The sequence below is a fragment of the Aegilops tauschii genome, chromosome 3 (genome assembly GCF_002575655.3).
Source record: "Aegilops tauschii subsp. strangulata cultivar AL8/78 chromosome 3, Aet v6.0, whole genome shotgun sequence".
NCBI lineage: Eukaryota > Viridiplantae > Streptophyta > Magnoliopsida > Poales > Poaceae > Aegilops > Aegilops tauschii.
In genome coordinates, this window is record NC_053037.3 from 22773411 (window position 1) to 22845499 (window position 72089).

General features: G+C 45.0%; 1 protein-coding gene across 1 annotated transcript; it reads left to right on the forward strand.

The window, feature by feature from the left end:
* Positions 1-17200: 17200 nt before the first annotated feature.
* On the forward strand, positions 17201-33961 carry LOC141042631 (uncharacterized). The gene is made up of 10 exons (XM_073511481.1): positions 17201-17285; positions 29120-29484; positions 32247-32309; positions 32519-32653; positions 32730-32824; positions 33159-33237; positions 33332-33389; positions 33540-33637; positions 33716-33810; positions 33886-33961. The coding sequence occupies exons 1-10, from the start codon at positions 17201-17203 to the stop codon at positions 33959-33961; spliced, it is 1149 nt and encodes a 382-aa protein (XP_073367582.1).
* Positions 33962-72089: the final 38128 nt, after the last annotated feature.

Genomic DNA, 72089 nt, shown 5'->3' on the forward strand with positions numbered 1-72089 from the left:
GAGTCCCCTCCAAGCGTGCCTTTTCGAGTCAGTCTCCCCTCATACCGCGATATAGCGAGACCTGTCTTCTTAAGGCCAGGAATGAAGTCAACACAAAACCCAATGACATCCTCTGTTTGATGGCCCATGGAGATGCTTCCTTCTGGCCTAGTGCGGTTGCGGACATATTTCTTTAGGACTCCCATGAACCTCTCAAAGGGGAACATATTGTGTAGAAATACGGGGCCCAGAATGACAATCTCATCGACTAGATGAACTAGGACGTGCGTTATGATATTGAAGAAGGATGGTGGGAACACCAGCTCGAAACTGACAAGACATTGCGCCATATCACTCCTTAGCCTTGGTATGATTTCTAGATCGATCACCTTCTGAGAGATTGCATTGAGGAATGCACATAGCTTCACAATGGCTAATCGGACGTTTTCCGGTAGAAGCCCCTCAATGCAACCGGAAGCAGTTGCGTCATAATCACGTGGCAGTCATGACACTTTAGGTTCTGGAACTTTTTCTCTGGCATATTTATTATTCCCTTTATATTCGACGAGAAGCAAGTCGGGACCTTCATACTGAGCAGGCATTCAAAGAAGATTTCCTTCTCTTCTTTGGTAAGAGCGTAGCTGGCAGGACCTTCATACTGCTTTGGAGGCATGCCTTCCTTTTCGTGCAAACGTTGCAGGTCCTCCCATGCCTCAGGTGTATCTTTGTCTTCCCATACACGCCCAAGAAGCCTAGCAGGTTCACGCAAAGGTTCTTCGTCACATGCATCACGTCGATTGAAGAGCGGACCTCTAGGTATTTCCAGTAGGGTAGGTCCCAAAATATAGATTTCTTCTTCCACATGGGTGCGCGTCCCTCAGCGTCATTTGGAACAGCTAGTCCGCCGGGACCCTTTCCAAAGATTACATGTAAATCATTGACCATAGCATGTACATGATCACCGGTACGCATGGCGGGCTTCTTCCGGTGATCTGCCTCGCCTTTGAAATGCTTGCCTTTCTTTCGACATTGATGGTTGGTCGGAAAAATCGACGATGGCCCAGGTTCACATTCTTCCTGCATCTGTCCAGGTATATACTTTTGGTGTCAGCTAAACAGTGCGTGCATGCGTGGTATCCCTTGTTTGTCTGTCCTGAAAGGTTACTGAGAGCGAGCCAATCGTTGATGGTTACAAACAGCAACGCGTGGAGGTTAAATTCCTCCTGTTTGTGCTCATCCCACACACGTACACCGTTTCCATTCCACAGCTGTAAAAGTTCTTCAACTAATGGCCTTAGGTACACATCAATGTCGTTGCCGGGTTGCTTAGGGCCTTGGATGAGAACTGGCATCATAATGAACTCCCGCTTCATGCACATCAAAGGAGGAAGGTTATACATACATAAGAGTCACGGGTCAGGTGCTGTGATTGCTGCTCTGCTCCCCGAAAGGATTAATGCCATCCGCGCTTAAACCAAACCATACGTTCCTTGGGTCACCTGCAAACTCTGCCCAGTACTTTCTCTTGATTTTTCTCCACTGCGACCCGTCAGCGGGTGCTCTCAACTTCCTGTCTTTCTTACGGTCCTCCCTATGCCATCGCATCAACTTGGCATGCTCTTCATTTCTGAACAGACGTTTCAACCGTGGTATTATAGGAGCATACCACATCACCTTCGCAGGAACCCTCTTCCTGGGGGGCTCACCGTCAACATCACCAAGGTCATCTCGTCTGATCTTATACCGCAATGCACCGCATACCGGGCATGCGTTCAAATCCTCGTACGCACCGCGGTAGAGGATGCAGTCATTAGGGCATGCATGTATCTTCTGCACCTCCAATCCTAGAGGGCATACGACCTTCTTTGCTGCATACGTACTGTCGGGCAATTCGTTATCCTTTTGAAGCTTCTTCTTCAATATTTTCAGTAGCTTCTCAAATCCTTTGTCATGCACAGCATCCTCTGCCTTCCACTGCAGCAATTCCAGTACGGTACCGAGCTTTGTGTTGCCATCTTCGCAATTGGGGTACAACCCTTTTTTGTGATCCTCTAACGTGCGATCGAATTTCAGCTTCTCCTTTTGACTTCGCATTGTGTCCTTGCATCGACAATGACCTAGCGGAGATCATCATCATCGGGCACATCGTCTTGTTCCTCTTGATCTTCAGCAGCTTCCCCCATTGCAGCATCACCGTATTCAGGGGGCACATAGTTGTCATCGTCGTCTTCTTCTTCGCTGCCTTCCATCATAACCCCTATTTCTCCGTGCCTGGTCCAAACATTATAGTGTGGCATGAAACCCTTATAAAGCAGGTGGGTGTGAAGGATTTTCCGGTCAGAGTAAGACTTCGTATTCCCACATATAGGGCATGGACAACACATAAAACTATTCTGCTTGTTTGCCTCAGCCACTTCGAGAAAATTATGCAGGCCTTTAATGTACTCGGAGGTGTGTCTATCACCGTACATCCATTGCCGGTTCATCTGCGTGCATTATATACAATTATGTGTGTCAAAAGTAAGAAAATTAGACAAAGTGTCTATCTAAAGTAAGAATTGTTTTTCTTTCAGAAAGAAGATAAGAACAAGAGGCTCACCACGGTGGTGTCGGCGACGAGATCGGCGCGGGCGATCGACGGCGGTGAAGACGGGGACGGGACGTGACAGACCGCTAAACCTCTGCAAATCTCGGGGAAAATGGAGCTTGGAGGTCGAGCTTCGAGAGGAGAAAACTTAACTAGTGTGGCTCGGGCATTTCATCGAACACCTCATGTGCATAGGAGGTGAACTAGAGCACCCAAATGCCCTCCCCTCGCCAGCCAGAAAAAACAGAGCACTGTGGAGTGCTCTGCAGCGGCGAGGGGGTATATATAGGCAACTCATTTGTCCCGGTTCGTGGCTCGAACCGGGACTAAAGCTCCCCCTTCTGTCCCGGTTCGAGCCACGAACTGGGACCAATGTATGTGGGCTAGGAGCGAGGCCCATTGGTCCCGGTTCATGCCAGGAACCGTGACAAATGGGTCCAGACGAACCGGGACCAATGCCCCCGAGGCCCCGGCCGGCCCCCTGGGCTCACGAACCGGGACGAATGCCCCCATGGGTCCCGGTTCGTGACTGAACCGGGACTAATGGGTTGGCCATGCCCCAAACAAAGCCCTGTTTTCTACTAGTGAGGATAGCAGAGGCTCGACGCGGTGACAGTGGCGAGGCGTGCGGTAAGCACGAGACACAGCGACAGGCCAAGGCACAGGTGGTCAGAAATTATGCAGGGGGTCCTGAAGCAGTGTTGACGAGTACCGGATTCAACTTGGTAACTGGGTCTATCGGTGCTGGAAGATGGACAGGAGTTGACCATGGAGAATATGAGAAAGTGACGGAGAGCCTGAAATTGTCAAAAGCTGAGAGAGTACATGGCCGTATATTCTGTGGTTTTTAGTGCACATGGCAAAGTGCGGATGACAAGTACAGAAGGCGGTGGAGTGCTATAGCTATAGGACATGGGAAAGTGCGGATGACAAGTACAGAAGGCGGTGGAGTGCTATAGCTATAGGACATGTCAGAGACAATCCGGGAAAAAGGGTGAGACAACTGTAAATTTGACTCGGAGTGACACAGGGCGATGGTGAAATTCCTTCAAGTTTCAGACAGACAGTCAAGAAAGAGCGGTGACGTTGAGTTCAGGTAACTCTTATATGTGGCGTCCAATATGTGAGTTGTTAATTTTCACACAGACAGAGGGTGGTGTGTGATGGTGTTGAATGGATTCTCTGGAAGTTGGGAGCACAAGGTAGAGTAACGAGGAATTTAATTTTGCTCGAGTGTTTTCTGTGAGAAGACAAGAAGGGACTACAGTTGCAGGTGGAGTCACATAGAGTCTGTGAGTAGCAGCGGTTCTCATGGCGTATCTCAAGTTCAATGTACATGGAGGTTCGACGCATGGATGAATTCAAGGTGGTGAAGAATATTCGTCAAGGTGGAGTTTGTTAGAATTGTGTCGAATATTATTGTACAAGGTAGATTACAATTGGACTTGGTATTGGACTGTGTGTAGATAGGGTAGGAGTTTGCCCTGTGCCAGCAGATGGCAAAGGGCCGGCTGAATAAACTCTGGTAAAGGCTTATTTGCCGTCTGCTGGCAGAGGGCAAAGAGCCTGTAGCCTTTGCCATCAGCTGGCCGATGGCAAAGCCTCTGGACGGCAGAGGAACGGGGTTAGCCACGTTAGGAGGCTAACGGCGTGCTTTGCCATCTGCCAGCAGATGGCAAAGGCTGCAGGCTCTTTGTCATCTCCCAGCTGATGGCAAAGGCTATAGGCTCTTTGCCATCAGCGAGCTGATGGCAAAGGCTGCAGGCTCTTTGCCATCCGCCAGCTGATGGCAAAGGATGCAGGCTCTTTGCCATCTGCTGGCAGATGGCAAAGAGACCAAATAGGCCAGACGAGCGGTTCACAGGGTGCTGCCACGTGGCCTCTTTGCCATCTGCCAGCGGATGGCAAAGATCTTTGCCATTGGCTAGCAGATGGCAAAGTGCCTATATTGCCTCATTTAATTTTGTTTTTTCTTATATCAATTCATTTTCACAGAAAATCAAACATATATATATATATATATATATATATATATATATATATATATATATATATATATGACCAATATAGCATATTCAACACATATTACCAATAGTCATGAACACATATATATCCAACACATGTTACCAATAGTAGCAAGTTTCATCCATACATATACATAGTTTCATCAATATTACACAGTTTCATCATAGGTAGCAAGTTTCACAAAGTCAAAACAAAAACTAAAGACAAGCACTCCATCAACCCAAGCTTCCGTGATCTGAAGCAAATCTACAAAATGGGAAAGAAGAAAGTTAGAAGAAGAAGACTAGAAGAAGAATATTATTATGATGCAACTAAAATGTGAAGATTATTATGATGCAACTTATATTTGTAAAATATGTCATTTTGGAGCTAAGTATGGTTATTATGTCATTTTCGAACGGGAGACGCATAGTGGTCACGCATACTGATTATTCAATCTACCTACAGCTAGCATGTTTCATCGGCACGAAGACCGGAACATAGCAAATGATTGGGGGAGGATGAGATGTCATTTGTGCTCACCCACGAACGCCGGGGCAGAGCTCGTTGAACGCACGGGGAGGTCGTTGAACACCAGACCCTCGTAGCGACGAAACAACTGCACATTTAAATCCACCCGATCAACACAAATATATATGATGTTTTTCATAATAAAATCGGAAAATATATGACCTAACTCATAATTCATAAATATATGACCCCGTCTGCCTGTGGAAGGCCGAAAAGCACCTGTTCAGTCAACAGGAAGCCGAAGAGGTGTCGGGGGTCGGGGGTGTCGTGTCTGGGTGTCGTGGTGTCAAAGGGACAAAGATAAATTCTATCGGCAAAAGTGGACTGTAAAGAAAAGCCTGCTACATGATCCTCAAAACATCTATAAGCATATCCTAAATCTTTACTGAATCTTCTAAGCTTGATGTCAGTGTGTATAAGATATTGCCTATAAGACCACTTTCTGGTAATGATCGGACATGTAGAAAAAGTTTAAAAGACAGCCAAATAAAATGACAAGCAGCAGCTAAAAGAGAAATAACTGAATATACAACTTTGTTGAAGCAAGTTTCATTTGTGCTCTCCAGATGGCCATAAATGTCGCCCTTTCGAACGGGAGACGCTCTCCAGATGGACAATCTTACGACGGTTATAAATATGCAAAGAAATGCAAATTTATAGACGTCGCTCTTTCGAACGGGAGACGCCTAGGTTACGAGACTTGACATGAAAGCAAAATCTATTGGCATCGGCACGACGACCGGAACAAAGCAAATATGCAATTGTAACATTCATAGCAAAAAGACTATGTTCAAAGAAGACTATGTACGCTCTTTAACCACAAATTCTCGGTCACATCGGCAGTCCCCTATACATCTAGCATACTAGGTTTCTTCCCTTTCTTCTTACCATGGCTCTCAAGAAAAGAAGGAATGTTTCAGATTATCTTCTTTGAACAGATCATGTGCAAAATTACATTCTATCAATCATAATGATATGGTTAAGGGCCTGTTCGGAGACTTGCTAGCTTCTCAAAAACTTCTCATATCGAACTTCTAGCCTCACTTCTCACTTCACGTGGAGTGGAGCAAACTGTTCTGGAGCGAGGCAGCTTCTCCCCAGCCCCTGGGTGAGCTGGCAGACCAACTGGGGCGGTGAAGCCCAGCTTCTTGCCACCTTGGGCCGGCTGGAAGCAGTCCATTTCGGGCTAAACTGCAAACAGGCCAAAAAAAGGGAGAAACGAGCTGGGCCTGGTTCCTGGAGTGAATGCCTGGGCTTATTTTTTTCATAGGAGATAAATTGTGCGAATTTTGGCTGTACATAGATCTGCTCTGCGAGTTGATTGCTCTGTTTCTTGGCCTTGATTTTGCTCCAATGCTCACTACTTAATTTTGGTATGCAGAACCGGATAGTTGCCAGCATGACCATGACATACAATAGCAGAGATTTCATTCTCGTACGTACCTAGTAGTATGAATTAGTAGTAGCAAACTGTTCTGGAGCGAGGCAGCTTCTCCCCAGCACCTAGGAGCAAAAAAGCCGCGTCCGATATTCCCTTTTGCTCCTACGTGCATATGCACCCATTGTCGAAATACACATTTCGAAAAGTTCAAAAATTCGGAACAAAAATCCCGCATGTATATCCGGACATTTTATGTCCGTTCACAAGGTTTCGGTGAAAAACGACGTTTTTGGTGGCTTGTTAAAAAAGACAATTTCTGATGCTTCATTCTAACTATTCACGAGGCATTTCTTTATCTTTTTTACACAAGCCATAAAAAACGTCGTTTTCACCGAAACCTTGTGAACGGACATAAAATGTCCAGATATACACGCGGGATTTTTGTTCCGAATTTTTCAACTTTTCAAAACGTGTGTTTTCGACAATGGGTGCATATGCACCTAGGAGCAAAAAAGCCGCGTCCGATATTCCCTTTTGCTCCTACGTGCATATGCACCCATTGTCGAAATACACATTTCGAAAAGTTCAAAAATTCGGAACAAAAATCACGCGTGTATATCCAGACATTTTATGTCCGTTCACAAGGTTTCGGTGAAAAACGACGTTTTTTGTGGCGTGTGTAAAAAGACAATTTCTGATGCTTCATTCTAACTATTCACAAGGCATTTCTTTATCTTTTTTACACAAGCCACAAAAAATGTCGTTTTTCACCGAAACCTTATGAACGGACATAAAATGTCCGGATATACACGCGGGATTTTTGTTCCGAATTTTTCAACTTTTCAAAATGTGTGTTTTCGACAATGGATGCATATGCACCTAGGAGCAAAAAAGCCGCGTCCCAATATATTAGCCTGGATGAAGATCGTTTTTTTGCTAGTGCGTGTACTACAGTGTCACAAATATCTATTATAGTATTATTAAAACGATAGAAAACGAACGGTTTAGATGTAACAATTGAAAAAGAGTTAAAAAGAGCGGTTATGATTTACAAGAAACAGAATTAAAAAAAACAATGGCAAGGCTCACAGTGTTGGAATCGGCCAGACAAAAAACAATCCCTAGGCTGGCCAAAAAAGAGAAAAGCTGGACTCGGGACTCAATATGTATAACAATGGCAAGGCCAAGGCTCACCGTGTTGGAATCGGCCAGACAAAAAGCAGTCCCGCTCGGCCAGAAAAGAGAAAAGATGGACTCCGGACTCTATACGTATATGTATACGTGTCTCTTATGTACGTGAACTCGTCTAAGCGCTGATAAAAGGTATTGCCTTCAGCAGATATGTACATGCTTTTTCCTCTACCGGTCACACCATATTTGTGGGAAAAACCTCCATATGATTTAACATATACAGTATATATTAGTTAAAATATTTAATCCACTAATCATGTATTTTAATCGTCCAGATTTAAAGCAGATTGACATAAAATTATGTGCTGATCAGGCACATTTACACGGACAGCATAAACTTTAAGTAAGTTTGGTTTTCTCCTATTCCTCACCGCACAGGCTGGCTCCTGGCTGCATGGTGCATATCCATACACTTTTTTTGTTGAGGAAAGCATATCCATATATACACATGTGTGCCTTGCTCCCGTACCGCACGGAAGGCACGGCCTGAAAACTATGAGTATCCATTGATTAAGGATGAGATGCACGCCCACTATTAGTAGAAATGTGTTGCCAAGCAATAAAAGCAAGCCACCATGATATACCATCTATAGGCGGCAAAAAGTATATATTTTCATTGTCATTTAAACTATAAGTTCCAGATAAAGAACATGACACGCCTTCATATTTAAGCTTCGAGTATATTGAATAAAAAAACATTTAGAACATCAGTATTTGCCGACAATAGTGCACTTAATATAAATACATATTATTTCCTTCTATTATATTTAATATATCATTGCTATTTTTGGTATATATTATTTTCTTCTATAATTTTTGATATATCATTGCTATCGCTGATATATATCATTTTCGTCTATAACATGATGCCACGGAAAGTACTGGTAGAGAAAAGCAAATTATGGGCAAAATAAAATAATTAGCAAGTTATGATGTGCATGGAACAAAATATTTTACCAGTTTTGATACCATTTACCAATGATTATGTATATTAGATTGGAGAACACAGAGAATTCGATTAAGATGGTAAGACATCAAATCATGTGGAACATGTAGGGTACAGTATTGATAGACAATAAGGTTCAGTTATAAGCCATGAATCTTACATATTCTCTAAATACCATAAAACAAATTGTGACAAAATATCAAGGGATAAGAACAAGAGGAATACACATGGCTATAGAATAGTACGAGATATTTTGTCTTTGAATTTCACACGTCAAGATCTTTGACACCAACTTAGTACAATATATGAATGTAAATGTATCAAAATTTAAGGCGAATAATATGTAATAAAATAGGTTAAGAACATAACATATAACATAGCAATATATGGAAAATCTAGCCGCGCAAATGCGTGGGTAGCCCCGTAGTTCCCAGTTAAGACAAGTTATAATAAAGATGAATAACCAGTTTTGTTATATGTCATACAACAAAAGTTTACGCATATGAACTATATAGCAGTACATTTGCACACATATACCACTAGCAGTATAACTACACACATATAGCAGTACATTTTCTGCATAGCCTAAAAATGCATTTCACTGTTCTGAAATTTGTTCACACATTAGCAGTCATTGCAGTACCCACATAGCAATATGCATTAACTTGTGATTCCAGAATTAAACAACCAACAACATGCGCCAGGGTAGGATTTTGCACACAACAAGTACTCTGAAAATAAACTGCACACATGTACAGAACAGAGAACATGAGCCAGGACACTGATCCATAGGGAAGAAGAGAAGGGGACGAGCTCACCTTGCAGTTTAGGCTTCGGGGGCGTGGTCGTCCTGGTGCCGCTCCTAGCTTGGGAGCGTCGCTCGGGCGTCAATGGCGTCGGGGCTAGCTCCTCTGAGACATGGGGTCGCAGCTCCTTGCAGCAGGCGCGTCGGACGGCGGCGAAGATGGGATCCGGCGGGAAATAGACCGGGCTGACAGGGGCGGGGCGGTGGGCGGCCTGGATCCGGAGCGGCGACCGACGGGGACCGGCGCGGCCGGCCTTGATCCTTGGGGTGGCGGGCGGCGACCGGCGGGGAGGCGCAACCGGTCGGTCTCCTCCCTCGCGGTGGGGCGGGAATGGACCGGCGGGATGGCCTATCCTCCGGCCATGTAGGGGAAACCGACGGCGGCGGCGACCGGTGAGGGCGGCGGCGGCGAACAGTGAGGGCGGCGGGGAACCCTATCCAGCGCGCATGGGAGTGGGCTGGGACTGTTTCGGGGTGGCTGGGGTTTTTTTTAAGGGAGGCTGGGGGTTTTCTTTTCTTTAATTTTTCACTCTTTGCTTTTTTTTAGCAAGGAGAGAGATAGTCCCACCTCTTTGCCATCAGCCAGCAGATGGCAAAGGCCCACATCTTTGCCTCACCCAGCTGATGGCAAAGACCCACCTCTTTGCCATCAACCAGTAGATGGCAAAGAATCTTTGCCGTCCGCTGGCAGATGGAAAAGAGGTGGGGCTAGAGGGCCGTTACAGCACCGTCATCCACTGGGCCCCACCCACTTCTTTGCCATCTGCCAGCAGACGGAAAAGATTCTTTGCCATCAGCTGGCAGATGGCAAAGAGGTGGGTTGATAGGCCGTTACAGCACCGGCGTCCACTGGACCCCACCCACCTCTTTGCCTTCTGCCAGCGGACGACAAACATTCTTTGCCATCAGCTGGCAGATGGCAAAGAACAGGCTGATGGCAACCAGGTTCTTTGCCGTCTGTCAGTTCTTTGCCGTCTGTTTTTTGTAAGCGGTTGGCAAAGACGTTCTTTGCTATCCGCTGCCAGACGGCAAAGAGCTGACTGATGGCAAATTCCCTATTTCCAGTAGTGATAGGACACTTGTATCCTAGGCCTCTCATATATATCGGGGTAGACCCACGATGTAACCTATGCCAACATAATAGCACGGGCACGCAAGGGAGCCGACGACGTGTGCCGGCGCCCGGGCGGCTGGGGTACGGTATTATAGCGGTGTCATGGAGAGGAGCGCCCGTAGTCATGCCCCGAGATGTAACCATATCGGTGAACCTCGTTAACAAATCTCGGTGTCGTGCTTATGTAATTGCTTGGTCCTTAATAGATCGACGAAGCGCCTCGAATTTATTCTAACATCCTCCGTGCGGCCGTCTCCTAGTCGTGGAAATCACTGGCGCAACGTCCCGCACAGGAATTCTCGGCCGAGGTGTTCATTGTAGGTCGTGGAAACTAGGTTGTCCTTCGTCATCCCTGATAATGAATCCTCGGCCATGGCAATCTCCAAGTACTCGACGCAAGGCCCTTGTTGTGTGATGGCGGCAGCTAGGAGGATATGTGATCCTTTTGTTCTATATATAGTCTTGAGATTAAAGTGGTACCGGAAAATTATTCTAGGGCATATGTGGTTTTTTTCTTTTCAATGAACGTATGCATGCATGAGCCAAGCCATTAGACCACGCCCAGGCTGGCTTCTTTTTTTTATTAATAATGGGAATGGTCCACAAAACGTTTAAAAACAGGCCTCATGTCTGAACGCTGCCTTGTTTTTAATAATGGCAATGCTTTACGAAATGCTTTTCCGTCATAATGGTAGTGGTGGGTAATTTTTGAACTATAGAATTTATCTAATGGCTGTAAATTTTAGACTATTAGATAAACGGTCGGGTGTTTCTAATTTTGTGGTAATTTCTAGATTACATGTATCTTTTTCTGGTGAGCCGTCAAATACTTTTTTAATAAAATGGCAATGGCAATGCTTTATGAAACGTTTTTCCATTATAATGGCGGTGGTGGGTAATTTTTGAACTATACAATTTATCTGATGGCCGTAAATTTTAGACTATTAGATAAACGGTCGGATGTTTCTAATTTTTGTGGTAATTTCTAGACTATATATCTTTTTCTGGTGAGCCGTCAAATACTTTTCTTTACCTAATAATAAAGCACGGACTGTTTCTGCTCGCACACCCGTCACGACACTTTTCCAAAAAAGCCCCTGCTGTTTTCTGTATTCAACCCGCAGTCCCCACTTAAGTCACAAACCGAAGTTATTTTTTCTCCCGTTGCAACGCACGGGCTCTTTTGCTAGTAATGTAAAATATATAGATGCTAATGGTCAATCTTTTTCAGCCGAGAGGCAGAACACGTAAACAATGAAGATTGAGACTGGTGTCTAGCCAGATGATCAGCAATCCACCTAATTACATTGAGATGCAACGTAGCCCACAACTGCAAGACCACATCATGCCTTGAAACAAGTTTCTAAACCTTGAAGACAGACTGATAGGTAAACCAGGCCAAGTAAGCACCCTGAAGCCTCCCATCCCCACTACCAGTTTTCAGCTACATCCGGGAGGAGGATGTGGAATCTGGGGACTGGGGGCATCCCAAACGTCGAGGATTGAATTTGGTTGATGGGGTATAGGGCCGAAGGGCGCTTGGGGAACGTGATCTATCTTCGGTCAGGGAGACCCTTTCTATATTTTTATTTACGAGAAGATGGTTGTTTTCTTATTTATTTTTTTAAGAGAAGGATCATGTTGAGCCAATCTTGCACGAGTGATGATATAGGACAAAGTGCCAAAGTCTAGTACCGGGGAAGACGCGGTCTGTTGATATCCCTTTACTTTTCAATCTGCATGGTACATATGAGTGCCATACCACCATTGTATTACAAAGCATCGTATGCCCAACATTTTCGATGTTGCATTGTACCGGGGCAAACCAGGTGATAAGGGTCCATCCTTAGGCTATTAGAAATGTCCATAACAATTATTCACAAAAGCATTGGAGACGGAACATTTCCTTCCATGAGGCGTGCCTCTCATATGCCCACATCGCAGTAAATATAGGCTATGGTTGAGGACAAACTGTCATCTGCTGTTAGTGATCCAGGCAGCTGTGCCGTCTACGTTTCTAAGAGAATTTCCTCACATCATTAATGTTTGTCGGATTTAGATATATATTATTGGCCACTTCATAGGATATATTTGGTACTCCCTTCGGTCATTTTTAGTCTGCGTATAAGTTTTGTTCGAAGTCAAAGTATCTCTATTTTGACCAAATTTATAGAAAACATATCAACATTCACAATACCAAATCAATATTGTTAGATTGATTATGAAATGTAGTTTCATAGTATATATATTTGGTATGGAAGATGTTGATATTTTTTAATATAAATTTGGTCAAACTTTGTAAAGTTTGACTTGACATAAATCTAGTATGCGGAGTAAAAAGGACCAGAGGGAGTAATAGATCCTTCAGGTAGGAGAAACCATGATTTCTCTTTTCTGAGCAAGTCAAACACAAACCAGCAGTACGCCAAGATCTCATGAGGAAAATCTCTCTATTTCCTGCATGAAGCTTGCTGTCTTTAAATGCTCAGGAAAATATTAGGGAGAGCGCAAAAAAAGCTAATATTTTTCTTTTTTGAAAAAAAGGATGCCCCCGCCTTTGATCTAGGCGATGTATGCAGCCATTTTATTTATTATTCACAAAGACCTTACAAGGTACTCCCTCCATTTCATAATGTAGTGCCTATAGATTTTTTTAAAAGTCAAACTTTGCCAACTTTGACCAAGTGTATAGAAAAACTTGTCTATATCTACAATACCAAACATGTACATTCTGAAAATATAACTCACGATGTATCCAGTGATGTGCATTTGGTATTCTAGATGTACCTAATTTTCTCTAGAAACATGGTCAAAGTTTGTAATGTTTGACTTTTGTAAAAATCTATAGGCACTATATTATGGAACGGAGGGAGTAGCTAGTAAAATACCCGTGCGTTGCCATGGGCTTTTGAAATATTTCCCTGAAATTATGCGAACATCGTTGAACATGCTTATTAGAATACCAGTCGGAAATAAATGATGACATCCAGATATATTGTAATTCCAGTGGGGTTGCTTTAATTTCAAGTGTGTCATTGTTGTGGGATATCATCACTTGCACATTTTTGTTGTTGTAGAAACTGGGTGAATTTTTGCCCCCTTCCAATGGCGTCGCCTCGAGAACCCTCTGAATGGATTCTTTTTGAATGTCGGTAGAGTCCATCTCCATGTCTCTCATATTCTACAAAATTAAACATATATAGAGATATACCTTTTCAGTATTAAATCATGTGCAACATACATACAAAGAAGAACAATTAGTTGCATGCACCTCTTCTGGCCGTGTAAAACTCGTTGAATTCTCAGCCCCGTCCATCATCGCTATATCAAGGTGTTTGTCAGTCGGAATTTCCGAAGCAACAACCAAATCTACCCGTTTTTATGACCTATAAAGGTATTCCAATATAAACGAAGATTAGAATAATTTTTTAAGATGATGCTATGTAAAATATATATTCATTGGACAAATGCTAGATATGAGCAGTTTGCAGTAGATTGAGTGGCATCCCAATTTTTATAAATTTTAGGCTCACCTCTAAATCATATGAGCAGTTTGCAGTTGATGGTTATTCTCGCGAATATATACTATTTAGGGTATGTGGTATATTTCCAATAAAAATATATTACATTTTCCACCAGGAAACAACGGATTTTCCCTTTATATAATGATAGTCGGTCTCATCCATAATTTCTTGGATCCCTTTAATTAATTTATTTATTTAGATATAAACATAGAGAAATAGTAAGAAACAAGATAAACACATGCGAGTAGTCCAACATAAATCAAGTATATTTTGCTTCTTATACCAAAATTGTTTTAATTTGTATGATATTCCTTTTATTATTAATTTTATTTTTTGAGGAAATATTTGTATAATATTCTGAATATGTAGTGCGTAGGTATAAATAGTGCTTTATTTTTATGATATTTCCATTATACCCCTCCTATACTGACTTACTGTCCTCTCCCGCATGACCGCACTCTATCCACTCCCTCTCCTCACCACTCACTCTCTCATTCCCCTCAATCTCTCCCCTCCCTCTCCAGATCCATAGACTTCACCGGCATCACCCACTTCCCTCTCTCTGCCCTTGCCCCCACAGCCAACAGAAACGGCGACCTCGTCTCTCACCGCCCTTCCCCCTCTCATCCCCTCCCCTCTTCTCATCAAACAAAGTGAAGGGGCAGATCGAGAGACCAAGTGGTAGCCAGATCCGCGCACAACCGGCGAACAACAACATGCCAAGGTTGCCAATGCCGTCGTCAAATGGCAGGATTCTTCCACCTTGACAGACTTGCTTGCGTGCCAAGATATGAGAGGGGGCCTTCTACTTTCGCGCTCATCGCACCTTCCGCCATGCCATGGATCGCCCTTCCTCTACTCCCACCCGCGCCATGGACCGAGCTCACTCCCCTCGTCAAGGTTATCTCTTCACCCATCTCCATGTCTGGCTTGCTCAGGTGGCGGGGACAAGGGGGGGGAGCAGGGGCCTCCCCCCCCCCCCTAACGATCGAAGGAACGTTTAGAGGTAGCGATTAATTAGCGAAAATCATACAATTCCACGTACTTGGACTGGGCTTGCTGCACCGCTAACCCTCACCTTTTCTCCCTCCCTTTCCTCCCATATCGAGACCTACATGTGTTTGTACTCTCCGTGTCACATCCACCGTCTTCATTTCCTTATTGGAGACGGAACATTTCCTTCCATGAGGCGTGCCTCTCATATGCCCACATCGCAGTAAATATAGGCTATGGTTGAGGACAAACTGTCATCTGCTGTTAGTGATCCAGGCAGCTGTGCCGTCTACGTTTCTAAGAGAATTTCCTCACATCATTAATGTTTGTCGGATTTAGATATATATTATTGGCCACTTCATAGGATATATTTGGTACTCCCTTCGGTCATTTTTAGTCAGCGTATAAGTTTTGTTCGAAGTCAAAGTATCTCTATTTTAACCAAATTTATAGAAAACATTGTCAAAATCCTCAAAAACCTAACAGAAAAAAAGATACGGGGCTTTTAAGATCTGGAGAGGCAAAAAAATTCAAAAAATTTCAAATTGTGGTCAAACTGTGGTCAAACAATGGTCAAACTAATTATTCTAAAATATTAGTGTTACTAAATAATTATTTCAGTTTTTTTTAAATTTTGGTCAAATCTTGTCAAACTGTGGTCAAACAGTGGTCAAACAATGGTCAAACTAATTATTCCAGAAATATTAGTGTTACTAAATAATTATTGTTTTTTAAAACAATAGTTTCAAACTCAAACAGTGAAATGTGTCACTTCATGCTCAAGCTAAATTCCTGAGGGTTAATAGAATTGACATCCTACTATTATCAGGAAAACAACAAGTGCAGACTTGGAAACGAGGGAGAATAGAACCCGAAGTTAAGCGTGCTCAGGCTGGAGTAGTGAGAGGATGGGTGACCGTCCGGGAAGTTAGATGATTTGGAATGATGAGGGGTGATTAGAGATTAGAGGATAAATTGAGCAGTGATGAGGGGTGGTGATTAGAGATTAGAGGTTAAAATAATTCAGAAATTTGAAAATAAAAAAAAATAAAAAAAATTCACAAAAAAACCAGGTTTAGGGGGGCTAAAACCCTAAACCTGCGGAGGAGGCCTTTAGTCCCGGTTAGCCACGAGAACCGGGACTAAAGGTCCTCCGCCCCGACGGACTCCTGGCGACCACGTGGACGGGCCTTTAGTCGCGGTTCGTAAGAGGCGCGATTAAAGGGGGGGCCTTTAGTCGCGCATATTTAGTCCCGGTTGCACAGCCGGGATTAATGGCCTTTGCGAACCGGGACTAAAGGCCTATTCTCTACCAGTGACCACTAGTCTTGTATAAATGTACACCTCCATAACTGAATATGACTGCATTCACGTTCTGCACTTTTACTCAGTCGCACAGGAAACAGGAAGTACAAGAGAAACATGACTTGATCTGAAAATCATGACATCATCCAACAACAAACTGCACGTCAGGGTTGATCCGCTAATTATGGCAAGGCCCAAACACAGGAAATCATTGGCTCATGGAAACAAACTACTAAAGAAGGTTCATGGCTAACAGACGCGTACTTGCCCCGGGACATCACCCACCTCACCGCTGGCTCTCACGCATGTCCACCACCTCGCCACAGCAACCGCGCAGGACGCCCACCTTGCTGCTGCCCCTGCATGTTGACGCCGGTGTGGTTGGCCGGTCCAAATGGTGGCTCCATGAGGGACCGGACTGGCCGTGGCCGTGTCGCCTTGGCGGCGTCGCGGAGTTCCAGTGTGGTCACCCGGGGACCGATGGCGAAGACGATGGGCAGGACGAGGGCAGCTTGTCGAAGCTCTACCAATACCCACGCCTTCGGGCCTGTTCTGAAACACGCCAGCTTCTGCAAAACTTCTTGTATCTGGCTTCTACCCCGACTTCTCGCTTCAGGTGGCGCTACTCGAAACGTCATGGAGTCGAGGCAACTTCTCCTAGCGCTTGGGTGAGCTGGCAGCCCAGCTGGGGCGTTAAAGCCCAGCATCTTGCCACCTTGGGCCGGCTGGAAGCAGCCCATTTCGGGCTGACCCGCTCACATGCTGAAAAAAAAGTGAAACGAGTGGTCGTTCTTCTCCAGGCTCAGGATGGTCGTCAATGGCATCGAGCTCCTCTAAGCCATGCTGTCGCAGCTCCTTCCACCCCGCGCGACTGGCGGCGCCGAGGACGGGATCCGGCGGGAACCAGCCTGGGACGGCCAGATCTGTTGGCGGAGGAGAGATTCCGGCCGGGGACGGGGGCAGCTGCGTCTGGCGGCGGGAACGGCGGCGGTGACGGCTTGACAGGAGACGACAAGGGAGAGGGGAAAGATGTGAGCGAGCAAGGTGTGCAGGATCGAGAGAGGACCCGGCGAAGTGTTTTCTCTTGGCGGTGGCAATACGGTGGTAAATAATCAGAACTTCAGCTTCCAAAAATTGTGGTGCTGGGAATCCCTCGCTCCAGAAAATTGTACTAGAGCCCACGATGGCTTCATGGATTTCATCTTCACGAAGCTATTGCGTTCGGGCTAGCTTCGGGCCAATTTTTTTAGAAGTTTGGAGTCGGAGGAGATCAGAACAGGCCCTTCTTCGCCAGTTTCAAGTCCTAGATGCCCCAGCCGGTCGGCCATGTACTCCGACGCGTATGTGACGATGAAGCTCGCCGTCGATCCTTTCGCCCGCTGTACTATTAGGTTTTCTCTCCTTCCTACCTACGCATGTGTGTTGATCGATCAAGGGAAAAATAGAACCTGTTAGTACATATATATACATACACGTACGATATGAAGACGCATGGTAAAACTGGCAGGAATGGATACGATTGATGGCCGTGATAAATAGTGGTGAATGTTGGCCTAATTTACTACCATATTGAATTGAAACAAATCATCAAGGGAAGGAATACTTCCTAGTACTACGTCTCATAGGAAGCTTCCTAATTAAACTGACGGTATTATGTAGGGTTTTTTCCGCTCTATTCGAGATGATGAGAAAAAACCTGTGGAAAATGGTGATGAGAGCAGAGACGAAAAAGAAACCAGGCGAAATAGAGTGGGTAGATAGTATGGGAGGAGGGACGAAAAAATCAGACGAAGGTGGGAGGTTGAGACGAAAAAAAACCCCAGATGAAACGGAGACTACCAAATCGCCCCTTAGGAGTAGAGATACATCAACCATCTTGGCAACATTTGTCATTACTCCTATCCACTTGATGAACGGATACCGATTGTCCGAGCCGAATACCAAATAGGCATAGCAGTAAAGCCTAACATCTAAAGCCGGAGGCCCCAACCAAGCCGCATTGTTGGGTCTGGAACACACACCAGTCTGACGCATTCTCAGAGGCCTATTTTAGATATTCCAATGTGTTAACCCTATAATCAATTTAACGTGACATGGGCTCCATCCAAGCACCATATGCCTTTACTATGGTGTGAGCCATGAAACCTGCAACGTTTACAGTTGGTCTATTTATTGGTATTTCTCCCCATTATTCCACGAGGATCGTTTTTTTAGAATGCTAGTGATCTGTTTATGGTGTATTGAGTTGCTTATATTCATAACTTCCTGAACTTCACTTCTTGATGGCCTCGACCATCACCTTGCAATCTGATGCAACGTGAATATATTGACAAAGCTTCACAAATTGGCAGGGCTTTAAGTGTTGGAGGGTCAATGATACACCAAAAAACAACTGCTCGTCCACCAAGATAATTCCCTTCATGCAAAGAGAACCTGAGCATCATACGGGGCCTTGCACAAAAGCAAACTGCCCAATTAAGTACTAGTCCTTCGTTTTTATTTACTCTGTGTATTAGAGTTGACTGAAGTCAAACTTTGTAAAGTTTGACCAAATTTATAGAAATCATTATAAATATTTATCATAACAAATACATTCAATTATAAATTTAATAGTATTGATTTGTTATTGTATATGTTAATATATTAGTTTGTAAACTTTGTCAAAGTTTACAAAGATTGACTTTGGCCAAATCTAATACACATACTAAATAAAAAGGGAGGGAGTAGTTGCTTTCTAATGGCCCTAGTGAGCGGATCATTGTTTGCAGTATCACCGATCTAATAACTTCATCCAAGGCGAACCAACCTGTGGTTGGATGGTTAGAGGGACTGTGGTATCCCAGCCCACCAGGGTTCAAATCTTGGTGCTCGCATTTATTCCTGGATTTATTTCAAGATTTCCGGTGATGCGTATTCAGTGGGAGGAGACGTTCCCGTCCACGACGAGGTGCCTACGGCGACTTCGTAAATTTCAAGATGATATGCCGGCTCAGTCTTTCGGAGATGCTCATAGGGATAGGGTGTGCATGTGTGCGTTCATAGGGATGAGTGTATGCGCGTGTATATGAGCGTTTTGTGTCTGTACTGATGTTAAAAAAAAAAATAACTTCATCCAAGAGGGGAACCAAACCGTTTCCTCGACAAACCGAAAAGCGTCCCAACAAATTGTGGTTACTGGAAATCATTGTGAGGCATCTTGATTAAACCTGTGGCCCATCAGCCCAAACACTTCCGCGTTGCTTGGTTATAGGAGGATAGATTCACTCTCTAACCATCTTGGTCTCCTAATTAACATGTTCTTATCTCATGCATTCGGATACATTTGCAACCTGCTGCTATACTCATTTTCACTAAGCAAAATAGTTGTCGAGGCAACTGTCTGGTTCCATAATTCTAGACCCCTAGAAAATTTCACCAACTGTTTGTGCGACGTGCATGAGTGTTACTTATTTGTGCCTACATATACATGGCATATGTTTAAATTTGGGAAGCAACTGCGGAAAAAACAGTGCATATAAAAGCTATATTTTTTAGCAATTTCGAACGCGGTATCTCCTGTTTCCCCTCGCTACGGAAACATATGTTGAGCCATTCAATATAAATGTTTACTATGGATTTACAGATTTTTTTCCCTTCGCATAGAACACGGTATCTCTGATTTTTTCTATGATTTCAGATTTGGACAACGACCCAGCCAGCCTGTGTATCAAGGAGAGCGGGAAAATTTGTATGTCTCTAAACAAATTTGTAGGTTTTACTACGACAGCAGATGTTACCTCTGCCTGTGTGACTGTGACCATCAAGTTCCTCACGGGCAAGTGTTGCACAAGTCTCTCGTTATCTTCCAGCAAGTGTTGCAAACTGACCGCGCAGAAGATTGTATGACTTCCCCAGCCGTGAATGCTATGATGCAGGGACAGCTGTCTCTGGCCTGTTAGAAGGGAGAGAGAGGATTGGTGGAATAGTTGTTGTATTGCTTGAGCCTCGTGAGCATATATATAGAAGTACAATGAATAACTTGAAGTACAAGACAAGCCAGGAACAAATCCTAGTCTATCTCGTCTTTTCTAATAATTAATATACTCAACATTCCTCCGCAGTCACAACGGTAGCGACGTAGACGGCGAGATTGGAGAAGAATCCGAAGGCAAGCCGACGGACACCCCCCCACTGTCGTAACGGTCGATGCATCACAGAAGTCATGGCTGGAGTGGAAACCGACGAGATTGCTCAAGTAAGGCGGTAGCCCTTTGTGCCGATGTCGATGTAGCCGAGAGCGTAGGGTGATGTAGCCGTGGTCGAGGTAACCGTGCGAAGGACACCGTGGTCGATGTCGAGCCGGGATGGCCGGAGCCGAGGTAGTCGTCATGGACCGGGAAGAAAAGCGGCGACGACGGCCTGAGGAGGCGGCGGCAGCGGCGGCTAGGTCAGAAGCGCGGCGACGGTGCTCGATGTAGGCGAGGAAGAACCCGACAGCGTGACGAGGACCGACGTGGACGGTGGCGTTCCCGCACCTAGGGAGGCGGCGCGACACATACCACGTAGAAGTCGCGCGGGGACGGCGGAGTGGACCGCGTGCCGCGACGCTACGCCCGAAGAGGTGACGCAGCAGCAGCGCGTGGGTCGGGGCGACGGCGGGGAAGACCTCAGGGCGGTTGCAAGGACCACGTGCCACGCTCACTACGGCTCGACGGGGCGACGCAGCGGCAGCGCGAGGGTCGGTGCAGCCTCGGGGATGGCCAGGAGGGGACGACCTCGAGGCGGCGGTTGACCGCGACCGCGGCAAGATAGCCCAAAGAGGCGACGCGACGGCAGCGCACGGGTTGATGCAACCACGGGAACGGCCTCAGGGCGGTGGCGAGGACCACATGTCGTGGCGCTTCGGCCCGAAGGGACGACGCAGCGGCGGTGTGGATCGGTGCAGCCACGAGGAGAATTATAGGGCGACGGTGTTACGACCCGACGGGACGACGCACCGGCAGCCCATTGCTCGATCGCTAAAAGATTTGTTGTACTCGATGACGATCTTCACGCAACCTGATGATGGAGGAACCCGGCGTCGTGCGCTCCACCGCCGGACGTAGCAGGAGCGTGCAACCCAACAGAGAAACGAGAGTTAGCAGAAGATCGATTGCGTGTGTAGCATGCATGTGAAGGGCACACGCACGGAACACAACCAGATCCATCCATGGACGTGTTGTCCACTGGAGCAACGCGAGCGATCGGCCACACCAGCGGCAACCACGGCCGCGTGGGACGCGTTCGGTGGCCTTGTGCAACGCCGCGTGAGAGTTGTTGCAGGCTGCGATCAAACGTCGGAGTAGCTGCGCAGACCAACGACAGCGGACGGACGACGCAGTCACGCAAACCGATCAATAGATCGGATAACCAAAAAATAACACCAACATGGACGAGAGAGAAAATCCGAATCAACAGATTTGGAAAAAGACTATTTAGAACAACCGGTCAACACAAATGGCAATGAACCCTAGGTCTGGGCTGCGCGGCCCCCAGTGGCGATCATGAAGATTGACCGGCCCGGGGGCGGCGTGATGCGGAAGCGGCAGCGGCTAGGGTTCAGGATCGAGATAAAACTGATACCACGTTAGAAGGAAGAGAGGGGATTAGTGAAATAGTTGTAGTATTGTTTGAGCCTCGTGGACATATATATCAATATACTCAATATGGCCAGACGCTCTGCTATGCAACTCAGCCCGCTTCCACACTGCATCTTGGTTGGGACAGGCAGAACACCCAGTGCTTTGAGGACAGTCTGCAGAACATAGCTTGCCGATTAAATTCCGTGAAGCATCTCATCCCCACGGGTCTTGGCATGCGGCGGTGTCTATGAGTGGATTTGGATAAGGGGGCACTTGTGTGTGTGTGTGTTTAGGGGCACTTGGTGTCCGTTATCCTCTCATCTGTGTACAGATTACTGGGCATAACAAATGCTAGTCGTACACAAGTTCATTATATGTGTGTCTATATATATATATATATATATATATATATATATATATATATATATATATATATATATATATATATATATATATAATATATATATATATATAGATACATACATACATACATACATACATACATACATACATACATATATATATATATAATGATTGGAAAATAACTTGCTTCAAAGAGCAATTTGATTACCAGATCACAGGCACTAGTTCACTACACGTATTAGTTGAAGTTAGGCAACCGGACAGAGAGGGCACCAATTAACCTAAAGTGATCTGTTAGAGTTTCAAAACTCAATTACTTTTAATCATTCTACTCCATCGATCACTTAAATATATTTCAATAGTTGAAAATATCAGGATGGAATTTCTTTATGTTATGTCCCGGTATGATGATTATAATATTACAACAGTCAAACCAGAAGAGTGGAGTCGTGACATGCCATGACCATCGGAAAATCCTATTTGACGCTTAATGCGTCAAACTGTCGAGGGTTCCCACATGCATACCCCCGAGCTCGAGAATTGGGCCGACCCACTCCCTGAACCGGTTTTTTTTCTTTTTATACCGGTTTAGCGGTTTTCTCTTGTGTATGTTTTTTCTTTTCCTGTTTCATTTCATTTCTTTCTGTTTCTTTTTTCATTTCTTTGTTTTCGTTTTTTAGTTCATACTTTCTTGTTTGCCTTTCAAAAAGATCGCAAAATTCAAAAAAAAATTAACACATTCCAAAATTGTTTGTTTTTTTACATTTTTTGGAAAATTCCAAATTCCATATCACGTTTTTCAAGAAGTTTAGAATTTTGAAATTTGTTCACGTTTTCCAAAAACTTAGAAGTTTCAAAACATTGTTCATTTTTCCAAAATATTGTTTGTGACTTCAAAGTTTGTTCACGTTTCAAAAGTGTTTAGAGTTTCAAATTTATTCATATTTTAAAAAATGTTCGTAATTGTTTTGTTCACCTTTTTTCAAAATTTCTTCGTGTGTGCAAAATATGTTCAAAAATTCCAAAATTTGTTCATGCTGAACAAAAATGTTCGCATTTTCCAAAGTATTTAGAATTTTGAAATTCGTTCACATTTTGAAAAAAGGTCAAGGTATAAAAAAGTCATATTTCTTGAAAACTGTTCGCAATTTTAAAATTTGTTCGTATTTTCTTGAAAGTCCAGAGTTTCAAATATTGTTCTCATTTTTTAAAATTATAAAATGCGATCAATTTTTTTAGGATTGTTCATGTTTTCAATATTTTGCTCACAGTGTAGAAAAATGACGGCGTTTGAAAAAGTATTCAGTTTTTTCATCAAAAAAGCGCGCTTGAAATTTAAAAACTCGTTCAGTTCTATGGCCGTTCCTAGTTCTTAAATTAGCGTGATACTTATTAGTGACAATTGCTTTCTTTGTGCATTGGTACGCCGGTGCGTCCTAGAGCATAACGTCGTGTGCTCGACTCCCAACAACAACACAAAATTTTGGAATTTTGCATACCGCGGTCCTGCAGCTGGGCTGGCCCATGTGGCCATTTATGTGTACGTACGGCTGCTATTTGCCGCAAAATACGGCAGAGAGGAGCTCCCATGAGCATCACCCTGCCTGCCCCAACCAGCTGCAAATCTCCCCTAGCTCTCTGTCTAAACCCTACCCAACACAGCCACATGCACACACCTGCCTGACCAACCACCCTCATCCCCACGCGATCGACCTGCAACATGGTGTACCTACGGTTCTCTCCCTTCTGCTGACTGCGGCAGTCACCTTGGACAGAGGCCACGTCACCATGGATGGCAAAAGAGCTCTCCTAACAAGCTGCCTTGACCACCTAATGGTGTCGGTACTCACCCTGAATGACAACCAAGTCAAAGTCGTCCCCTCCTCCCCAATGTTCCTCTGTAATGTGTTAGGCATGGTACATCGAGCCCTAAATTACTGAGGTTAGATGTCTTGACATGCTTAACACAATACAAATCAACATTAAATTGATTTAATGAGCATCATACATACTCCCTCCGTCTCAAAATAAGTGTCGCAGACTTAGTACAACTTTGGTATTTGTTACAAGCACAAATGGCGTCAAAAATCATATTTTTTATAGTCACAACTTAATCTCTAAGACTCTAACAGTCACAACATCATCACAAATCTTCCAGAAACATGCGACCGCTCCCAAGCGATATCTCTAGGCCCCCGCGTCGCCCCTAGCATCGGGCGACTTGGCCGGCAGCGGCACCCTCCCTCCCATCTCCTTTGCCCCTTCTCCTCCCTGTCGCCGCCACCGGCCGAAGCTGCTTGGGCAAAGCCCCGTGTGGTGGCCGGCGGTGGGGCACTTCTTCCCTCGTGCGCGGACGGCTGGAGCGGGGCGGCTCATTCGGGCAGGAGCGTCGTGCTCGCGTGGGGCGCGGTGTCGTGACGCGAGCCTCTGCCCCGGCGACGCTTTTCGTTGTGGCGATGCGGCGGTGGTGTGGCTTGTTCATGGCCGGGTGGCGGCTGCGTGGGCTTGCGCTAAGCGTTCGACACAAGCGGATCTGGGCGGCGGATGACGGTGACTCGGCATGCGTGCTAGCTGGCGTGCGGCGGCAGGGAGGAGCTCGGTGGCGGTGGCGGGCTGCGGTTCCTCGCGGTGGTGTTGCGGGTTCGAGCTCATGTGTGTTTGTGCTCGGGACGGCGACAGATCTAACGCGAGCTAGCGTGGATCCGGTGCATCTACGTGGGCGGACGGCCCGAGGCGGTATCCTTTTCGGCATGGAGTGACTTTGCTCAGGCCAGGCCATGGCCGGCGGTGGTTGTAGAAGCATGCAGGGTTCTCGGCGGACGGCGGTGTACTGGATCTAGGGTTAGGTTGCAGCGGGCCTCATGAGCTGGACTAATTCTGACTTGTGGGGGCCGTCACTCTTGGAGGGGGCTTCCCCGCTGACGATGTTGGCTGACCTCTTGGATCTGCGTTCCCGGCCGAGGTGGAGTTCTTGGCGTGCGGGCTGCCATCGGAGACGTCTGGCCGGACCAACGACGGTTCCACTCTTTCGTTGTCCAATTCCTAGTGCATGGTTCCCGGATGGCTTGTAGCTTTTCTGGCGGTGGTGGGTACGTCTTGGATGCCGGGGTGGCAGCCCTGGATGGGGAGGCTGCACGTCTGGCTCTGCGGCGGGTAGCGTGTCAACGTGGGTGGTGTCTTTCCATGGCTATCTGTGTGGGTACTGTTAGAGTTAAGCACGACTTAACTTGCACGGAACGTGCATGTATCCAAGTCCATCTAGGATTGGTAGTCCTACTAGGATTAGATATCCTCTACGTCTTGATCATGTAATTAGCTAGCCTTCCAGCTATATATACATGTACCCAGCCCCTGTAATCTGTACCAAGAAAAAGAGAAAAGCAATACAAGGCAAAGGCTCGACACGGGCCTTTAGCCATCAAAACCAATCAGTTTTGTCTGTCGTTTTGTTCACTAAGTTTACCAGGAGTTTTCACCGAGACGTCCCGTCCAATCGATCCAGCAAGCAAGGCCAGGCTACTTCACGTACGTCGCATACGGCGATACGTGCACAGGCACGTACTGGAAACCATCCAGCTGCTTGCGAGCTACTCCTGGTGTACGTTATGTAGCTCCTGGGCAATTTGATCTACCGATCAAAAGCCAACAGGTACCAGGGGAGGCGTGGCGGGCGATCCTGGTGTCGGCATGGCTTCGGCGGTGGCGGCTCCCATGCCTGGATCTGGAAGCCCTGCGTTGGCGGCATTGGCCTCTTCCCTCTCGGGTTGGGTCGGCAACCTTGGTACCCTGTAGGGCATTTGTGAGGGCCGAGAGAAAGCTCCGCGCTTTGGTGCCGGCAACAATGATGCCTACAGGCGTCACTTACCTTCACGGGGTGTTGTTGTGGGTCTCCTCACGTTGCCTGGGTTCCGGGATGAAAACCCTTGTCCGTCCTTCGGACCCGACGACGGTGGCGTGTTGCATCATTACCCTCTTGGGGGCGTCCTTGTTGAACCCAGGTCCATTTCGGTTGCAGCTTGCCAACGGTTTCGGGCTTGCCTTGTGCCTGACATGTGGCACCCAATACTTTCGCGTGGGGTGGTCCTGATGGTCTGCTATCTTTTAGATGTGTACTTGTGCCACTCGCTCAGGTCAGGCGTCTCATGTTTTCTTGTGTGGCTTCAGGTTAAGGGTACTTGTGCCACTCGCTCAGATGTTGTTGTATTTTTCTTTTGGCCTACTTTTAAGGGTTTCCTCATCAATTTGTATCAGTTCGGCTATTTGTGCCTTTATTTATAAAGGGGGACGAAACCCTGTTTCGAGAACATCACCACAAATCACATATCATAATGGCGGGTCGATTCATCAAAAATCACATATCAAAATGTCATCACACACCACGTACCTGTTGTAGTAAGAAGTGTGGTCGTCGGGGCACAATAAGAGAAAGGAGAGGCCAATTTAGGCTGGAGCGTCAGGGTCCCATTGACGAAGCTCTGGCATCACACTACTAGGAAAAGGGCTATAAATAATATGGACACTAATGGCGCACCACACATGTGCTACGCCACACTACTATATACTAATGGCGCACCATGTGTTGGTACGCCATTAGTGTCCAAATACTAATGGCGCACCACATCCACGGTGCGCCACTACTAATAATTTTTTTTATTTTTTTTCAAAACTAGTAATGGCGCACCAGGGGATAGTGCGCCATCACCCTCGGTGGGCCACTACTAACAATTTTTTTAATTTTTTTTTCAAAACTAGTAATGGCGCACCGAGGGGACAGTGCGCCTACTTTAACTAGTAATGGCGCACCACACCCTCGGTGCGCCACTACTATCAAATTTTTTATTTTTTTTCAAGGTTAGTAATGGCGCACCGTGGGTGTGGTGCGCCATTACTAGTTGCACCACACCCACGGTGCGCCATTACTAACTTTGCCCAAAAATTCCACCGAATGCACCCCCCGGACCGCCTTTTCAGTTTTAGAAAAAATAAACGAAAATGATGGAAATGTCAAAAAATAAAAATAAAATAAGTTTCCCATGTGATATGTGGTCTAGTTGTTGGGAAAATTTACAAATATGAATTTCGACTTTATTTGCAAAATCTCTCTGGAATTTGTAAAATGGGCATAACTTTTGCATACGAACTCGGATTAAAAAGTTTTTTATATGAAAAATTATCTACTCGAAAAGTTACATACGATTTGAGCCGGGGGAATCCCATTCAACATCTTCAAAATCCCCAAAAACCTAACAGAACGAAAGATACGGGGCTTTTAAGATCTAGAGGGGGGAAAATGAAAAAAATTCAAAGTTACTAGCGGCGCACCATTTGGTAGGTGCGCCACTAGTAACAGAAAAAAAATTGGTTTCAAAAAAACTTTTTTTAGATTTTTTTTTCAAAATATGATACGTAATATGACCGGGAAGTTTGAAATATTTTTTCAAAATTTCATCACACTCATGAACATGAACAAAGTCCTAGACATCAATCAGGTTTAATAGGATTGATATGATAAATATATCAACAAGTGCCTGTGAAGTGCTGTTGCTGGGGTTGGATAGAACTGCGAAGTTAAGCGTGCTCGGGCTGGAGTAGTGTGAGGATGGGTGACCTTTCCGGAAGTTTGACCACGGAGTGCAATTTGACTTGAGATTAAGCCTTAGTGACCCGAGATTAAGAAAAAAAAAATTAATGAATTTTTTTAAAAAAAATTGGAAAAATTTCTGAAAAAAATTAAAAAAAATTGTTAGTAATGGCGCACGTGCGCCATTACTAAGTCAGATAGTAATGGCGCACCGTGGGATATACGTAGGGTTGGGTGCTCTCCGATATGCGTAGAGATTTGGCTCTACAAGGGCATCATCATATTCTTCACCTTCAGAAGCCTCAACATAAATTGGCCTTCTTGAAGCATGTTGAACAACATGTTGTCGTGGCGGTCTTGCTCCAAGATTACCTCTCCTTCTTCCTTGATGAACATCTTCCTCTTCTTAATGATGAGGAACACTAGATGAGAAGAAAGAAAACACATGCCAGATCTGTTTGGCTACTTCTAGATGCTTCCACTCTGGTGTAGTATTTCTTTCCTTTTCTTTAGATGAATCTCCTTCATTGGTAGCAGGGGGACACCCTTTCTTATCATCTCAACCAGCTGGTCAAATCTCCTATTAAGATCTTCACGCAGCTCTTTGATTTGTTGTTCAGCAACATCCATCCTCTTCTCCAATTGCTCCATTGCTTGCTGCAACTTACTCTCGAAGAGGACAACAAGAACTAGTATGGGTCAACGAGGCTCTGATACCACCTGAAGCAGCACAAAGTTTGTGGAGGAGCAACTCCACCTTGCTGCTACAATGTGTACAACACAAGTGTTGAAGGAACAGCTTCAACGTGCTGCGCTAGATATCGCTCTAGAGGTGAATGTAGGTTGATAGGGCAGCAAGAGTTCAATCCAGAACTCCTAGGGACAAGATCTACTCCAAGATCTTAGATAAGAACAACAAGTTCTATTATAGGTAGGGGTACATAGTCTGCCTCCAAAGTAGAGGCGAGGACCTCTATTTATAGGGCTTTGGGAAGCCTTCACATACTTCTACTTATAGCTGGAATACTCTAGAAAACATTATGTAAGTTTCACCATTCTACTCATAGCTACTCACAACTAGAAGACTCTAGAAAACAGTAGGTAGGATAGAAAAGAAAAGGAAAAAAAAATACTACACTAGAGTGGAAGCATCTAGAAGTAGCCAAACAGATCTGGCATGTGTTTTCTTTCTTCTCATCTAGTGTTCCTCATCAGCCGTCGACTCCGGCCGCCCTTGCGCGCTGCTCGCGCCGTCGTCCCCAACCGCCCGCCGGCTCCGACCGCCCCTGCTTTGCCATCGCGTGCGCGGCCTCATCCTCGCCCAAGCCGGTCCGCGCCGCTCTGCCCTCGCGCGTGTTAACCCGTCGCTGCACCTGGCCGTGCCCGACCTCCCCCGCACGGCGCGCGCCGGCTCCGCCCGGCCCCACTCTGCCTTCGCGTGCGCGGCCCCGTCCGCGCCCAAGCCGGTCCGCGCCGCTCTGCCCTCGCGCGCGCGAACCCGTCGCACGCCGGCTCCGCCCGCCCCGGCCGCCTGTCGGCTCCGCGCGCACCGGCTGCTGCCGCTGTGGCCGGCTGCTACTGTAGTAGGGGGCCGCCCCTTTTTTCTTTTTTTATTTCTTTGTTTTAAAAAAAAACTGACGAGTGGGACCCACCCACAGGTCAAATACCACTTTGACTGTGTCCACGTCACCACCTGGTCTGGGTAAACCATCTAGGGTGTTTTTTTGTCCGGTATGAGATTGTTTAGGGGGGTATAGAAACCGAAAAATAGATCGGGGGTAAAGTGAACCACCCACTTTATTCAGGGTAGTAAAATGGACTTTTTTCTTTATTTATTAGGTTATAGACACATTTTGTGTTGATATGTGTGACATTATTCATAATACTAGTAACCAGCTATGTTACTACTCCCCTCTCTTTCTTCATTTATTGCTTGTCACATCATCTACTTTATCTAGATATGTGTGATGTTACTATCTATGTTACTCCCACTGTGAGTAGTCTGAAATAAGCGCTGCTCCTTCGGTATTCATGCCCAATTTACTTCAAAGCAATCCCCACGCATGCAAACCCACACTCAATTCTCGTTTAAAAAAAGACCCACGTTCAATTCATTTTCTTCACGCTTCGGAGTTCGGAACCTAGGCGCCAGCTCATGCGCGCGGTGTTGCTGCTACTTTCGCGCGCGCGCTCGGACGCTGCATGCAGCGTGCATGCCCAATCAAAGAAGTAGTAGAAGCGATTGCACAGGCTGGCTGGGATGTTAGATGATACTAGTAAAACGCCCATGTGTTGCTACGGGCAAATACCGAATACCCATGCATTGCCATAAAAAAATAAAATATGGGCACATTTATCAAATACGGACGTGTTGATCAAGGTCTAACATGGCACCACGGCTCTCATCCCGCATCTCCACCAAGCTCAGAGAACGACGACGGACCCATCACTGACCTTTAGGTCCGTCAGCTTTCACGTCAGCCACAGTGGCCAACTTCGGCCCGGGCTTCGACTTCTTCAGGTGTACGATGGCGAATGCCTTGCTCTCCCTCGGAAACACCATGACAGCCACCGTCGGACCCTGCCCTGCCTGTCGGCATGGTCGCCATCACGGACATCATCTTCCCGCCCAGCCCGCGCTTGTCGACTACCTCTCCCGCGACCCGCTACACAACTACACGGCTCTTGCTTCCATGAAAACGCAATATAATTCATCTTCACCAAGAAGCAATAGAAGTAAGATTACTACATTAAATCCTAGTATGATGAGCCATTTATGCCGAGATACATAAAGAGCAACGCATAGATTAAAGTAAAATATAAGAATATAGTACACTTGGCACCAGGGTAAACCCCAGATTAAACAATGTGGTAGATAGTTATTTTACCTTAATGCTGACATAAGTATGCCAAATAACAAAGCTAGTTCCAGCCAAAGCTTAATGCCTCCAAACCAAAGTTTAACTCCTAACAGGAAATGTCTCCAAATCAACCTAGCTGCTGCCAAACTTTGGAACTTGAAAAAATGGAGGGGAAAACAAAATCAGGTAAGGCAAGAGAAAGAAATTCACATAGGATAAAATTACCTCATTACTCCAAACATATACAGTACTCCTAAGAAATCTCCTTATTATTTGTTTTATAGAATTAGCCCACTGATGGGATAAGATCCTAAATTATAGTTATTTCTTACAACAATCTCTAGAAGATTAGTGTTACCCTAAATTTTGCCAAGAAACATATACATCGGAAGAACAAGTGGTTATGTTTCAGAGAACTAATACATAGCAGTACAGGTCCGTTGATGTTATTTGCATCAAGAAAGTGGTAGAAGAGCAGCACATGAGTTCGTTTCTTACAACATGAACACGAATTAGCTAAAGCCTGCCAATCAAGTCGAGTACGGAACATAGTGAGAGAACTACTGTGTGAGCTAAGGAAGCAACATCGAGGATGGCACACAAGGAAATATGCTTGTCACTTCTCAGTACATTCCCCTAATCTCACCAATTATACACTGCATGCTCATACACTTATATTTTTGCGTCTTATATTATGTTTGATAGCTCAATTGACCCTGAATGCCAACTGTTTTGGATAGGTAGACAGCCATATAAAAGACATGATGTTTAAATACTTCTGAAAACCATAACTTAAGAACTCACCATGTACACTTAGACATATTATATTACTTCAAGTATATGCAATAAAGATACATGTTGAAAGAAAAAGGATCTATGTTAGTACTCTAATACTATATACATCAAGTTTATATCATCTCAGAACAAAACCAACATGTTAATTACTCTATTGACCAACATGACCCAAGCAGTTTAAACATTTGCCATATAACCCAAATTATCGGGGTTCCAGCCGTTGGGTTATCTGAAGTGTGGCTAACTTGTAGAGGTCAAAAGCATGGACATCGTTCCAATTTGAGGCATGGGCAAAAGCATGCACAATGCAAGTATTCAGGTCATGTATCCCGTTGTTTCTGCTTCTGTAATGAATATGTTAAGAGTTGAGCTACCTGTTAGGGAGAGACTCGGCTCTTAAGTTCAACAGATGAAATCAGTGTATCCTTTTCTGCTAACCCTCTGTATCTTTGAAATCTTCAAGCTCTTGTCATGGTATTTGCTTCAAGGGTATCAAACAAATCAGGTGAGATCCAACAAGAGAAAGGCAATTTAACAAATCCATTCAGAAATTGAGAGAATGTTAGCATGCTGCAGGAGGCAATAAAAGTAACGATGCTTGATTTTATAATGACAGGATGAAATATAAAGTAGTATGATTAGTGTGAGTGTTCACCTAATTTGTTTTTTACCTATTGAATGACCAGATGGTGTCTCAGGATGGTCTAGAACCACCAAACTCATGTTTTTTGAGTATATTTTTGGAAATGGTCATACCTTGAATAGTGGCCGAACTTAAAGCAGCAACTTCATCTTAGGATTTATGTACTGCAATTAGAGTAATGCTGGACGTACTGTCAACTTAATACATCCAGCGTGTGTGTTCCATTAATTTCTATGAATCATTTTTAACACCTGGACGTATCAGGTCTTTTGTGTTACCCGACTCACATCTGACTGATGACCTTATATTCGGTAGGATAACTTCAAAAAGGCTTCGACTATTTGCCCTGAGAGCGATATGGAAGCTCTGAATAATTTTACTGGATCCACCCCAGAACAATTAAGTGGCAAGTTAAATAGACTGAAACAGAGATTTGATCAAGAAAGCAGAAGATTTGGAACCAACTTGGTCATAGTGGTAGGAAAAAGTTAATGCCCATGAGTTTTTATCGTTTGTGAATAATAATAGTAATAATAATCTGAGCAGACATGTTGAGTCCATAGACGATCTGAGGGCATTGCATGACAAAATGGAGCAGAAAATCTTCAGTAAGCAACAGCTGTATGCAGGTTTTAGGGCGAACATCAATGTAAGTTCATTAGTTCATGTTTTCCTAGATATGTTGGCATATTTGACATTGATATGTTCATTACACTCTACTGGGTCTGCTTTTGACCCACGTATATTGTTGTGCAGTCGTGTGAAAAAGCTTTGGACTTGTGGTGGAAGAAGTTCCAGAGAAATGCTGGCCTTTTGAAGCGGCAATTCACATGGCTGTAAATACACGTTCCTTTCTTGGATATTTTTCATCTGTTTTTCTCCTGGCTTTGATTTTTCTGGTCTGTCAGTTGAAACGGTTAGTCCTGATAGGTCGTCCTCTTTTATTGTTTTGAAGGTTCAATGAGCACCTGAGAAAGAAAGGTATCCGTGGATTAACCTACATAGATTACCAGAGTAAAGTTTTATCTATTGAGGTGTGAATCCTTCATAACATTGCCATTTTGATGTGTACATAGCGGTTGGAGGATTTGTGCTTCATGTAACAGTTGTTTATGGCGTTTGATGTAGCTAACGATGCCTCAAGATGCCTCCCATGACACCGTCAGACACACTAGAGGACTGTCAGGTACCTGTATAGTTTGCCACACTTGTAACTTGCAAGATAGTATTTTTCACATTATATCTATTGTTCAGAATACTATTCACCAATTCGTTTTTCTTTAGGAATCTTTAATGTTTTTGATAACTAGAACTTTTGCCATGCATCTTGGTCCAGGGGGAGAGCGATCTTTTTCGACACTTTGCTTCGCTTTAGCACTTCATGGGATGACAGAAGCACCTTTTAGGGCCATGGATGAGTTTGATGTATTCATGGTGAGCAAACACTACGCTTTGTGCAACCATCCTGTTAATGACAAATGAAACCTTATCGGTGGTATCTGATTTGTGCAGGACGCAGTGAGCCGTAAAATAAGCTTGGACACCCTTGTAGATTTTGCTGTTGCACAAGGCTCACAATGGATATTTATAACACCGCATGATATCAGGTCTGAAAATCTCCTGTAGTTGCTCTTGTTCCAGTTTCCCGCAAATGGATATTTATGACATCTATGTTTCCACAGCATGGTGAAGCCTAGAGATCGCAAATGGAAAATCGCCTGTCTGTCACTGTGCTCAGTAGTGTATATATCTCCTTAGCCTTAGCATCCACGTTTGACAGAACCTGTCGGGAACTGCTCGCCTTGTATTTAAGTTGTGCATAGCTTCTTTCCAAATATGAACTCAACCAACACCACTGACTGTACGGGCTCAGTGCCCATACAGCAAGGTCCAAGGTATAGATAGTTTCATGTTTCTTCAAGGTACATTATTTTGTACTCCATCCTGAGTTATTTCTAGACGTACATAGAACAGTTAGTGATGTTTCCGCACCATCAGTGACTGTGGCGTGCTCATTGTATTATGAGTATTTAACCAAAAACTACCACATTTCACGGAAACGTGACAGATAACTACCACTTTACGATTTTGTGCGGAAAACTACCACTTTTGTTCTAATCCGCGGCAAAAAACTACCAAGTCTCGAAACCGGTCGCTTCGCCCGCGCTAAGCACCAAACTGACCAGCCGGTCCCACGTTTCAGGTGCGACGGTGGCCAACCGATACCCGCCGCGCGTTAACGGCGTGTCCGCGGTCGGAAACGGCGGCTGTCAGTTTGCGTTCAATGCACCAAAACGTGGGACCGACCATTTGATGTTGATCCTCTCACGACGCCGTTTCCGACCGCGGACACGCCGTTAACGCGCGGGGGGCGTCGGTTGGCCACCGTGGCACCTGAAACGTGGGACCGGCTGGTTAGTTTGGTGCTTGGCGCGGGCCAAGCGACCGGTTTCGAGACTTGGTAGCTTTTTGCCACGGATTAGGACAAAAGTGGTAGTTTTCCGCACAAAATCGTAAAGTGGTAGTTTTCTGTCACGTTTCCATGAAATGTGGTAGTTTTTGGTTAAATACTCTTGTATTATGGGAGCTTAGAGTTGTTAACATTAATTATTTACATTATGGATATCATCTTGATGATAATTGTCAATACATACTCTGACCAGTTTGGAATGTCAAAATGTTGTAGTTATATATATTTTATCCATAAACTTTTAGTTTCACGTTTTAGAGCTTTCGTTCTCAAATTTGTATGAATTGGATTCCAATGCTCAAAACCTCAGTTTCATAAGAAACAATTCATCAGCTAACATACTTTTTTTAATGTACAGGATGTTGATTTCATCATATTTAAAAAGAAGGAAATGAATAGGGTGAACAAATCTCATCATATAATCTCCTCTCCAATTCACACTCATATAAGGTGCTACTATTGTCCCCTCTGATGCATGCTCATAATTTACTACTCCCTCCATCCCAGAATAGAGCATTTTTGACACAATCGTAATGTAAAAAAATGCTCTTATATTTTGGGACAGAGGGAGTACAATGCATATAAATGATCAAACTGGCATGTTGTTGTAAGGATTGAAATGAGATAATTATCTTTTTTCAGTTTTTTTCTTCTATGATCAGAAGTTGTTTATTGATAGAGATAATTATTCCTTATGAAGCAAACAAGCAGAGTGGGAGGATGACGAGGCGTACATGGAGGCGGGGTCGGTCCGCCGTTGTGGCGGTCCAGGAGCACCACGGGGTCGCGGGCGACCCGTGTACCGCAGGCAGCTGTCGGGAACGTCGAGCCGCGAGACAACCTGTTGGTGTCAGACCCACATCAGCGTCCCCAACTCCCCATTGGCGGCACATCCGTCCCCGCCACCACGTGCTGCCCTCCACCTCCTTCCCGTCGATCCATCAATTTGATCTCCTCAACATAGCCGATGAGCGAGTGCTAAAGCGTCCATAACGGCACAACCTAGAACGCGCGGGGAGATCCATCGACACCGATGAAGACGAGCAGTGAGGAGCGAAGGAAGGAAGGGCATGTGGAGGGAGGCGTCACCAGAGATTGAAGCAAACCTTTGTGGGGCTTCCCTGTTGCTGCTGCGAGAAGCAGAAGGAGGCGGTGTTACGTAGAAAGGAAATTTGTTTGTTTGCTTGAGTGAATATATATGTCTAATGTATACAAAAAATATTCGGTTATGGCTTTCAAATTTGAAGTATGTGGTTGTTGGTTTAGTTGAGATGGACACGCAGGATTGTGAGCCACATATGCCATTGATGGATGAGAGAGGCCCAGATAGTGGATGAGGAACAAGAAGAAAACAGTTTTACCGGTAAAAATAATAATGATATATTCTCATGTGCACAAGAATTATATTACATAAAAATGATGTTGAACAGCTAAATTTATATGCATTGTAGCCCATAGCAATGCACGGGCATTGTACTAGTTAAAGGAGAATCGAACGTCGTGATGATTCGACCTCCTTCCTTCGCCCCCACCTCAATCCCGCACCAAGAAAATCGTTAGGAAAAAAATCCACGTTCCGAACCATCGTAAAGACCGAAGAAATAACATCATCCACGTTTTCTCAGACTTCCCATCTCCCCATCCCCACGTCTCTCTCAAACCCAAACCACCCGGCGGCCCATCTCCCACGAACTCGCCCCCCTCTTGGCTACGATGTGGCCTCAACCTGCGACGCCGCTCCCCGTGCCGCCGCGGATCACGGTTCCCATTGGCGCGGGCCAACCATGCTCTTAACTCCAGACGTGATGTCGCCGTCCCGCGGTCGCAGCGATATTGACGTCGACAACTTCCTCGATCCTCCTCTTCACGTGTCGCCGACTCCCATGTGATGTGCCGCCAACGATCTCCACCGGCGCGGTGCCGGCCGCGACCTCCCCACACTAATAGGACGACGAACACACTCTTCTTCGGATCTAGGTGGTGACATCGACCATGCAGTGGCTGGTGCAAAAGCTGGAGGAATCAGGAGAGGCACATGTCAACAGATGCGTGGGCGTGGGGCTGTTCAGGGACGTACGCGGTGGGCGACGGCTGGCGGGTCACTTCCAATACGGCTGCCTTCCGGCGTGGTCGCTGCACAGGAGGAGAGGAGTAGCAGCGGAGGTGCCTAGCTGGAAGTACCTGACCTGCCGCTTGACGCTATTCCTGAACCATGGAGCGGTCATCCTCTGCTCCCAGGTACGTTATCCATCCATTCATGTCCACTAATTCATCTTCTTTTTTCATTTAATTCTACTCTAAAATCTTTTTGCAAATTAAAAGTGCACTCTCCTGAGTAAATCATATTTTATTGTCAGACCTGGAACACACTCACATCTACTAAATGATCCGCTGCTGATATGAAGTTATGAAAGTGCAGACAGATTCTTTTTGCACACAAACTAAGCCTCCCAACACTACATCCCATCGTTATTGATTGTGACTTCTGCAGCTTGCTGCGTGTTTTTATTCAAACTACCTCACATTGTTTGTGCCTTTGCATTGCCCTTACTACTGCGCCGTGCCCCCAGGTTCTCCTCTCCCATGGCAGGGGCCAGCGAGTGGCAACAGATGAGCGGGACACCGGCTGGTGGCGCAACAGACAGCAAGAGATCGGCTGGGGGCAACGGACGGCAGGAGGCGGCGGGACCGTGTGAGGAGCAGGTAGCCGGAGGAGGTCGCTGGTGGAGATCTGGCAAGTGGCGGCCGCATACAGGGCTTATGATTTGATGTTTGTCTTTTTACCTATAGCACTGAATACTTATAGCACTGAAGTTCATGTATAGGTGTGCTGATCCTAAGATTGCCAAGACACTGCTTCATAAAAAACACCCAGGTCTGCTTTTTATTGTGATTATGCAAATTGCACAAAACTTGAGTTGTCCTATTTTGTAGATGAAGTGGAATTGAAATCTTGTGTTACTGTGAAGAGTTGAAGACACAGTGGGTTGCTATATATCTTATAAAGTAATTGGCTTGCATTTTAATTATATATTCAACTTCTGCCTACGCACCCACAACGATTTGCCCTCTTGATGCAAGCATGCACACTAAGCGTCGAATCAAGAGTAAAAAGGAAAACATAATATACCTTTCTATTTACTTTGGGATGGAGATTTCCTGTAGTTCGAAATTCCGAGCTGCACTTTTGCCGTTAAAAATCTGTTTTCTGGCGAATTGTACTCCTGGTACTGCTTATGCAAAATCATGTTACAAGGGCATAACCCAGTGGGTGAAAATCAAGCACGAAGAGCTTTTGTATTCTGAGGCAATCTTTTGCAGTGTGAGCCACGATTTTGTTGCTTCCCCAATAGCAGGTGCGGCTTGTCTCAACCACTATTTTATACACATATTTGTCCGGTAAAACTTTTTTACCATTTGCAATGCCTGGTGCGAGTGAACATGTGTCACACTATGTTTTATTCCATTAAATGATGTAGGGAAAAGACATTGTAAGTTTGGATAATTTCATTGTAGAAAAATAGGTAGACCCCACCCCAAAATATTCATGTTTGCATCAGATACAATTTTCCAGCATATAAAATTATTCTTAAAGAATGGCAGGGCATGTTTTTTGGCGTGTATAACAATACTGTTAGAATCAATTTTCTTTTAAGAAATTTATGATGATAGGCCTTCATGTTTTATTTCCAGATTCAGGACCATGTGTGCTTCTCAAATTAATTCAGACACACTGTATTAACCAAAGTGGTTAAAGTTTCCACACTAAGATATACTCCCTACTTAAAGTAAGAGCATTTAGATCACAACTTTATTGATGTAAACACTCTTCTCTTTCTTTACAGAGGGAGTACATCATCTAAACTCACGTGGATATGCTAGGTTTGCCTTTCTCTGCGGTTTAATACTTTGTTTTGGTAGGTACCAGTCGCCTCGTGCTAATCTTGGTGCTTAATGATCAACTAGCTAGAACAAAGTTTCATAGCCATCCAGATTTATCAAATCGACATTGTTAATAAGATAATTCCTGCTAGACATGTTATTCTACTAGTACATGTCATACAACAAAATTCTTATGTTTTGGAATGAGAAAACATTGAATGGAGGAATTCATGTGGCATGGTCATCAAAGGTTTTTTTTCTTCTTCATCATGACATGTGTTAATGTGCAAATCAAAATATTATTTCCGAGGTTTGCAAATAAAATTAACCTGGATATATCACATCTACATAATACATTATTTTAAACTTAGTGAGCATAATAGTGTTTTGTTACTATAAGGATAATTCTCCACTGTTTTGCACGTAAATCACACACCTTAAATCATGAATACCACCAGCTAGCTAGCAGACCTGACTGTTGAATATAACCAAATGTGACACGATGATGTGAAGAAACATAAGCATAAGAGTAGTGATATGCGAAATTAATCGAAAATAACAATCGGACAGGCTTTTGTTATTGTCATAGTAACTAAAAATATTTTGGTTTACTTGCATCATGTAATTAGCTATAGTTTATATATTCCTTATATATGTTGTTCTGGAACATGGAGTTACAGCTCGTCTTGATTGGATTTTGTATATAATTGTATATAATTCCGTTTGTCTTTAACAAAATTGTTCGAGTGTTTTGCTTTGTTTGGCAAAGGCTGCTCCACTGGACAACAGTTGTAACCTTTCAAGTTTGGCCGTTGCTCCATTGTTATATATTCTACTTTTAGCTGATTCCTTTTTGGTCCTTATTACGGTTGTTCTTGCCAGAAGCTTATTCGATCAAGATGTAAGAGATATGACATTTGCCTTTGTTGCGCTTGGATTTCGATACATGGTTATGCAAAATAAAGGTTTTTATTTTCTTACTTATGCTTCCCACCACATCTTGGTTTATGCATAGTTTTTGCTGCTTGCATGTGACGGCCAGTAGCAGGTGGGTTCTATTTTTCTCTATATTCAGTTGGATTCTGTTCTGTTGTATTCTGAAGTACAAAATATAGGTCATTCACGAATGTATGATGCAACATCATATTGGCCTTCATGCAAGTTTGTTATCTAAGTACCTGGTGTCTTCAGAACGTACACATGCCTCTCCTTCTCCCGTCCTATGTCTATCTATAACCTTGGTAATGTCACTCCTTCGATTTAATATTCAAAGTGCTTTCTCTAAATTTGTATGAAAAATCTTAAATATAAACCAAACTTCTATCGGAGAATGGTGTGTGGGCTTAGGGTGAAGCCAAGCAAAGTGTAGTCGAATTAGGCTTCCTTATATAGTGTCCGAATTCTACCCTTTTATTATGAAAATAAAAATTGAAAAAGGAGAGCTGTTGTCACATTCCCTTTCTGGTGGTAGTAATTAAGGATTCCAGAAATTGTGATCGCAAAAGTGCTCAAGTAATGGCAACACTGGGCGAAAAAGCAAAGTTGTTGCCAACATACCCTCCTATACACTTGTCCCTAGCAATAGTGCGGGTATATTTTTGTCGTAGCATCATAAGCGGCAGCTTATCATGTTAAAGTGAAACTATGTGGTCAGACGTAGAGTGATGGCACCAGAGCTTGAGCGAAGGAGTGGACCGAGATAAAAGACATGGAAAGGATAGCAACGTTTGTCTGGTGGAGAGAAATAAGATTGTGTCGATAAAAAAGTAGAACCAATGAAAAATGGGATGAAGCGGAACAAACATGTTGAAATATTGCTCGCTCTTTTTGGCGTCGGACTCATAGATGAAATGGATGGAGTATGAATTCAATATGTCACCTAAATAAAATACATCTAAAGCAGCAGTATTATCTTGTCCCGTGATAACGTACATGCATTCAACTAGTATTGTATAGAGGTAGAAGAGGTGTTTATCTTTCTATCTCTTCTTCTGTTGTAACTTCCCCAATCTCCTGTAACGATCATGATCGATCTCCTCATCGATCTCTTGTAAGCCACGGCACATATGATATAAATAGAGACGCGGCCCGAGCAAAGGGTTCAACGCTTCCATCAACGTTTATATGGTAACAGAGCCTCTTCCTCGATAGATTGGATAGAGATCGCATCTAGCTATCCAGCCGACCGCAGCCATGTCCACCACCGCCGCCGCCATGTCGCCTAGCACCATGGGTGCGCTCGCCACCAGCTCCTCCTCCGCTTTTGAGTCATCATCCACCTCCACCTCCACCAGCTCCTTCTTCGGATCGCTGCCGCAAGAGAAGCTGCCGAGAGGCAACTTCCTGCTCTGGAAGGCCATCGTCCTACCCCAGATCAAGGGCGCACAGATGGAACACCATCTCGACGCGACGAGTCCGGCACCACCGGCCACCCTCAAGTTTGATTTCGCCTTTATATGTTGCAACGCCTTGAACATATCGGCACCTCCTTTCTTGTGGTGTAAATGAATGATTCGAGAATATTCGATGTATTCGTGAACATTTTGTCCAGTTCCCATTGAAATCAAGCTGAGCACCCTTGTTTGCATAAATAGAAAAAAAATGATTAGTATAAAGCAAACTATACTATGAATTGACAGTTTAAACAGTCAACCTACATGATCCATGCAGAGCACACATTTAAAAAAATGGAACTCACCGGAAGGAATCGTAAAACAACATTGTACTGGCCATCACAGCAACAAAGATGGAGATCCGTGAGTCCTTCTGAGCTGAAGTTAGTTTGTTCTTGTGGGCAATAATGTAACCATCCTTCAACTGCTCCCTTCTTAAGAAGAGAGGCTTGGCTTCTTTATCCTGGCATAATTGGAATTAGGCACTTCACGTACTCCATATTCTTCTTCAGAGGAGGATGATCCTGTTGTGCAAAGACAAGAGGACAACTAAATGCTAGCATCCCTGTTTGCTCGAAAAAGGAAAGGAAATATTTAAAACAACACAGATGAAGCACTTCTCAAGGAGAATACTACTTTCACATGATAGTATCTAAACAGTAGCACAACACCAATAGAGATGACAAAGCTCAATCATATGGATGAAATCCGTGGGCGACTACCAACCTTTGTTAGGAGGCTTATTGTGTAGAGCATACAGATCAAGCACTTCTCCGGAACCATCTATTGTTATGTACTGTGGTTGCCATGCTTGCCATATACTCCTCGATTAGTTTGATGTTTCCAACATCTTCTTGTGCAGTTCCACTAAAATATATGGTATCTTCAAAGAAGATCCCTGTTTGCACAAGTAGAGATAATTACATATTACATTAAGAGTGGCATCAAATCAGTGGCAAAACAATTGCTCGTTCCAGCCATAGCAATAAGTTAAGATGCAAAACTATATCATTACGTGTGTCATCACAGTTCCAGTGCTTCATTACAGCACCAGGAGTTGATTTTTGTTTTTCTTCCGCTTGTTCTTCTCCTTCATCACTTGGTTCAATAACAGACAAGCTTCGCCTTCAATATATTTGGCATGTCAATTAGGGAGCACAAGTATAGCACTAAACAACGACGTTAATTTTCAGATGAAAGTGGTAAAATACAGGCCAACAGTTGTGAAATATCTTTATTTTACCTCAATGGGGTATTACGGTGCACATACAGATTGGAAGTCTTGTCTCCATTTGTGCAGTTCCCTAAAATCAAGCAACATTAGCGTACAAGTAGCACAACATATGAAAGCACACTGCACAATCATGTGAAAGAAGGCTAGTACTGACCTCTCATGACGTGGAATTCAAACAACTCACAAGAAGAAGATCTGAACCAAATTTGCCAACACATATAGGAAGTGAGATCTCCTCTTGTGCAGTTCCACTAAGATCAAGAAATCAAGCAACATTTTAAGAGTGTTTTGTGCAGTGCAACAAAAGGTCACAATAGTAACGAGGTGAAGTAGATAACCCTGTTTACACAAAGGTGCAAAGGAAACAACTAGTGGTCAATAACGGTGGATGACACAGAAGCCAACAAAAAGAAGCATCTAACTTATCTAAATGGGAAAGAAAGCAAGACAGTAGCATTTCTCAAACGTGGCATTGATTAATATTAATAGACAGATTATATTAACAATAAAATTCGTTAAAAATGTAATTTGCTTTTAACTTTGGCATTGCATCAATTTTCCAGCGGCATTATTAGAGGGTGTTTGTTTACAGGGACATTTTGGTGTAGGGACTAAAAAAGTCTGTGTCAGTCCCATCTAAACCAAACAGGAGGGACTTTTAGGGACTAAAGAAAGAAGACCCCGAGGGAGAGTCTTTTTGGGACTTTTTCCAACAGTTGCCCCTGCCCCGCATCGCAGCTTGTCTCTATTAGTTCATTACTAGGGGTAACATGGTCTTTTAGCATGTCATTTAATAACCTCTAGTCCATGTTTAGTCCCTGGAACCAAGCAGGTAGGGACTAGGGAGTTTTTAACTAAACAGGGCCTTAGATTAACAACAACTAAAGAGTTGCACGGGACAGTGGACGCACCAGCACCATGTGCATCTACCGATGTATGAAGCGATGATGCACTGTCTGTTGCAACAAAGAACAAAAACAACCAAGGAGCATATTTGTGTTGGTCTCAGTTTTGTTATCTTTAGACACCTTTCCCTATGTGGGCGCAACAAATCTAGTCCCGCTCAAACTATACAGCTTTGTCCCCCAAAACAAAAGATCAGTTCGTTACAGATGTGCGTACTGCGTTTGTCATCGTTTCCCCTTTTCGACCAACGTAGGTGCTGGATAGCCAGTCTGTACTAGTACTTTCCCCCTTCATTTCCTCTTTGAACCACGTCCTAGATTCATGCTATACAACTTTCCCCACTACTTTCCTGTTTGATCCAACAGCTAGATTCGAGTGCAGAAGCGGAAAAAGCCCACATGCAGCTAGAGCAATGCATGTGGAATAAGTAAATTATACCTTAAGGTTCTTGGGGTGTGGTTCGTTGGGCGACCGGAGGCCGTTCGGGCCACACTATGTACAACGGCGAGGAAGAAGGGGTCGGAGGCCCTTCCGCGCCGCCGCTGGGTGAAAGAGAATAGCTGCGCCAGTAGTGGATTATCTCCCTCGCTGACTGCGATAGCGTTAAGCCTCCTTCCCTTCCCGATGGACGGATCCTGCAGGCTCTTTGACCAGCAGTGAGCGGAGAGAGAGAGAATCAGAGAGAGAGAGGCCAACGAAGTCTTGTTTAGATCTGGAGAGGGTGAGAGAGTGTGAAGAGAGCAACTACAAGCGCTGAGGCTCCAGCGTGTATATACATACTGGAGAGAGAATGTGAAGAGTGCAAACCCTAGAAAACTAGCGCCGAGGCTGCAGCGAAAATGTGATGAGGTGATTATATGGTCAGTATGAGATCGTATAGCTCCGTATCCATCCATTTTGACCAGTCAGAGAATCCTCCTATCACCGCCCAGATCACTTTCTCTCTCTGTCATGCGGGGCCTACCTGTCATTGGGTGGAAGAAAGAAATCGAACAAAAACAAAATTATGCTCAAGTGTAGTTATCGAACCCGAGACCTCAAGTTTGATGAGCGAACACGCTAACCAGCTACACCACCCCCACATTATGTTTAACAAGAGGAAAATAACCTTTAATACATTCCTGCATTCGTGTGACAAGCATGCCGTGTTTTTTTTTGCGTGGGAGTCATTGGGATTTAAATCATAATCGTGTCATGTCGCTTTGGTGGTAAGGTCTTTTGGGATTTAAAGCAGTGTTGGTAGTACAGAAGTAATGCAGCCTTAGTCACCTTACTTTTCTCCACGTAGTACGTTAGGTCCCACCAGTCAGAGGGTGAAACAAACAAATTAATAAGAAGAATTAAAAGCGCCAGCGGTGTATCTTACCTCACACATCACCCTACTGCTCGTGAACACTGTCCAATTGATCCCTCTGTTCACTCACGTACTATTTTAAGTGAATCTTTATTATAACATGCACACAATTTTGGGCACTTGTATTCGACCTAAGTCAGTGTGCCACCGTATTTCGTACTACTCCCTCCGTCTAGATGTAATAAGTCACGTTAGAAGGTGCAGCAGGACCAAGGTGCAAGCAGATTTTTTTTTCGAAACGAGGTGCAAGTAGAATGGAGGAGAAGGAGAAACTTGACTGGTCCTTCCTCCAATCAAAGCCCTGATTTCTGTCTCTAAACGCAACAATTAATCACAACAACTAAGAGATGTCATTTTAGCTACCATGCAGGGCCACGTATTAACTCGCATGCATCAACGCGTAGTTGCGCTCCATGCATTGGGTTTCCGGGGGAGATAACAAGGCAGAGTAAGCAGCGTTTGGTTACATTGCTAGGCTGGTCATAGTGGTGAGTAACTTGGACTAGTAACATGCATATGTTACTAGTCTATGTTACCACTTTCATAGTAGGTAGTAACATATGGATGGTAACATGCAAGTCTTCATTAATTGAGATATAGACTCATTTACCTTGGCATGTGTGTGTGTGTGTGTTTAACAGCATGTGTGTGTTAAAGAGAGCGACACATCGACCTACTCCTACAGAGAGATGGTGTGTAGTGTACGATTTAGCCGCGAGAGTCGGTGCATCCTCTCCTTTCCGGGCATCCGGTCGGGACAGGCGGGACAGCTGCCACGCCCGCTCCTGACCAGCCTGGCCCACCCAAAGCTCGTCCATCGCCCGTGTTCGCTTCCTACCCGAAATGGTCAGCGCCGCTCCAAAGAATCGGTGCCGCATTCATGCCCGGGCAGAGCGGACGCGACCTCTCAATGGCGCCTGCATTGAAGGGAGAAGCGGATTCAAGAGTGATGGTTGCTTCGTCCGTCCAACTTACTACTGGGTCTATGTGATTTGGTGGCTCATTGGTCATTATTACTGAGGTGGTAGGACTGCTGGATGTCCCACGCTTTCGGCGAAAGGAGGTACTACTAGATTACAATTTTCACCATTCTCAGCGGAGGAGTGCGAGAGCAGTGGAAACACACAGGCTCAGTGATTACATGGCCCACCTCACACTATCACCATATTTTTTGGACACCGTGCGACACCTAACTATTCACATAGTAGTTACGTACTGTAATTTATCAGCAAGATAAATTTGTACAATGCTATGAAGCTTCCAGCTTCTGTTTCATGTATCTAGCGTCCAAGGTTGCCTGTTGCAACATTTCATCAAATACAAAGGAGACTAACGTGCATGCTATTGCATATCAATGATTGACAGATCATAGCCAATATGTACTCCCTCCGTTCCAAAATAAGTGTCTCAACTTTATGCAAACTTTAGTACAAAGTTGTACTACTACTAAAGTTGACACTTATTTTGGAACAGAGACAACTAAAGAAAAAAAATGATCCATGCAGTCCCTAGCCCTTGAACCGTAAACCCTAACCAGGCTTTAATTTGCTGGCAATGTTGGAGCTTCCGAAGAAATGAAGTTTGCAACCCTTTGACCATCGGATCATTGTGTGTAGTTTCACCAAAGTTGAGATGAGCATCCCTGTGGCAAAGAAATTGAAGAAGCGTGATTAGAATAAGACTACAGGGACTAGTTGATGAGACATAAACTCATCACAAATACAATACGTAGAATCCAGTAGAGGTATGTGCGGGGCAAAGAAGTAGAGAAATATCCACATGGAGTGATGTGGGGAGCTGGAGCAGTGGTGCAAGCCGGCTGTAAAGGGAGTTGTACCTGAGGGATGTCAGGACGTAGCTCAACCTAGAGGAGGGCGGCTGGAGGAGGCAACTGCCCACGTCGCGGCAGTGAGCAATGGACGAAGACAACCTCACCGGCTTTGTGAGAGAGAACGGCGGGGGCCCCTGATCGGGACGTGCCGACAGTGGGTTTTCGCCGTCGGCGACGGCGACCGCATCTACACTAAGCGTCCTCCCCTTCCCCTGACGGATGTGATCCGCCGGGATGTTAGAGATGTGGCCACAGTCGTTTTGTGCGAGAGAGTGTGAAGACTGAAGAGAACAACCCCAGCAAGCAACTGTGTAGGCTCGTCCTGCCTATGTATATAGTGGAGCGGTTTCCTTTTCTCTCCATATGAACCTATTTATATTGCATACGTGCCACTGAAGAAAAAAAGCTTTATTTATAAATGACGCGGAACCTACTACTCGTTCTCCTATAAACCTTGCGCTTGGCATCTCCAAAATATTAACCTTGCGATTAGCTCTTCGCCTCTTCGGGAAGTCGAGCAATAATGGTACTGCAGTATATATCGTTCTGGCTATATGAGACCGAATGAATTGCTGCACGTCCACCACGTGGGCGAGGGTCGAGGGGCGAGGGAGAGTGCGTACTATTACGTCCGTTTCAATATGGACTACATACGGAGCAAAATGAGTGAATCTACACTCTAAAATACGTCTATATACATGAGTGTTTGGAGTATGTACTAGTATTTCATATTGAAATCTACTAAAGGACATATATTCCAAATAATATGATAATCTCTCTAACCAAGGTTGGGATGAGGAGTAAACGGAGGGAGTAGTAAAATTTTCTCCTCATCCTACGAGCCACCGCGCGCGTGGGCGAGGGAGCGGGCGTAAGGCGTACTAGTAAGCAAGCTTCACCTCATCCTGCGAGCCACCACGCCCGTGGGCGGGGGAGACGGAGTACTAAGCAAGCTTCTCCTCGTTCTACGAGTTGATGGGACACATCAAAAGTACTCCAGTGTATAGAGCCTTGCCTCTAAGGTAGGCCCCACATGGTTTGCCTCTTTTTTAACATAACGCGTCAAGTCGCAATTTGTTTGTTCACCCGTGGTAGACGATCCTCCATCAAGTGGACAACCAGTACACGTGTCAAAATTACCACGTGGGCTACCTTTTCGTACATAAATGAGCTCCACCGTGTACCCGCGCGGATGTGGTTGGGAAAGAGACGGGAGTACCTGCGTCGTGCGTGCACCTCTTCTCTTCGTGCACGTCCCCCACCTACGTGGGTGTGTGTGAGAGAGATACAAACCTAGACAGATAGCGCGTGCGTTTGTGAGTGTTTTTGTTTTGGGGGGGGGTTGGTGATTTCGTGAATGTATTTGTGGGAATATGTGTCGATGACATCTCAAACAAAATTTTGCATGCAACGTGTGTGATATAAAGGCATATCCATATCATATAGAGAGGGCCAGAGGGGTCGATCCACGAGAAGAGAGGGAGGGGTCATAGATATCGATAGAGTCGCAGAGACGATCAAGTGGGTGGGTGCGAGATGGATGAAGAGAGCCATCGAAATTGTGTGTGTGCAAGTCAAAGATATAGGGCGACTAACCTACCAGAACGTCAGAGGGCACATGGCAAGTTGTGTGTGGCAGGGAGACATGACTAGAGCGCTCGATTTATCAGTGTGTGTGTGTGGGGGGGGGGGGGGTGGGGGCGGAGGGGGCAGGCAGAGGCCTAACTAGAGAGGTAGAACGACTCGTATATGTGTTGAGAAGGAGAGACCCAGCTCTGTCTTGACCGAAATGGGTCGACATCCATACATAACTGAAGGACAGGAAATAGGTTGGGACAGAGAGAGAGAGAGAGGAGAGAGAGGGAGGGAGAGGGGTAGAGTGCTGGATGGGTGATGGAGTTGCTTCTAGAAGATGGTGGGAGAGGCCTACTAGACAAACTGAGGGTAGAACTGTAATATCATCAATAAGAGTAGGGATGTGTTTCTGTGTGTGCCTGTGTGTGATAGATCTGTCGGGACGCATGCATGGATGATGAAGAGGAACCATGCGTTTGCTAAGCAAACCTAACTAGTCCGGTAGATCAATTATTGTTTGTCGGAGGAAGGGAGAGGCATGACTAACGAGGTAGATCGATCGACGCGTGGGAAAAAACGAGTTATAAGGACCTAGCTAGCTATATGTATAGAGGGAGATCGGTCGGTGTACATCCATTCGTTAGAGGCAAATAAGGCCCAGCGAGATGGATAGACAGAGAGAATGGAGCTAGGAGGTGGTGCGAGAGGCCGAGCTACAAGCTAGATAGAGGGAGGAGTGTGCAGTTGTGAGATCAATGAAAAGAGGGGCGAGAGTTCACACGTGTGTGGGATCGTATGAGAGACACGAGGCATGGACACAGAAAGGAGGAGATGGAAGATGCGTGTGTACGTATGTTGTAGGCAGACGCTGGAGAGGTTTATCGATCGGTGTGTGTCGGAAAGGAGTTGTGGAGACTGTGGGAGAACGACCTAAAGAAAAAATGAATGTGCGCGATGGATAGAATGCTGAGGGAGGGGGAGGGCGAGGAGGGCGTGTGCATGCACGAGAGAAAGTTAGTGCTAGCTACAAAGGTTAGAGGATTGTGTGGGTGTAAGAGACTAACAAAGATCATAATTTGATATGAAAGTGGATTCATATATTTGAATAGGAGATCATAGTGTTATAAACATATGCATGCATGAATATAGCGGTGATACGCGTGCTGTGGTTTTGCACATGTTATACCATAATGTGATAATGCATGGCGTTAGCAACTCACAGCTAAATGTCGAACAATCTAAACCATACTATATATCGAACAAGCTCACATTTTATGTGAATTTGTGATAATGTGTGGCGTTTGTAGCTTACAACTAAATATCAAACAATCTAAACAATACTATATATCGAACAATCTCACATTTTATTTGAATTTGTGGTAATGTGTGGTGTTTGCAACTCACATCTAAATACTTGTAGGCGTAGGGGGCGGGGCACCATACATTATGTGATAAACACATTATACATATGAGACATGGTTTAGATTATGAAGATCTAGCTAGAGCTTGAAATGTACTGTGATTTGAAATCAACATAAAGTGGATTCAAAAAATTGAGTTCAAGTTCATGTAGTACACATAGTTCATATCTAACTCGAGAGTAATCATGTGGTGTGTTGTGAAGATAATACACAAACGATGGTTTAAATTGACAATAATGATGATTGTAGATCTTATTAAAATAGAGAAACGAGTTCAAATGGTTTGACTTCACAACAATCATTATTGTAGATCTTATTCAAATAGAAAAACGAATTCAAATTTGGTTCATATTGAAGCGGTAGTATATACGTTTGGAATGCACTAAAACGTTCATTTCACTAGTAGAAAAAGGGTCAAATGTGAGACACATTAGTCCCGGTTTGTAACAAAACCGACACTAATGTGTCCATTAGTGCCGGTTCCAACGGTTAGGCGGGAGGAGCTTTTTAGTACCGGTTCGTGGCGAACCTTTAGCACCGATTCGTGCCACGAACCGGTACTAAAGAGAGTGGTGGCAGGATGTTGTCAGTCTGGGGCCCCTCCAGCACCTTTAGTACCGGTTCGTGGCACGAACCGGTACTAAAGGTCGTCGTACATAAACCCTTCGTCCACCAGAGCTCGCTCTGTTCTTCCCCTTTCCCTCTCCTCTTTGTTCTTCCCCTCTTCCTCTCGAGCTCATCACACATTTTTCCCAAAATTTGTCAAGATTTGAAGGCCCCCATCCATTCAAATGATCACAAAGGTTAGCAACTTTGTCCTTTCATCTCTCATTGCTAGATTAGCTCTTGCAATGCTTTATATAGTGATTAATTTGTGAGTTTAGTAATTTGGGAGGAAATTTATGTGCTAGTATTTGATTTATATGCAATTTGAGGTCAAAAATAACACTTAGTTTGCATATGTAGGTGTGGTTTACTTAGTGCCTTCTAAATCTCCGTCGTAACCACCGTCGATCGCCCGCACCGTCCCGTCGCCGGCACCACCTTGTGGTGAGCCTCTTGTTCATGATTTTTTAATATAAAAAGTTGATGTTTGTGTGATTTGGATATATAGTTACTCGTATAATTATCTTACACGTACTCTGTTTGTTATACATAGTGCCATGGTTTTTATATCCGTCCCTGTCGGCCCTCGTCCTTGTTATGATTCGGATGTGGTATATTCTCTTTTAAAACGTTTTGGTGCATTTCGTGTTTATGACAAATTATGCCCATCAAGTTGACATAGATATTTTTATGTAGGAGGTATGTGAACGGGAAATTCCAACCAACCCTATTGTCGAGAGGTTAAATTTAGTTGAAAGAGAAAACGAGTATTTGAAAGAAAAATTGAAAAGAATTGAGGGGAAGAAGATGGAATTGGAGTTGCATGTTGCCGATGTCGTCGATGATCACAAGATCAAGATGGAGAAAATGCGCTTGAAGATTAGAAATATTAGAAAATATGCCATGGATAGTGAGGCTTGGTATCATTATGCTGTTGGATCAATTGTTACCTTAGTTGCGATCTTGATCGCATTTGTTGTTGCATTTAAATGCTTTGTTTGTTGCATTTAAGTGTTGTATGAACTTTATGTATGAATTTGTATTAATTTGGTGTTTTCAGTGCTGTGTATTGAAGATGAGCCGGCAATGGATGTACGATGACCGATGCTCTCCCCAGTTCGTTGATGGTGTGCATACTTTTTTGCATGCGGCTGAGGCAAACAAGCGGGCGGATGGTTTTATGCCTTGTCCATGTGCTGGCTGTAAGAATGATCGGAATTACTCTAAGTTAAAAACCATTCACGTCCACCTGTTTGAGTCTGGTTTCATGCCCCACTATAATGTTTGGACCAAGCACGGAGAAAGAGGGGTTATGATGGAAGACAATGAAGAAGAAGAGGACGCTGATAGCTATCCTGACCATGGGTTCCCTGAATACGATGATACAACAAGGCGGGAAGAAGCTGAGCCGTCAATGCAGGAAGAAGCTGAAGAAGAGGCATCAGATGAGCCCGCTGATGATCTAGGTCGGGCCATTGCCGATGCAAAGAGAAACTGCGCAAGTGATTTGGAGAAGAAGAAGTTGCGGCGCATGTTAGAGGATCACAAGAAATTGTTGTACCCGAATTGCGAAGCTGACAAGAAAAAGTTGGGCACCACACTGGAATTGTTGCAATGGAAGGCAGAAAATGGCGTATCTGACAAGGGATTTGGAAAGTTGCTGGTAATGATAAAGAATATGCTTCCAAAGGACAACGAATTGCCCGAGAGTACGTACGAAGCAAAGAAGGTTGTCTGCCCTATAGGGTTAGAGGTGCACAAGATACATGCATGCCCTAATGACTGCATCCTCTACCGCGGTGAGTACGAGGATTTGAACGCTTGCCCGGTATGCGGTGCATTGCGCTATAAGATTAGCCGCGATGACCCTGGTGATGCCGAGGGCGAGCGCCCCAGGAAGAAGATTCCTGCCAAGGTGATGTGGTATGCTCCTATAATACCACGGTTGAAACGTTTGTTCCAAACCAAAGAGCATGACAAGGCGATGCGATGGCACAAAGAAGACCGTAAGAAAGACGGAAAGTTGAGAGTACCCGCTGACAGGTCGCAGTGGAGAAAAATAGAGAGAAAGTATAGGGAGGAGTTTGCAGGTGATGCAAGGAATGTATGGTGTGGTCTAAGCGCAGATGGCATTAATCCTTTTGGGGAGCAGAGCAGCAGCCATAGCACCTGGCCTGTGACTCTATGTTTGTATAACCTTCCTCCTTGGTTGTGCATGAAGCGGAAGTTCATTATGATGCCAGTGCTCATCCAAGGCCCTAAGCAACCCGGCAACGACATTGATGTGTACCTAAGGCCATTAGTTGAAGAACTCTTACAGCTGTGGAATGGAACAGGTGTACGTGCGTGGGATGAGCACGGACAGGAAGAATTTGACCTAAAGGCGTTGTTGTTCGTGACCATCAATGATTGGCCTGCTCTCAGTAACCTTTCAGGACAGACAAACAAGGGATACCGCGCATGCACGCACTGTTTGGATGATACCGACAGTATATATTTGGATAATTTTAGGAAGAATGTGTACCTAGGACATCGTCGATTTCTTCCGAGCAGGCATCCCGTAAGAAAGAAAGGCAAGCATTTGAAAGGTGAGGCGGATCACCGGACGAAGCCTCGCCACCGTACTGGTGCTGATGTACATGATATGGTCGAGGATTTGGAGGTAGTAGTTGGAAAGGGTCCTGGTGGACAACCTGTTTCGAATGACGCTGACGGACGCGCACCCATGTGGAACAAGAAATCTATATTTTGGGACCTGCCCTATTGGAAAGACCTAGAGTTCTGCTCCGCAATCGACGTGATGCACGTGACGAAGAATCTTTGCGTGACCCTGCTTGGCTTCTTGGGCGTGTATGGGAAGACAAAAGATACACCGGAGGCACGGGAGGACCAGCAACGTATGCACGGAAAAGACGGCGTACATCACTTTCTTCTGTGTTTCACAACCAGGAGGGAATCTCTGTAATAGTTAGGGTAGTTATGTGTTTTGGCATTTGAAACGCGAAGAAATTTTATGTGCAAACAAATTCTTTCATGCATTTACTGAATTTTTTGAGGTAAATGACCCTGAAATTGAAAAGCACTTCAGATGAACTCTGAAAAGGTTAAAAGTTGGCATCGTATCATCATTGCACCCACATAGCATGTGCTAAAAAGTTGAGAGGGTTACGGAAAAAACTGGATGCACTTCGTGTACAAAACGGACAATCTCTTTCGAAGTATCAGGGTTTCATACGGAAACTCATCTGTTACAAAGGGATTTCATTTTTTTGAACTTATTTGAACTACAGACTTTTTGTGTGTTCAAAATGCACCATTCAAAGCCACATCATCAATTTTCAACCCTTTCTGACTTCATTTGTTATTTTTCATGCATTTACTGAATTTTTTTGAGCTAAATGACCCTGAAATTGAAAAGCACTTCAGATGAACTCTGAAAAGGTTGAAAGTTGGCATGGTATCATCATTTCACCCACATAGCATGTGCTAAAAAGTTGAGAGGGTTACGGAAAAAACTGGATACACTTCATGTACAAAACGGACAATCTCTTTCGAACTATCAGGGTTTCGGACGAAAACTCATCTGTTACAAAAGGCATTTCATTTTTTGAACTTATTTGAACTGCAGACTTTTTGTGTGTTCAAAATGCACCATTCAAAGCCACATCATCAATTTTCAACCCTTTCTGACTTCATTTGTTATTTTTCATGCATTTACTCAATTTTTTGAGCTAAATGACCCTGAAATTGAAAAGCACTTCAGATGAACTCTGAAAAGGTTGAAAGTTGGCATGGTATCATCATTTCACCCACATAGCATGTGCTAAAAAGTTGAGAGGGTTACGGAAAAAACTGGATGCACTTCATGTACAAAACGGACAATCTCTTTCGAACTATCAGGGTTTCGGACGAAAACTCATCTGTTACAAAAGGCATTTCATTTTTTGAACTTATTTGAACTGCAGACTTTTTGTGTGTTCAAAATGCACCATTCAAAGCCACATCATCAATTTTCAACCTTTTCTGACTTCATTTGTTATTTTTCATGCATTTACTCAATTTTTTGAGCTAAATGACCATGAAATTGAAAAGCACTTCAGATGAACTCTGAAAAGGTTGAAAGTTGGCATGGTATCATCATTTCACCCACATACCATGTGCTAAAAAGTTGAGAGGGTTACCGAAAAAACTGGATGCACTTCGTGTACAAAACGGACAATCTCTTTCGAACTATCAGGTTCTCGGACGAAAACTCATCTGTTACAAAGGCATTTTATTTTCTAAATAACCTAAGTATTACCAAATTGAATATAATGATAAAACACACTAATATTAAACATAAGAAAAAAGAATCACTGAAAAATCTATTTTTAAAGTTAAGTTATTCAGAAACTAGTGATTCACACAAATTTCAAATAATTCAAAATTTAAACTATTCAAATTTGAAAACTACCGGCACTAACAAAAAGTTTGTAAGTTTTTGTATGTAAAGCAAAAATATTCACAAAGAAACTCTAAATACAGCAAAAAAACAACCAAAAATTAAATAAATCAAAATTAATAAAGCAGAAAAGAAAAAAATTGATAAAAACTAAATGATAAAAAGCCCACCTACTGGGCCATAGCGGCCTGCATACGACTAGAAACCCAAATTCTAGTTGGGCCAGGATGCAGGCCGGCTGGCCCAATAGGCCCAACAGGGCATCGCAGTAGAGGTAGGCCCAGAAGGCCTGCTTAAGAGGGGAGCTCGAGAGAGCTACCGCACTGGGGCTTATAAACCAGTGCGGGCGCCCCTCGGCTAGCGAGGTGGGACTAAACTTGCCGCAACGCATCTCGGCCAGCACACCCCCTTTAGTACCGGTCCTAAAAGGGGGGGTCTTTACTACCGGTTGGAGCCACAACCCTGTACTAAAGGGGGGCGCCTTCCCGCCGCTTGGCCTGGCCAAAACAGGCCTTTAGTACAGGTTGGTGCCTCCAACCGGTACTAAAGGTCCATCATATATAAACAACACTTCAAAATTTTGCAGTTTCATCTCCCACTTCTTCTCTGCTTCATCGCCGCCGCCCCGTCCCGCGCCGTCGCCGCCCCTGTCGTGCCGTCCCCGTCGACTCCGCGCCGCCCCCGTCCTCGCATCGTCCCTGTCCAGTCTGCGCCGCCCCCGTCGCCGGCCCGTCCCCGTCCCCGCACCGGCCCATCACCGTCGCCGTCGCCTTGGATCGACGTCGCCTCGCCATCGCCTGGACCTCGCCGTCACCTCGACCTTGCCCGCACTGTGAGCCCCTGTCCCCCCTCTCCTCCTTCCAATCGAAGCCGCCGCACCGCCGGCGCCGTCACCTGCACACACATACACATACACACACATTCACACACAAATTTTTTGTTCTGTTTTTAGTTTTTAGTTTTTCTATTTTTAGTTTTTTTAGTTTTTTTTGTATTAATGTTATAGAAAAGTTAGTTATATATAGAAATGTGTTGGAAATGTTACTTTTTCTGTATTAATGTTATAGAAATGTTAGTTATATATATAGAAATGTTAGAAATGTTAAAGAAAAATTAGTTATACAGTTTTAGTTATAGAAATTTTTGTTTTAGCTAGATGATCGATGTTTTATAGTTTATTATAATTTTAGTTATAGAAATTTAGAATTTGCATATAAGAAATCACAATCCAATCATTTAAAAAATGTTACTTTTGCGGCATATAGTATTTTTTTCGACGATGCCCGGCCCGCATCCTCGCCGTCGACCCGTTCGCAACGACGTCCTGCTTCAGAGGACCCATGTCCGGGACTGGGTTCCGCCGGGCTGGCACTGGGAGGTGCTACCATCAGGGGCGCGCCGCTTGGTGTGGAACCCGGCCCCGGGTCCCGTCGTCGACCCTGATCTCCTTTGGTGGCGTTCGCATGGGCCACATTCGGTGCAGAGGGAGCCGGCCCCGCCGGAGGTGGTGCGTCGCCATGTCAGGGAGGAGTACGAGCACGTCCGTCGCTACATGGCTGCTATGGACGTCAGGTTCTCCAATACCTGGCAGGTTCTTTGGGCAGATGACCGAAGATATAATCCTGTGATGGTTCCTTCTCTTTGGGTGTCCATCGCCCGCGCCTCAGGAACCGGAAGTGGCCCGGATTCTTCTGTAGTATTCGATCTTTATTAGCTAGCTAGCTAGTGATGTATTCGATATATAATATTTGAGATTATATATATTATTAGAGACGATGTATTCGAGATTATATATTATTTGAGACGATGTATTCGAGATTATATATTATTCGAGACGATGCATATTATGTACTATGATTCAGTTTTTCCTTATTGATTGCATCCATGCATTGTAATTTGAATACTAAATTGTTTTATATTTCTTCTAGATTAGTGAAATAAAAGCTATGGCGGACAATACCAACAGAGAGGGAGAAGAGGCCCTGTTCGATATCATACGCTCCCCTCGCGGGCCAGATGATCAGAATGAAGAAGATGACGGCTCCCAATATCTAAACAACACTGGGGAGGGTGATATGATATTCAATCGCGACGACCGAATTGATGAAGTCACGAACTATGATTATGATTACGAAGAAAATGTTGACCTTGAAACAACAGAGACCGGCGAGGTATATCTATATATAAGCAGGCATCTGGTAATCTCACATGTTTTAAATGACTTGAAGATATATTAACGAATCGATCTTTCTTCTTTCAGCCCTCCGGATCGAGCAAATCTTCCACAGGCAGCAGGACAGTACGAGGCCCGAACAAAAAGTTGAAGCAGGGCGTAAAGTACAATATCGATGCTATCAAACCTAATGGCGAACCAAGCGCGCCTAAGAACATTGCGAACAAGTTCATTCATCAGTGCGGAGTTCTTGTGAAGGCCCAACTCCTGATCTCCATTCAAGAATGGAAAGAGCCAGCAAAGAAACATCCAGATCTTACTTTTGTCGACGACAGAGCAAAATCTGTGCTGTGGGAAAAACTCATGGAACATTTCACCCTACCAGATCATTTCACAGATGCAGATGTGCAGAAAGTCAGGGACGCTGCTCTTAGGAAGATGGCAATTGCATTCAACAACCACAAGAAAACTATATGGGCCAAATACGCCAGAGAAGCAAAGAGATCATTGGGAGGATTTCGTGAAATTCAAGGAATCGGAATTATCTAAGGAACGGTCGAGAAAAAACAAGGCCAATGCCGAAAACAAGGAGCAGTTCCATAGGCTGGGTCCAGGTGGCTACACGGTGGCAATACCTAAGTGGGATAAGTCTGAGAATAAGATGCTGGATGCAGAGGTCACTCCAGTTACATTGAGCTGGCCCCCCAGGTGCAGGACATGGTTCTATGCGCATGGGGGGGTGTTGGACCCGAAGACATGCCCGGTTCCGAAGAAGGCATGTCTTAAAGCAGCCGAAGATAAGCTACTTGTTGCCATAGAAGAGGCTCGAACGGGGCTGTTCACGCCCAACAGAGAGAACGACGAGCTTACGCGCGCCCTGGGAAATCCTGAACACCCGGGAAGAGCACGAGGCAAGGGCGTTATTCCATGGTATGAGGGGTTTTCGGACTGGAACGCCGACTACAGAAGCCGTGCGAGAAGGAAGATGGAGTCGGAGAAGAAGAGGAAGCTAGAGGAGGAGCAAAGGAAGCAGGAAGAAGAACGCCTTCAAGGCCTAGAAGCAAGGCACGCGGAGTTGGCACTCCAATTCCAGCGGCAGCAGCAACAAATCGACTCACTTAGCCAGGAAAGGGGGTCTCAGCAGCGGCAGCAGCTAGCGGATGATCCAACATTGGATAGCACCGTCCCATCCATTGCTGAGAAGCAGCATGGGTTCCGCCCCGGCTGACGCACTGCTGGATAGATACCCCATGGATGACACCATGGAGAACACTAACTGTGAGCTACACTTCAAAATGAAGAACATATCCATGAAGGTGGCGGACGCAGTTGCTTATACAAATGGCCACGAAGCAACCTTCCATTGCAACTTGATTCCAGCCGGCTATGCTCGTGTCGTGGTTGATGAGGTGGTGGACCAATATTCGGGGCTAGAGCTTGACATTCGTGGAGGTGACGACGAGCACACACTGGGAGAGGCCAGACATCGTATCATCCTATGGAGAAAGGATTGCATCATCTTTCGAAGGCCACCGACACCGCCTCACCCGACTCCTCCTCGAAGTCCGCCACCGCATCAGCAGAATCCCTCTCCTCCAAGTCATCAGCCACCGCCTGAGCAGAGTCCAGCTCCTTCAAGTGCACCAACGCGTCAGGCCACTCCTCCTCCTCCAAGTCCGGCACAGCGTCAGGCCACTCCTCCTCCTCCAAGTCCGCCAACGCGTCAGGCCACTCCTCCTCCTCCAAGTCCGGCACAGCGTCAGGCCACTCCTCCTCCTCCAAGTCCGGCACAGCATCGGGCCACTCCTCCTCCATGTCCGACACCGCGTTAGGCCACTCCTCCTGCTCCAACTCAGCCACGTCAGTTGTCTCCGCCGCCTCAGCAATCGCGGAAGAGAGCCGCCGCAGCTATGGTGCGTAGCGGTACAAGTCGAGGTAGTACGGGAGGTACAGGCGGAGGCAATCGATTTCAATATGGTCCAAGCCTCGCGCCTCTTCCGCAGAGGCCTTACGACATGACCGAGGAGCAAAACGCAGCCATAGTGAAGGCCTAGGTGGACGCCCATTTTGCACCGAAACCGCCACCGCCGCCAAGGGAGAAAGTGCCTGAGGAAAAGATTGACCACTTCATTCGTATGGCTAGACCACCAGCTCCCAAGCTTGTTAACTCAGACTATGAGTGCCAAATTAGGAAGGCACATCGAGCACGACTACAGAAGGACTCGAGCTCGAGCTCGAGCCAATCAGCTAGCAAAAAATGCGGGAAAGCCGTTCCCCAGCTGGGAGAACAGGCATCGCCATCGACCCCCCCGCTTGTTGTGCCAACAACACATGAGAGTACCAGCGCCCTATATATATGTGGGCAAACCGTTCCCCAGCTGGGCAATATGGTAATAACCGAGGAGCATATAATGCAGGATGAAATGCTCGGTATAACTGTTGGACAACTCCTCGAGATCGAGCCCATGCCTCGGCTTAGAGAGGAGGAAATAAAACGAAAATATGTCCACGGCCAACCTTTGGTCAAGCCAGACGAGGTCAAGAGCCTCCCAACGAGAATGTATGAATTACATCAATGGTACATGAACATTACCAAGACTTCCAATCGAGAGTCCCTCATGGTGAATGTCAAGGAGGAGCATTACTTCCATGAGAAAGCTGTGGCTGTTGAGTATTCATAACTGTTTCAGTTATTCAATCAAGATGCACTCGACAAATCTCTCGTCAGTTGCTATTGTCTGTAAGTGATTTCTTTCTGTAATTTAAGTCTCAAGCTAGCTGTAGTGATCATTTTGATCAATCATTACCTGTAATTATCCTCACTATATTCTTTTCTATGGTATTATGCAGGATGAAGATGTATGAAATGAAAAAAATCTGGACGCGGCATTGGGTTCATTGACCCAAATACCATTAATGAACACACATGGAAAACTCCATGTTATCGAGCAAGTTTAGAGGAAAGCATGTTAGAGTTCTTCAAGTGCCTCAATCCCAATGAAGATATACTACTTCCTTACAAGTTACTGTGAGTCACACTGTCTTGTACTACAAATTTTGTTTTTTGCTTACTAGCTAGCTAGATGTTAATATATAGGGTTTAGGGTAGTTGATTAGTGTTGTGCACATGCCCGCTTAATTAAGACATGCAAACCTGTGCGCATGCAGTTTTCACTGGATCTTGTTAGTCATTAAAGTTGATGAAGGAACAGTTGAAGTACTGGACTCACTACTAAAGGAAGAAAGTGACTTCGCCATCGTGAATGGGATAGTCAAATGGTAATTTCAATCATTATTAACTATGTCTCGGCCTATTTAATTAGTTCGAAATTTCCTGATATCAACTATTTAATAACCCCTTTATTCATTTTCTTTGTCGGCGGGCAGGGCTTGGGCAAAGTTCATTAAGGTGACTCCAGGCAAATGGCGACAAAAGCTGTTTTGGTTTCGACCCAAGGTAAGTAATTAAGTAGTACTAGCTAGCTACCATATCTTTAATTCTTGTTTCCATACCATTAATTATCATGCTTTAATAATTATTATCTGATTAAATTCCATTCTCGTAAAGGCCCTGAAGCAGGCGCCGGGGACTGATCTGTGTGCATACTACATTTGCGAGAACATTCGCATGATGGCGTCCGAAAGGAGCAAATCTGATAGACAACTATGGGTACGTTTGCCAGAATACTATTCACAATTTTTACATCATTATCGATATCTAGTCACACAACTAATACACATGCATATTGATATCCTTCTTAACAGTTCAATTCGGTGCGGGAGAAGCTCCTACCAATGGAGCGCATACGAGCACTTTAAGAGGAAATAGCGGGATTTTTGCTCGACCAGTTCATAAATCTGAACGGAGAATACTATTACCCGCTACCACCCCCATGAGCCACTTCCAATTGTCATCGTGCTTCGAAGGCACCAAGGGCTAATCCCACTTGCTCCAAAGGCAACATGTGTAGGAGAAATTGTATATACCTAGCTAATTGTATATATATATATATATATATATATATATATATATATATATATACATGTGTATGTGTGAATGGTGGTTGTGAGACATTCGATGATATATATATATGATCAGTTCTAGGAGAAATTCTATTTATATATATGAATAACATGTACAATATGTAGTATCGTAAAATACCAGCAAACGAAAAAGAATTAAAACAAATCATAAAACCAAAACCCCCCCAAAACATTTAGTACCGGTTGGTGTTACCAATCGGTACTAATGGTCTCCCCGCAATCGGGCCTGGCTCGTGCCACGTGGTGGCACTTTAGCGCTGGTTCATGCATAATCGGTACTAAAGGGGGGGGCATTTAGTCCCCACCCTTTAGTGCCGGTTACAGAACCGGCACTAAAGCCCGGTTCTGCACTAGTGTTTGAGTAGCAGGGTGCATGCATTATACACGTAGCGAAATATTTTAATTGAACATAACATGACTTCAAAGTATTGAATGAAATTTGTAGTGCGAATTGATTTGGTACAGTACACGGGACTAGACTCTCTTGTGTGCTGCGCATTGATTTCTTTTTGTTTTTTCGTCGACGGAAGTGCGAATTGATTTGGTACAGTACATGTTGGGCTTGTCCAAAAATTTCAACCCGTGCCTTGTTACCCCGAAATATTTAAGATATATCTTTGTCTCATTGTGCTCCGACAACTCCCTCCATCTCAACCCGCGCCTTGCTATTCCAAAATTACAACGCGCGCGAAAACTCCCATCTCCTGTGAAATCCCGATGCACGAAATGCCCGTGATACCCTGAACCGAAAGAACCGCCTAGCTCAAATCGATGGGGGTAATTTCGTAACTTACCCCACATTTTAGACAAGCGCGTCCCTAAGCCATGGTTCCCCACTCCCATCCCATCCGCCCACCCATTCGTACACCGAGGCCGCGAAAACCCGCGAAGCTCCACACCCTCCTCCGTCCGCCACCCAGCCGGAGCCTCTTCGCCGACAACATCGTCCACAGCAACACCTCAACGTCCCTCATCCACCGTACCGGATGAGGATCCATCATCGATCTCGTCATCCCGCCGGTTCAGCCACCCCGTCCTCCACCTCCAAGGAGTTGCCCCGACGTTCCCCTCGTCTTTCGCGCCACCTCCATTCCCACACCGCCATCTTCACCTGCACCACCGGAAGAGCATCATCATCACCGTTTCCTCGGATGAAGCTGAGGCCTAATCGGCGCCACCAAAGAGGTTGTACAATAATCGCCGCATTTTGATTCGATCTCACGGTGCTGCCGTCGCTCGGTCCCCAACCTCCACGACGCGGCTCCATCCACGGCGGCGTCGCCGGCCACTTCCTCCACGGCGTTGCTCCCTCGGTGGGGACGTCCACATCAGTAGGAGCTGCTGCTGCTTTAGCTCTTGCTCGCACTGCTGCTCTGCTCTTGCTCTCGGCCCCCTGCTTGGTTTGCTCTTGCTATTGCTCTTGCTCTTGCTCGCGCTGCTGCTCTCGCTCTTGCTCTTGCTTGCGATGCTGCTCCGATTTAGCTACACTTCAGTCGACTGAATCAACTTTTGGGTCAGTTGATTTTCAGGGGGTGGGGGGGCTCGCCGGAGTTAAGGAAGAACCTACCGCAGCGGGGAGAGGGGCTCGCCGGAGAGGTACCCCACTATTTATCTTAGGGTTCAGGGTGGGGCGGTGGCGTGGGGATCGCCGGAGAAAAAGCTTGGCACGGGGGGGGGGGGGTCTAGAGGGATGGCCGGGGCGGCGGCGGACCGGCGGTGGGGAGTGGTTTCGGGGCGGGCGGGGCGGCGCACCGCCAGCCGCGGGCGGCGGAGGGCGGCAGTTTGGTCGGGGGTGGCTTGCGGCTCAGGGGGGTGGAGGTTGAAGTTGAACTGCAGGCCCTTGATTTCGTACAGCTGGAAACTCGACTGACCAGAGATGAAAAATTCAGTCGACCGGCTCTCGCACGCGCTGCTGCTGCTACTGCTTTTCTGCTACTAGCTAGTGCGTTCAGTTTCGACAGTATAATTCAGTTTCGACAGTTTAGTTCAGTTTCGACAGTTAAATTCAGTTTTGACAGTTAAGTTCAAAGATGAGCGGCTGATGTATTTTACATCTAGCACTTTGTGGTTATCTATTTTACGTCATCTATTGGAGATGCTATTAGAGTTCCACTCAGGTTAACATTGTCTCTCCTGTCCTTCTTCAGCCTCGGCGTCGTACAACTCACCGGAGCTGCTCCAACGACGAAACCCTCCATCACAGCGGAGCAGTACCCCGGGCTCCATCTCAAGATGCCTAAGATCTTCTTCCCCTCCTCCGACAGCCAAGTCAGCTGGATAATCGTCACCGACCAACCGAATCACGCTGAGATCGACATGGCTTCGCCAAAGAGGTTGTACACTTGTTGCATCTCTTTTTTACTCTACATGTTATATATATTGTCCACTGAGCACACGTAGTAACGTGAAATACGATTAGTTTCTCCTACTATATGACAAGCAGTGAGGTATCAGGCAACTTAGCTATCCGTCATGGACTCTCTTGAACGCCATCATTATTATCTCTGCGTGTTTGAGCTGTGCATTTGTCGATGGGCCTGGGAGTTGAGCTAGTAGGTCAGTGGCCTGGGTCCAAAGTAGTAGAAGTAGGCAAGTAGCACAAAAACATTTTTTGAGTGTAGCTTTTCCTTGCTCAAGCCTGCCTACTAGAATCGCCAGTGCTTGAATGGAAAAGTGAAGGAAAAACATAGGAATTGGAAACTTTCCTATGGTACTACTATTCATGCATTTGGTTCAAAGGAATGGAGCAAAGGAAAACTGTAGGATTTGTTCCTTTAGTGTCTCCTTGAAAGGAAATCCGTACGGATTTTAATCTCCACTTGTCCTCCTTCTCAAATTCCTATTCATGAAGCACAAGACTAAGAGATAGTAGCATAATAGCATTATAACCGTACATTTTCTTGTTGTTTGACTTAATCTCACCAGGCTTCTTTGCATCCTGTGATCTCCCAATTCTTGTGAACCAAACACCCAGATTGGCAGAAATCCTGTGTTTTTAAATTCTCTGTTTTGCACGTGCATTCCTATCCTATTACTGTGTATTTCCTATCCCTGCGTTGTTAGAATCCTCCAATTCAAACGAGCCCTTACATAATTACTTCTCTTACAGATAGTTGTCAAAGAAAACCTTGTGTGGTTTGTCCCGCTCCTGCTGCGCCGTCGTCCACACAAGCTTAGCTGCTCCAACGACAGAAGGGTCCCACACAGCAGGGATCCGGCCTCCAGACTGTCTTTTGCCGCCTCAGATCTTCTTCCCCGCCGCCGTCAGCCATGACAACTGCATTACCATCATGAACAGAGTAGATGACCTCGAGGACTACACGGGTCCGCAAGAGAGGTCGCACTCTTTGGTGTTTGCTTACGTTATGCATCGCTTAATATTACAAGCTACTTTATCATCCTGTTCACCGATTAGACTCTGAGTCAGCTCCAAACTAATGGTCAAACTTGAGTTTTTAAATGGTTGTGGGGTACATATCGGGCCGCAATCAATAGTATCTATCTACTATCTGGTTAATCTCTGGTGTCTACCATGAGTTTCATGTTGGTGGGAAACAAACAGTAAAGAAGCCATTATCTGTATTTTTTAACTGAAGCCATTATCTGCTTGCTATCATAGGTTTTGGGTCTATCCACAGGTTGCAACCATCACTCTGGATTTCGGCATGCACTCCTTACATAATCTCACTATGTTTTATTCAGTTATTGTACACAATGGAACTGAACATGTAGAGGAAAAGAGACGAGCCTTGCGTGGCAATAAAATTTCATGCAGAAGTCACTCCATAGTAGGCGCAAAGGCAGCCCCCCTCCACCCATTTCGGATTGTAATCGAGAGGAAGATATCTATTCTGAGGGGGATTCAGAAGGAGAAGACCACTCCTATTTACCCCCTGAGGTCTTCGCTCTAACTTGGCATCCTGATGTTGGTTATATCATGCATATGGTGCCTTGCATTGCTTACTTTATACATCAAATATGCCAACTACTTTGTTTAGAAATGCTTTGTGTGAATGCCATCTATTTAGTTTATTCATTGTTTATGTGAATTATGCAACGCCATCTTGTTTAGCCAGGCATCATATATGTGAATTTTGCAATGCCATCCTGCTTAATAGCCAGTCATCTTATATGTGAATTATATCAGGCCATCCTTTTTTTGTTACTTATTACATTTGTCGACAATGTTAGTACATTCAACTACTCTTCGTGTGCATCAGCCATTTGACACGGTGATGGAAAAATTCTGGAGTGAAAACAAGGTCTTCAGAGCAGACTATGCTATCTGACGAAGCGCATATCTCGCTGGTTACAGATAGATCCTCAGAGGAGGATTCAGAGACAGATGACCAGTCCTATTTCCCCCCGAGGTGTATGCTCTAACTTGGCAGGGTTATGTTGCTCATATCGTGCGTATGGTGTCTTGCATTGCTATGTCATTTGATTAGTTTAGACATGCTTTGTGTGAATGCCACATGTTTAGTGTCTAATTACCATATATGTGAATTATGCATTGCCATCTTGTTGCAAGACATTATATATGTGAATTATGCACTGCTATCTTGTTGCAAAGGCATTATATATGTGAATTATGCAATGCCATGCTGTTGAGCCAATCATCATGTATGTGAATTATATCATGCTACCATTTTTTGTATTACGTGTTCCATTTGTCGACAACGTTTGTATATTCAACTACTCTTCCTGTGCATCAGCCATTTGAGGCGGTGATGGAAGTATCTGGAGTGAAAACAAGGTATTCAGAGCAGACAATGCTACCTGCTGAAGCAGACATATTGCTGGATACAAAGAGCTCCTCAGAGGAGGATTCAGAGACTGATGACCAGTCCTATTCCCCCCAGAGGTCTATGCTCAAACTTGGCAGGGTTATATTACCCATGTCATGCATGTTGTCTTGCATTGCTTAGTTTTTACATCATATATGGATTGCCATCTTCTTACTTGCTTACTATATAAATCATATATTTGAATTATATCATGCCATCATGTTTACATACAAATCATCTATCTAAATTATGGCATGGCAACCCATTTAATAAAGACATCATATAGTTATATCATCTCATCCTATTTAGTGTTTACAGTCATCATATTTTGAATTATGTCATTCTATCCGGGAATTATATCATGCTATCATGTTTCCATAGGCGGCATGTATGTGAATTATGGCATGCCAACCTATTTAATAAACACATTATATAGTTATATCATGTCATCCTGTTTACATAGTCATCATAGTTTGAACTATGTCTTTCCATCTTTTTTAGTTAGCCATCATAATGTGAAATTGTGTCATGGTATCCTGTTTAGTTAGCCATCATATATGTGAAATTGTGTCATGTTATCCTGTTTGGTTAGACAACATAAATGTGAATTATTTCATGCCCTCTTTTATTCCCCAATATTCATTGCACCTGTCTATCATACAATGTCTGTACATTCAATTACTGTTCTTGTTTATCAGCCATTTGAATTGGAGAGGGTGATGGCAGTATCTAAGGGAGTAACAACACGGTCTTCAAAAAAGATAGTGCTACCAGTTGATGCAGATAGAACCACGGTTGTAGGTTGTACATGTACTCCTACCTAGTTGGATAGAGAACCAGCTACACCCCTTCTAACCCCAACCCCAGCAGATAGTAACCCAATTCCAGTTGGCACAGCACCGTCTCCACCACAGAGCACCCAAACATGAGCAGTTAGTAAGGGAACTGCAGTGCCCAAAGCACGAGGACCACCAGTCTGAATCCCAACTCAACGCTTAAAGGAGAAGAAGAATTGTTCTCAGGTCAGGTTCTGTAGCTATGGTTCATACTCCTTTGCTCTTGCATCACTTTATTTACTCAGACCAACTATTTTCAAATTTGAAGGATGGAATTGAAACTCCAATGGCACAACAGGTATGTTTGAAACCTGTTTCTTTACCTGGTTTCCTGTTGTAACTTGCTCTATGTTGATTTCAGTTTCAATTGAATAAACAGTTATGTTCTCATGTCATGCACATTACAAGTGTTGTTATTGCTCTATAGTTTCCCACACTTATATTCTTTCTATTCTGCTTTGTCTTGAACAAATATTATTTGAATTGTGTCTCTATCTTGATTTGGCAACAAAAACTAGAATGATATAGACCATAAAGTGACCATGGTACATAGATATATGTTTTTTTCATGTTGTTATCCTGTGCACTTTACTAATGAACTGATTTAGCAAAATGAGTTTCATATACAACATGGTAAACCTGTGATGTGTCTGCTTGTTTCTCTTTTAGAATGCGGACAAAATATTTTAGAACAGTACCCCGTTATGCAATGGTAAAGGAAGTAATGCAGATGAGGTTCAAGATAGTGAGACATCCCTGTTGGTCTCCAAGAAAGCTGATAAAAACTACCTTGACGACAGTGAGAGAACCCAAAAGTCCTGTCTTGATGTAGTGTTCGAGTTACTGGCCACTACTACTGGCACAAACTCTTCCAACTCGCTGCCTGAATTAGTTCATCTTCTTGAGTCTCAGCTTCAAGTTGAAAGACATCGATCAGAGGTGCTGCGACAGGAAGCTGAAGGACTGAGGAAGTCCTTGCAGAATTCAGATGCATACTTTCTGCTGCAACAACAAGCGCTGGAGGATTTAAGCGCCAAACAAGAGAAAGTTAATAAGCTTGCTAAGCATCTTTCCAGCATTATGGGTACCCAGGATATTGTTTCTTGAGATCTTCTGAAGTGGTTTTAGTTCTGGACTTGTTTTGCTGCGATGTTTCTTTGCACTGGTCGCCAACTTTGACAACCAGTGTATATGATATGCTGCTTTGTTCCCTATATTTGCACTGGTGGCGAACTTTGATGCCCACTGGATGTAATATGTGTAATAGCCGTGATAGCCTAGCGTAAGTTGCTTGCTTATTTATTTCCTTGTTGTCTTCTTTATTTGTTTGCTTGTAGTCAGTGCTGTTCTTTTTCCGCGGTTTGCTAGTGGCCGCAATAACCTATTTTTTAAAACTAGGCCACAATAACCATGGGCTACATATTTATTGTAGTGCCAGTGGGCATTCTACGGGCCGTAGAAACAATGGGCCTTCTACGGGGCGTAGAAACAATGGGCCTTCTACGGGCCGTACCATCAATGGGCCTTCTACGGGCCGTATCATCAATGGGCCTTCTACGGGCCGTATGATCGATTGCCCAAACATGGGCCAATAACATATCACATTATGGCCATAAACGAGCTAGAGTTGGAATCGTCCGTTCATGGGCCAATCATAACGGGCCGTTGTTAATCTGCCGTATTTGATGACGCTATGAAAACGGCCCAACGTATTAACGGGCCACAAACGGGCCGACTGTAACCACGGGCTGAATTTGGTCCACAAGCAGAAAATGACAATAACGGGCCGTAAGTAACCGAATGCTGGAATTGAGCCCAAGAATAAATGGGCCTTGAGAAGGCCGAAAGATAACATGGGCTGGAAACAGCCCAACGGTATAATGGGCCGTTAATGGGTATAAAGTGATACACTGTTCATTATGGGCCAGTTTCACCACGGGCCGTTAATGGGCCAAGAGTTACAAACGGCCTCATATGGGCTAAAAGACTTCATGGGCTATACATGGGCCGGAAGTTAAAACGGGCTGGAACCATATTGGATGGCCCAGATGATGCTACTAGGCCTAATTCGGATAGGTCATAACGGGCCCTGTGTTAGCGGGCTGTAAATGGGCTATATGCGAACAAGCCGTTAACATGCTTTCCATGGGTCGGCCCGCCACCTTTTGACCAAGTCAAACAGGCCGGTCGTTTCACAGGAATGGGCCTCTGTTGGGCCGTGCCACGTGTTGATGCATCATAGGCGCCTTCGGTCCAATGAGTGGATGACATTTGTCCCAACCGTGAGCCGACACGTGTTTCCTCCAGCCAATGATGATTTTACACGTGGAAAATCCCCATTGGTTGGGGCTGTTAACGGGTTATCGGATCCAAAAACGAACCCGATAGCGCAACGGCGTGCAGTTACGGTGGATGCCACGTGTCGGTCACCCTTGACGAAAGCACTTCTATGACGCGGGATTTATTGTCATGGAAGTGGACACTTCCGTGATGATATTTTTGGTAATGTCATGGAACACTTCTATGACAGCACAGGTATGACTATCTTGATTCTGTCATAAAATCGTCATGGATGTACATGTATGACAGAAAACGTGACCTACTGTGACTAACATGTATCATCACAGAAGTGTATTTTTTTGTAGTGCCTAAACGCACAATTTGGGACCCCCTACCCGAGATCCTCCGGTTTTGACACCGACATTGGTGCTTTCATTGACAGTTCCACTGTGACATCGAAGATAGGATTGATGGCTCGCCTTGTTATCAAGGACAGTATCACCTCCGGAGGAGCCCTGGCCTCAGGCCAAACCCTCCGGCTAGGCGGCTTTACCATGACCGCCCGTTCGGCCGTCAAGCCGCTGATGACTTCTCAGGTCATCGAAAATCGTCTCCGTATTGACTCCGAATACTCCAAATGGATGGATCCGGCTGAGTTGTCGTCTTTAAATGAACTCCTGGATCGCATCGCCGCCATGGGGGTCGCTACAGACTACGATCAGAGAGAAATCAAATCTCCGCCGATCACCCATCAGATAGCGGTCGTAGAGGAGCAAGACAACGACTCTTCCCCTAGTGTTGAAGACGAACTATGTTCAGATTTCCGAGCTCGAAAAGCTGGATACCTGTCTACGGGACAACACTCCCAGCCCTCCGAACCTAGAATCGGGCGGCAAGCCTGGAAAATCATCTAAAATCCCGGGGCCCGAACTAATAAGCTCGGAAATCTCTCAAACACCGGACTCCAAATTGGGTCAGGGATCGGTTTAAAGCCACCCACCCACCACAAGCAATATTCGCCAAGCAATTCTGTACCTCTGGATATATGCGACCTCATGTACATGCGACAGCAGTCTTAGGAAACAGTCCATCACTTTCGGGCCAGATTCCTCCTTGTCAAAGACAAGATTAAAGATTGCCGCGACGAAGGAATCCTCAACGCCATCAACCGCCGTCGTGTATTACACTTTGCTGACTTGGCAACCATAGTACAGAAGTACTGCGCAATGGAAAGCGCCTGGAAAACTCAGACAGCTCGCTGGGAACCACCGGTCCGCACTCAACCCCCCTGGCGGGCAAAAAGGATGCACCCTCGCGGAGCACCTGACCCTATAGTGAAGAAAACTAAGCCCATTACGGGACGCGGAACAATTCTGGAGGGATGGCTCGATAGGTCATGCAAAATACACACAACACCGGATACCGTACCAACCCACAGCCTTAGATCATGTTGGATACTCCGGCAACTGGCCAAGAGCGGCGAGGATATCCTCACCAAAAACGCCTCAGGGTTACGCCCCCTGGAAGACGACGACCTCAGAGTATTGACGGTCTTCGAGACTTTCGCTTCAAACAACCGGCGCAAGAGGGCACTCCGCGACCTCGCCGAAGTCTGCCAAGTCGCAGCAATAAACCCCTGGAATGACACGGCTATAACTTTCAATGACAGTGACGAACCAGCATTCCGGTCAGTCCGGACACCAGCCGCCCTGGTCCTCAATCGAATTGTGGATGGCTTTCAGCTCACTCAAGTGCTCATGGACGGCGGCAGCGGACTAAACCTCATCAACGAGGACACACTCAAAAAAATGGAAATGGACAGGAGCCGCATCGAGCATAGTAACACGACCTTCCGAGGAATTGTCCCCAGCCGGGAGGCGCGATGCGCGGGGAAAATCACAATCGACGTGGGATTCTGCACGCCAGAGAACTATCGGTCCAAATAGATAACCTTCCAAGTGGCCCCTTTCAAAAGTGGATATCACGCCCTGTTGGGGCGAGATGCATTCACACGCTTCCAAGCTATACCTCATTATGGGTATATGAAGCTCAAGATGCCCGGGCCCAACGGTATTATAACTCTCGCCAGTGATCCGGATATAGCCCTCCGCACCGAAAACAAAACAACATCCCTGGCCCTCGAGGCACTGTCCGAAGCCCTCGTGGCAGAAGAGTTAACCGCACTACGCTCAATGGTGTATAGGGACGACGTAATCCTTGATAAGCGGCCCAAATCCACCTCTTTCAAACCAGCAGACGAAATAGTCAAATTTCAAGTCCACCCGACGGACACCAAAAAGACAGCTTCCATCGGGGCACAGCTGGATCCAACAGTTGACGCCGCACTACGAGCGTTCCTGTGCGAGAACCGGGACATATTCGCCTGGCACCCTTCTGATATGCCAGGAATCCCACGCAGGTTGGCCGAACACACCCTCAATACGTTAAAGGGATTTAAGCCGATCAAGCAAACGCTGCGACGCTTTTCCGAACCCAAACGACGAGCTATGGGGGCGGAACTAGCCAAGTTAATCAAAGTCGGATTCATCAGAGAAATAAAACACCCGGACTGGCTAGCAAACCTGGTGATGGTGCCAAAGAAGGATAAATCCTGGTGCCTGTGTGTCGATTTCACAGACCTCAACAAGGCCTGCCCTAAGGATCCCTTCCTCCTCCCCCGCATCGATCAAATTATCGATGCTACCGCAGGACATGAATCACTGTGTTTCCTCGACGCTTACTCCGGACACCATCAAATCAAAATGAAGGAGTCTGATCAAGCCGCAACGACATTCATTACGCCGTACGGGCCTTTTTGCTTCAACACTATGCCCTTTGGGATTTAAAACACCGGCGCCACCTACCAACGCATGATTCAAACATGCCTGGAGAAACAAATCGGCAAGACATTTGAAGCTTACGTGAATGACATCATCATCAAGACTAGGCACGTCGAGTCATTAGTAGACGACCTGCGTCTCACGTTCGACAGCCTTAGTACATATGACATCAAGCTCAATCCGGAAAAGTGTGTTTTCGGCATTCCCGCTGGAAAACTGTTGGGCTTCATCGTTTCCAATAGAGGAATTGAGGCAAATCCAGCCAAAATCCGAGCTTTGTCATAATTGGCTATACCAACAGACCTTAAACAGGTCCAAGAACTAACGGAATGCGTGGCAGCTTTAAGCCGCTTTATCTCTAGACTAGGAGAAAAAGCATTGCCACTTTATCGCCTTCTCCGATGCACCGACCACTTCGAGTGGACGGATGCGGCAACAGCTGGACTGGAAGAAATAAAGGCACTATTAGAGAGCAACCCAATGCTGGCCGCGCCGAACGTCGGCGAACCGATGTTATTATACATCTCTGCAACACACTAGGTGGTGAGTGATACGTCTCCAACGTATCTATAATTTTTGATTGTTCCATGCTATTATATTATTTGTTTTGGATGTTTAATGGGCTTTAATATACGTTTTATATTATTTGTGGGACTAACCTATTAACCGAAGGAACAGTGCAATTTGCTGTTTTTTTGCCTATTTCAGTGTTTCACAGAAAAGGAATATCAAACGGAATCCAAACGGAATGAAACCTTCCCGAGGATCTTTTTTGGAACAAACACAATCCAGGAGACTTGGAGTGGAGGTCAA

What these genes read in the sequence shown, in the direction of transcription:
- LOC141042631 (XM_073511481.1), top strand. Translation starts at nt 17,201, where the DNA reads ATGCTGTCGCAGCTCCTTCCACCCCGCGCGACTGGCGGCGCCGAGGAC. An exon ending in AGCCTGGGACGGCCAGATCT is followed by an intron (nt 17,286 to 29,119) that starts GTTGGCGGAGGA and finishes GTTCCTCATCAG; the next exon opens with CCGTCGACTCCGGCCGCCCT. An exon ending in TGAGTATATTTTTGGAAATG is followed by an intron (nt 32,310 to 32,518) that starts GTCATACCTTGA and finishes TATATTCGGTAG; the next exon opens with GATAACTTCAAAAAGGCTTC.